Raw genomic sequence first — 72,089 nt, forward strand, 5'->3', positions numbered from 1 at the left:
AAATCTGCAACAAAGACCATCAGACTCTGAGCATGAAGTGAAGCACAGAAATATCAAGACACAGAAAGGGAAATGTACAGAAATGAAAAGTGGAAGGAAGAGAAATATAAATGTATCCTGAGAGGTGCAACAGCCAACTAAGTTAGTGCTGGCTGTTCCAGGAAGAATTAAAACAATGAAGCAGGGGAAAATGTTTTGGAAAAACACTTGGGGAGGCCTAGAGAAATTTCTAAAGCTAAGAGGGTAGAGGGCAACATTTCTGCCCTGATCGGCTCAGCTTGTTGTATGAGCTACTGGGACTATTTCTTTTAATGTACCAGACAGAAATGACTTTTTTCTTTTGGAGCAGACAATTTGAATTCCTTTTCATATGCTAAATGTATTTGGCTGCTGGCTGCAGTATCTCTGTGAGAATGTGATCTACTGATTATCAGAGAGGGCTGGAAATTCAGACTTCTGAGTTTAAGTCCCACCTCTGCCACTGACCACTGCTAAAAGTGCATGTGAATGAGAGAATGTAATATATTTTTCCTGCATGTCTTGTCAACTCTGGTGGTCAGTGCAATCAAGGGGGACTGGCTGCTTGTATTCTCCCCTTCCCTCCTGTAATCCTACATTCTCTGTGACCTGGAGCAAGTCAGTTTATTCATCAGTAAAATGGATCTATTTCTCCTCTTCCAAAGGGTCTTGTGAGATTTTGCTAATTAAGGTTTGGCAAGTGTGTTGACATGCTCATTTGCAAGGTGCAGTCTTCAGGAGGGATAACGAATTAATTATTATACGGACTTCACCACAGAGTGATAAAGAAGCTCAGCACAATAAAAGAAAAAAAGCAGGAAGAGGAGCCTGAATTAACCACATGCCGCAATGGCCTCAGCACCCTCATGCTATGCAGGTCTTGTTTCCCTTAGTTACAGACTTGTAAGAACCTGAAATTGGGATGGAACTTTTTCTGCCCTTGGCTTGCCAATGCTGTTCAAGTCTGGTGTATTCAACACCCATAAAAAGATTATTTTGTCAGATTCAATGCTCCTGAAAGGTATCCCCTGCCCTCGAGGAATCCTCAGTTAATGAACATTCTTGACCTTAAATTGTGATTCATTGCTTGAGAGTACTTGTCATAAATAAACAGATAGTTAAGGGTTAAGGTCTGTTTTACCTGTAAAGGGTTAACATGTAGTACCTGGTGACCACCTGACCAGAGGACCAATCAGAGATAAGATTTTTTCAAATCTCTGTGGAGGGAAGCCTTTGTCTGTGTGAGAACTGTTTTTGGATCTAACAGAGGACAGTCATGTCTCCAAGTTCTCCTGGAGTAGTTTCTACTAATTAATAGTGAGTATTAATTAGAAAGGTGAATTAGTCTTATGATTTGATTTCTATATTTGCAATTGTGTGTTTGCTAAAGGAAATGCTTTATTCCTGTTTGCTGATATTGCTTTTACTGAGAAAAGGGGGAGAGGGGATTCTCCCCAGAGATTGATAAGGTTATACCCTATGAGTGTCCAGCTTGGGCTCATAGAGATTCTGTACTTTCTTTTTGTTCTCTTAATAAATTCTTTTCTATTAAGGACTTGTTGGTCTTTCCTTGGGTGGATTCTCAGGGAAAGGGGAGGGGGAGGTATCCCTCTGTAGTTGGATCCCGGTATCTCTCCTAGGAAAAGGGAGGGGGGGGAGGAAGCAGGGGGAATGGTTTGTTTCTCCTGGGTGTGAGAACTCCATGGATTTGGGGCTCTTGGAATCCCCTAGGATTTTGGGGAAGGACTGTGTCTCAATCCACATTTCTTGATTGAGTGGTGGCAGCGAGAAGGAACCCCACCCTAAGGGTTAGGGTGGTGGCAGAATACCTGCGGGTCCCCATCTTTGAACCCACAAGCTCAAAGTGGGGGTGAGATCCCATAGGACATGGTGGCAGAATACATGCGGGTCCCCATCTTTGAACCCACAAGCTCAAAGTGGGGGTGAGATCCCATGACAGTACTACTCTACATCTAGCTGAAGAGTTTGCTGAGCAGAAGTCCCAGGTTCCCTTGCTCTTAAGTGCTCTTCATTAAGCACTTAATGAAGTTGTTTTTTTTCTATCTTGCCTCTGGATTCTTAAATACTAGAGCTTCAAACACAGCAGCCCTGAAGTGAACCACTGTACTGAGACTAGAAAACATTCCTTACCTTCTGTGTTCAGAATTCTGTGTATCTACCAGGACATATTCTGCTCTCCGTTATCCACACCCATTATTTCAGTAACAGATCAGACAGCTTGGCTCTCGTTTTGTCCTTGGAGAAAGTCCAAGTCTAACACTGAGAAAAATCCAATGGAGTATTATGGTGCAGTGGTAGCTGCACCATGCGTATGGTTCCATTAAAGAATTTCATTTTGATAGAAAGAATAGAGAATATCTGGAGTCTTCTAGTGTTCTAGTAAAATGAAAGTTTGATTATAATCTTTGGCTAATTACAGATTATTTGGTGTATTTATTGTGCAATGTGAAATTCTGGAAAGTTCATAATAAGCTGCTGAAAAATAGATAGTGGGCAACTTTTCCCCCCTGGGGAATCATAGAATCATAGAATCTCAGGGTTGGAAGGGACCTCAGGAGGTCATCTAGTCCAACCCCCTGCTCAAAGCAGGACCAAACCCAACTAAATCATCCCAGCCAGGGCTTTGTCAAGCCTGACCTTAAAAACCTCTAAGGAAGGAGATTCCACCACCTCCCTAGGTAACCCATTCCAGTTCTTCACCACCCTCCTAGTGAAAAAGTTTTTCCTAATATCCAACCTAAACCTCCCCCTCTGCAACTTGAGACCATTACTCCTTGTTCTGTCATCTTCTACCACTGAGAACAGTCTAGATCCATCCTCTTTGGAACCCCCTTTCAGGTAGTTGAAAGCAGCTATCAAATCCCCCCTCATTCTTCTCTTCTGCAGACTAAACAATCCCAGTTCCCTCAGCCTCTCCTCATAAGTCATGTGCTCCAGCCCCCTAATCATTTTTGTTGCCCTCCGCTGGACTCTCTCCAATTTATCCACATCCTTCTTGTAGTGTGGGGTCCAAAACTGGACACAGTACTCCAAATGAGGCCTCACCAGTGCTGAATAGAGGGGAATGATCACATCCCTCGATCTGCTGGAAATGTCCCTACTTATACAACCCAAAATGCCATTAGCCTTCTTGGCAACAGGGGCACACTGTTGACTCATATTCAGCTTTTCGTCCACTGTAACCCCTAGGTCCTTTTCTGCAGAACTGCTGCCCAGCCATTCGCTCCCTAGTCTGTAGCAGTGCATGGGATTCTTCCGTCCTAAGTGCAGGACTCTGCACTTGTCCTTGTTGAACCTCATCATATTTCTTTTGGCCCAATCCTCTAATTTGTCTAGGTCCCTCTGTATCCTATCCCTACCCTCCAGCGTATCAACCACTCCTCCCAGTTTAGTGTCATCTGCAAACTTGCTAAGGGTGCAGTCCACACCATCCTCCAGATCGTTAATGAAGATATTGAACAAAACCGGCCCCAGCACCGATCCTTGGGGCACTCCACTTGATACCGGCTGCCAACTAGACATGGAACCATTGATCACTACCCGTTGAGCCCGACCATCTAGCCAGTTTTCTATCCACCTTACCGTCCATTCATCCAGCCCATACTTCTTTAACTTGCTGGCAAGAATACTGTGGGAGACTGTATCAAAAGCTTTGCTAAAGTCCAGAAATAGCACATCCACTGCTTTCCCCTCATCCACAGAGCCGGTTATCTCATCATAGAAGGCAATTAGGTTAGTCAGGCATGACTTGCCCTTGGTGAATCCATGCTGACTGTTCCTGATCACTTTCCCCTCCTTTAAGTGGTTCAGAATTGATTCCTTGAGGACCTGTTCCATGATTTTTCCAGGGACTGAGGTGAGACTGATTGGCCTGTAGTTCCCTGGATCTTCCTTCTTCCCTTTTTTAAAGATGGGCACTACATTAGCTTTTTTCCAGTCATCCGGGACCTTCCCCGATCGCCATGATTTTTCAAAGATAATGGCCAATGGCTCTGCAATCTCATCAGCCAACTCCTTTTGCACCCTTGGATGGAGTGTCTTTTCTTTGTGCTCATCTAGCAGAAAGATAAGATTTCAGCTATGGTCAAAAATTTCATGTATCATTGTTTCCATAACAGAGATTCCTAGAATTCTTTTTTTAGGGAAGTGCATAGCTTTTAAAGAAAGGTACTTTTTAATGTTGTGACAGCAAACTTGTTTGCCAGTCTGAAGCTGCCCAATTTCAAATTGATGATATAACATGTTGTCACTCTCTACATCCAGGGAAGATATAAATATGAGAGAGACTCTTATCAAATACCTCTGTTGTTCAGAAGAAAGCTCTCTGAGCGATGAAGGAAAATACTGGCCATTCAAACTCACCTATAAGTGCTGTTTTAAATTCCTGTGCAATTCACTACGCTTATTTTTGGGTAAGGCTATGAACACTTATCTAGAAAATAGTTAAAGAAGATCTTCCAAACAACCTCCACCACACCTATTTTTGGAACAAAGAGCTTATTACAAGGTCACTGTAGGCCCAGCATCCAGCTTTCTGCTATGACAAAGCCTTGTCTTAGCCACTGCACCACACTGCCTATCATTGTGACTAAGCCTGTTTTGGTTATCTCTAACCAGGGGCGGCTCTAGACATTTCACCGCCCCAAGCAGGGCGGCATGCCGTGGGGGGCGCTCTGCCAGTCGCCAGTCCCGCGGCTCCAGTGGACCTCCCGCAGGTCCTGCGGCTCCACCGAACCCTCCCCAGGCATGCCTGCGGGAGGTCCACCGGAGCTGCCTGCCACCCTCCCGGCGACCGTCAGAGCACCCCCTGCGGCATTCCGCCGCAAGCACGCGCTTGGCGTGCTGGGGTCTGGAGCCGCCCCTGTCTCTAACAATACAAACCACATACCTCTCCCAGAGCCAGCGAGAGAAACCTGGATCCTGGATCCCCAGTACTGTACTGCTGACTAATAAATACTTGTGTAACCCTCCAGGGACATGTCTCCAGAAAAGTTGGTCAGCAAATGCATTGATTTTGTTTTCACCCATAAGAAAACTTTGACAAAAGTGAAGAGAAATTCATTTTTATCACAACTTTCCACAGAAAACTTCAAGTTTTTGAAGAAAAATTTGAAACCATAATATTTTGTTCAAAACCTAAAATGTTTGATTCTGAAATGCTGCTATGGTGCCTCACAGGTGTTGTAGTTTGGCAGCCTCGTTTTCCTCTTTAGCTTGGAATCCCGATTTGGACTGGATCTTTTATGAAATACCACGGTCCCTCTTCTTAGTGAGGGAGGCCATACATCATGGGAGTCATATGATTGCGGTGTATCATGAGAGATGTAGTCCATCTGAGGAGCATATACAGAATATATTTCCAACCTAAACTCTGACTAAACATGGAGAATAGAGTGGAAAATATGAATATGTAAATAGACTGCTTCACAATTTCTAACTACGTAAAGTCTTTGGAGAAATGGAAGTACTGTAAATAAATCACAGTATATATCTGCTCTTTGTAGAGACATCAGAAATGACAACAAGAAGACAGAATTATAGTTAGAAATATATTTCAGGTCATTAATTGGTAACATTACAGTAATTGTAATGATATTTTAAACATGGAAAGTAGAGTTGCTGAAAAAGATTGGAATATTTCTTGACTGTCAATTATTTGACAATTCCCCACCTGTATATTTTCTAGATTTTAAGACGTGTTTCTGTTTAAAAATTTGCTTACAGCAACCTTAAATGAACATAAATGTAATTTTATTTCCATGAATCATTATTGGGGTTTTGAGAAAAGACTTGCTTAGAAGGGAATTTGAGAGGTCTTTTTTTGATGAAAGATTCCTGTGCATCATACTTCAATTTAGTTTGTCTTCAGGAATTATGGTAACATATATTGCCAGGCTACGTCTACTGGGAATGGAGGAACATACAGGAGTCATAAGGTCTAATCCAGTCCCCATAAAAGTCATGGGGAAGACTCCTCCACACTTCAGTGAGTTTTGGATTGGGCCAATAGCACAGGACAGCAGAGCACTCTACATTTTAGAAAGGTTATGCACCAAACTAACATAAGAAAAAATTCTGCCCTCAGAGGTTTCCATACAAGAATGTGATTTCACTCCTAACTTACTTCAGTGTTATGCAGTCATAATGGCATTGAAACTGAGAGTTACATCTGTGTCAAACTGGAGTAACTGAAGGGTGAGTCAGGCCATATACTGAAAAACTGTAGATGATTTGTGTGCACAGCCAGCCAGTGAAATGTGCAATGATTCATTTGACTTCTTAGCTCAAGAGCTCAATAGCTTATATATATATAGGTAAACTGTAGTCTCCTAAAATTACACAATGGCTACACTGAATAATTATCATCAAGAAAGAAAGCAGCCAATCAGGAGGGAATGTTTTGCTAGGAAACTTTAAAAGAAGCCATCACACACATTTAAAATTAAGTCAGAACTCAATAGATGTCCCCCGCCCGAGCCCGGTTTGTGTTTTAATGCTTGTCTATGTAAACCTCCCCCAGATTTTTAAACTATGGAAACTGTTAGGAAGCCAGTTATACAAAGATGTCATTTTGCTTTAATCAAGAAAAATACACATTTAATACAGAAAAATACTATGAGGAAGAAGAGGCACTGAGCATATGCAATGCATAGTAATATGGAAATATTTACATTAAGAATCTTGCAATTCTATGTCCTCTTCATTCACTGCAGGCTTCTATTGTCCACAAAGGTGTCAGACCATGTTGGCGATGGCATGTTCTGCTGATCTGTGGGTTTCTAGATAGGATCTCTGCATGTTGGTAGATGGATTTTTTTCACACCATGTGTTTGGAGGAATTGCTGCAATTTTTGAAGGAGTGGAAGTCAAAATCCAGGACCAACTTTCCTCTGTCCCTAAAAAATAAACCGTGGAGGTAGCACACTGGGCTAAGTCGATGCTAGTACGTTTTATAGGGCAATCGCTGTATTTAAATGAACACAGTTAGAATGTATGCTTGGGCAGGGAGTGGGAAAGCTTACAGAACTCTGTCACTATAAGAATAGCCTAATACTTGAGTGGGGAAGGAGTGAGAATGATTGGCTGAATTGCTACTAGAAATGCGACGGATGCAGGTTTGGAATATTTTTTTTAAGGTGAGATTTAAACATCTTGCCAGCAAAAGCATAGATCACTGGATTCAGGCAGCAGTGGATGAAGGAGATTGATTCAGTCAGCTGCAGGGCCAGCACAAGCCTTTGGCTCATCTTGCAGTCGTTGATGATGTGCAAGTTCTGCAGAGAGTCTAGAAAAAGCACAATGTTGAAGGGAGCCCAGAAAAGGAAAAAGATGACCACGATGATGAAAATCAGCTTGATGGCTTTGATCTTGTTCCGGTTTTTGCAGCTCTGCAGATTTTTTAGGATGTGGGAGTAGCAGTAAATGAGGATGCTGAGTGGGATCAAAAGGCCCAAGATGTTGACTTCAAACTGAATGAAATATCGCCAGGTCTCTTGGCCTGGAGGATATTTGGGGACACACTCGAGAGACTGTTCAATTTCCACTTCTTGGTTAAACACCATATTTGGTATGGCAGCCAAACCAGCCGTCATCCACAGGAGTAGGCTTATAATTTTGCCACAGGTGGCTGTTCGAACTCTCATCGCATAGACAGCATGAACGATTGCTATGTACCTGTCTATGCTCATGAGGGTTATAAAGAAAATGCTACTGTAAAAGCCTATGTAATAAATGCCAGCCATCATTTTACACGCTGCATTTCCGAAAGTCCATTCTTCTGAAGCATAGTGAGCTTGAAATGGGAGGGGGACAACAAAGAGCAGGTCAGAGATTGCAAGGTTGAACAAGCACACATCGGTCATGGTGGTGACTTTCTTCCTGGTCAAAAGTACACATATGACCAAGGCATTTCCCACTAGGCAGAAGACAAACACCAGGCAGTAAACTATTGGAAGAAACAGTGATTTAAACCTGCTGAAACAATTGCCTTCACTGCAAGGAGAGGTACCTTCATCATACACGTAGTCATATTCTGTGGTGTTTGGGAAAGGGCTTGTAAGAGTCATCTTTAAGACCTGTGCACAAAAAAGAGAAAATTGATTATGGGTATAGAAGGGTTGCAGAAGACCGCATTTTGCCATTGTTACTCCAGCTGAATGAAAACAATGTGTCTGCTTGAAGAATAAGGTCCCGATCAGTGTAAAGGCTTGTCTAAACACAAAATTATGCCATTATAACTAAACTGGTTAGATAAAGCAGTGCACACCTTTCATGTGGTGTCCCATAGCAGTCAATCAGCATGTTATGTACAGAGAATCTCTTTCCAAAAAATAAAGATCTATTTTCATGCAAAGATCTTTAGTTAAAAAGAATAAGGAATGAATTTGTCGTCTAACCTAAGTCTCTGCTATAATTCCAACATAATTAACATCTCATTCTATAATTATGTTTAATATTTATAAAGCAACAGATTTATGTAGAATACATATATGCCATGTGAAAGATATAAATATAAGTAATCTGATTCTGATCTCATTTACATCCATATAATACAAGACCAATTTTACTAAAATGAATAGGAGATACAGCTGCTCAGCATCTCTGAAGTTTAGGCTATTGTTATGCTGCTGATACCCTCTTCTCATCTTTATGACTTCCAAAATTCACTGTTTTCCATAGAGAATCTCTTCTCCCTTCTCCACCTCAGTTGGCCTAACAATCAAGGTAGAAAACGCATCGCTTTTTAGATTACCTAGAGACAAGTATCTCTCAAGGTGTGTCTCCCCCTTGTCAACTATAGTTAGTTAGCTACAGTTAAGATGACAGTATATTTAATATAGATGGATTTTACCTTTGACTAAGGAGGCAGGACTTTGTTTGGTATCTCTTCTACTGTGTCGTCTTCCTCCCTTGGTCACAGATGTGTCCAAATGGTCTTTTTCCTTGGTGGTGGAGAATGATGAGCGTTTGTGATGTATAAACTCCCAGCAGCTACAGAATAAGTATGGAGGCAAAACTGCTAGTTGAAGAGCTAGTATAAGATAGACGTGTAAACAGGAAAAGATGAACATGAAAGGGTTTATAAATAGTTTCTGCGAGAAGGTATCAACCTCACACTCTCTGAAGTGACTAGGTCTATGCATGTGAGCAGGTGCTCTCCAGTGTGTGCAAGGGTTGCACAATTGACTCCCTTGTCTTTAGCAAAAAAACAAACCTCTATTGCCACCCCCATAATAGAAACTAAGACCCCCTTAAAACCTATGCCAGGGACAAGTAGTGCCAATGTACTGCAGGTGTAAATTGGTATAGCGCTGTTGAAGTCAATGGAATTACACCAATTTAGAGCAGTTGAAGACCTGGCATGTAATTTCCAAAAAATATATTTGGTTTCTATCTTGTAACTGATATCAGCCAACATGCTAGATCTAGCCAAGTACTGTTTTTACGCACCTGTCTATTAGTGATGTACAAACTTGTTTCAATGAGAAATGAAATCACACACACCTACACATCTCTTCAACTACTTTTGAAAACTCAGTTTTATTTAAAGCTGAGAGATTTGCTTATTTGTTTGAGTACATCTTGGTGCATGCAGTCCATGTGGTTTGGGACAAAATACTGGTCCACCTGGAATCAGGATTGGCTTCAAATTATGATTGTTTTATATAGTGCTGTAAAGATGTATGGGACTTTACAAACCAAATAAACACACTCTGTTCATCCACAGATCTCAAAGGTGGGTAAGTATCATTTTCTCTGTTTTACTGTGAGCACAGAGATGAAATGTCTTGCCTAAGTGGGCAAGTGAGAGGTAGAGCCGGAAGAAGTAGTATTAGTTTGTATGATGGTAACATCCAGAGGCCCAAGTGGAGATTGCTGGTATGCGCTGCACAAACACATACTGAAAAACTGTCCCAAAACCCTACAATTTGAACAGATAAGATGGACAAAGTGGAAACAGGCACAGAAGTGAAGTGATTTGCTAAAGATCACACCATATGTCAATGGCAGAGCCAAGAGCAGAAACCTCGTTTCCTATTTCCACAGTGCATGGTGCTATCTACTGGGCCATTCTGGTTTCAGAACGCTCCCCTTCCCAAGATCTTATAATCTAACACAGACAACACCCACCATCATCAAAACTAAACTAAAAACCAGAACCCACAGGGTACAGATGAGATAGGCTGGAGGCTGGTAGGAGATAAGAGTAGAAAGATTTAATGGAAGAACTGGGTCTGAAGGAAGAGAGAAAGGGTATTTGAAATAAGACACAGGAGATTAGTTGTTTCTAGGTGGCAGTGTGAAATAAGGCATAAAGCTGAAGATCGACAAAGAAGATGATAAAGGACTAGTGGGAAGAGGTGATGGCAGTAAGCAGAGGAAATACAAGGGAGAGTGGGAATAAATGAGGGCAGAGCTGTACGGTGGGGTGAAATTATGCAGGACTGGAAGATCAGGATAAAAAGCATGAACCTGCTGTGTTAAGAGAGGATACTACTCAAATAGTTGCAGAGTGCCAGGGGAGGAAGATGACTCTAGCAGTTGCATTTTGGATAGACTGGGGTTGGCGAGTGGTGAGATGTGAAGAGATCAGGGAGGAGAAAGTTACAGTAAGAAATCCAAAAATGTTTAGAGGTGGGAAGAACAAGCAGCAGCTGAGAATACCATGGTATTTGGTGTACTCCCACTTTAATTACAAGGAACTTGGGGGAGGGATAGCTCAGTGGTTTGAGCACTGGCCTGTTAAACCCAGCATTGTGAGTTCAATGATCTGAGGCAAAAAAAAATGTCAGGGACAGTACTTAGTCCTGCTAGTAAAGGCAGGGGGCTGGACTCAATGACCTTTCAAGGTTCCTTCCATCTCTATGAGATAGGTGTATTTCCATTTATTATTATAATACTGCAAATGCTAAAGTATTCCAAAGTAAATTTTTCAGGGAGGTAAACATTAGAGGTCAGCTGCTGATCCTCAGCTGCTGTAAGTCAGTTGAGCTCATTGTAATTACTGGAGCTACATCCATTTACACAAGTTGAGGATCTAGCCATGTGCTGAGATTCTGTCCCTAGAATTGTAATGGCACCCACCTAGAGTAACTGAACGCTAGTGCTGACCACAAAATGAGAACAGTTGCTGCAAAAAGGGGTTGTCTTTGTAGAAAGACTCTTAACCCTCTTCTTCCTACACAATGATCTAGAGAAGATTTGTTTTGTCACAAAAAGAAAATTGTGGTCATGACAGCAGATATTTTCAAGTCTGTCTCTGACCTCAAGGACAATTACCTCATAAACTCTTAGCTACACTGTCTAGCAATGGTATTTCTAAGGCATCTCTCACTTGGATACTGTAGAACATCCCCAGGCTCTTTCTTGGCAGCAACTGGGGAGAGATTAAAACAAAAAGATAAAATTAGACAACTTTCTTTAGATGAGGTTTACCAGTCCGTGGCTAAATATACCCTGAATCAGCTTGCCACTGCAGCAATCAACTAGAAAACAACAGAAATGTTTGCTTTGAGCTGTTGCCTGGCTTCCATTGGTTTCCAAAGGCTGCTATTCCAATTGAGCCATGCCAGTCTCACCCAAGAACAAAATCACCCTCTGCCATTACTGGCACTGTATTTATGACAGTTGGTTACTAAAAGTGAGGCACTTTCACTCTTACAGTACCCAGAGCTGTGCCGGGTGCTTTACAGTTCAAATGGTCCCTGAGAGTTTACGCTCTAATCTTAGAAGAGGTTTGAGAAGTTGAGGTGAGAAACCATAATGTGGGAATGAGGTGAGGAAAGACTAGAGTTATAGCAGGAAGAACACGTGTTTCTGCCGCGCAGTGATGTGCTCATCTTGATGGTTCAGTTAATACATAAATTAAAAGAATAATAGCCATTATTATTGACTCACTTCTTGTGAGCATTGCCAAAAAATGGGTCTGAGATGCTGATTTGTGTGAGAAGAGGGGAGTGGTTTGGTGGACCAGAAACGGCAGGACATTCCAGGCATGGGCAGCAGTGTGAAAGAAGACAGATACATGTGAGAGAGAAGGACAAACAGGGATTGAGGCTAGAGCTGAGGAGCCGGGGGGGGCCATGATAAAAGACAAGGTTGGCTATAGAGCAGTGGTGAGCTGCAGCCGGTTCGCACCGGTTCGCGAGAACTGGTTGTTAAATTTAGAAGCCCGTTTAGAACCGGTTGTTCCTGGAGGAACAACTAGTTCCAAAAGGGCTTTTAAATTTAACAAAAGCTCTAGCAGCTCTCTACCCTTCCCCCGGCCCCAGCTCACCTTACTCCGCCTCTGCCTCCTCTTCGGAAGCTCCTCCGGCTTCTCCTCCCCCTCCCCAGCTTCCCGCGAATCAGCTGTTTGTGTGGGAAGCCTGGGAGGGCTGAGAAGGCTTCCACCAGGTGAGCTGGGGCCAGGGTGTGGGGGCGCCAGCGGGAGGAGGGCTCCAGGTGCCGCGCCACCCGGCGAGGTCGCGGCCGGACCCTGGGGCCGGGCGGCGCGGCTCCTGTCCCCCGGGTCCAGCTGCGACCTCGCCAGGCAGCGCGGCACGGCTCCTGCCCAGCCCCCGGGTCTGGTGGGGCGGCGTGGCTCCTGCCCGTCCCCCGGGTCTGGCACCGATGTCAGCCGGGTGGCTCCAGTCCCAGCCCCAGCCCAGCTCGGCCCCCACCTCCAGGCAGCGTGGTAAGGGGGCAGGGAGCAGGTGTTGGAAGAGGGCAGGGGACTTGGGGGGGGTGGATTAGTGTCGGAGAGGTCAGAGGGCAGGGAACAGGGGGATTGAATGAGGGTAAGGGTCCCGGGGGGGCAGTCAGAAAGGAGCAGGGGTTGGATGGGGTGGTGGGGGGCAGTTAGGGGTAGGGATTCCAGGGACAGTCCGGGGACAGAGAGAAGGGGTGGTTGGATGGGGTGTAGGGGTCCCGGGGTGCCATCAGGCATGAGAGAAGGGGTTGGATGGGGTGGCAAGGGGCAGTCAGGGGACAGGGAAGGGGGGTGGATAGGGCACGGGTCCCGGGGGGGGCTGTCAAGGAACATGGGGGGGTTGGATGGGGCAGGAGTCCCCGAGGGGGGCATGACCCCCTCATGGGGTGAGGAGGAGGGAACCGGTTGTTAATATTTTGGCAGCTCATCACTGCTATAGAGGGTGTGGAAAGTGAAGGCAAGAAGTTTAAACGAGATGTGGTGAAGAGGGAGGTGATGTGGTCTGTAGATTTCTGGGTGAGGAAGACCAATTTAGGGGCTGCATTTTGCTGAGCCATTGCCTATCTATGGCTAACAGGGCAATGGATGAGCTTTCTCAGCTGTCAAGGTCTAGGCACAGTGTTTGTACCGATTTAACTATTTCAATTAGGGCTGTGATTTTTCTACAGAAATAGATAAATCAATGCAACCCCTAGTGTGGATGAAGTTCTATCAGTATAAAGATGCTTTATTCCATTTCTTTTACCGGAATAAGTAATACCCTTATAACTGCATCCATGCTAAGGGGCTTGAAGCACTTTAAATACACCAGTATCATTAAAGCAGTAGAACTTTTGTGTTTATACTAGCCCTTAAGCACTTCCACTACTACCCCTGTGCAGTAGCAGCAGCTCGCTGCACCAAAAATGATTTGCCCCAGGTATTCCTCAAATGCACATTGTTGAGAACATTCAAAACAAGCAGCTGGTAGGGCTGGTGATGTTTGGATCACCTGATGTTGCCTCACATATAGCTATTCACTGCAGACAACAAACGGATCCTACATGTGTTGACATCAGTGGCTTTACCCATTGTCTTAGGGCTGGTCCACACTAAGAAGCGGGGTCAAACTAGGGTACGCAAATTCAGCTACGTGAATAGCGTAGCTGAATTCGAAGTACCCTAGTTCAAACTACTCACCCGTCCAGACTCTGCGGAATTGAAGTCCGCGGCTCCAAGGTCGACTCCGCCACCGCCTTTTGCAGTGGTGGAGTACCGGAGTCGACCGCGGCGCTTCCGGAGTTCGAACTATCGCGTCCAGATTAGACGCGATAGTTCGAACTCCGAGAAGTCGAACTCACCGTGTCGACCCGGCTGGTAAGTGTAGACTAGCCCTTAGTGTCACAGAACCTCATGCAAATTTTACCAGAAACTAATACATTGCAAAGATGCTAGCCCAGTTATTCTTAACATCTGAAATCCTTTCTTCATACTACATGATGTAACTAGTGGAGTCTCACAGAGGTCAGATACTACTCAATATTTTCATTAATGACTTTGATAACAGAGTGGAGAGCATACTTATGACATCAAGCTGGGAGGGGTTGCAAGTAGGGCTGTCAATTAATTGCAGTAAACGCACATGATTAACTCGAAAAAATTAATCACAATTAAAACAATGAATCATGATTAATCGCACTGTTAAACAATAGAATACCAATTGTAATTTATTAAATATTTTTGGATGTTTTTCTACATTTTCAAATATGAGTTTCAATTACAACACAGAATACAAAGTGTACAGTGCTCACTTTGGTTTTTTTTATTACAAATATTTGCACTATAAAAAGAATAACCAAAAGAAATAGTATTTTTCAATTCATCTCATACAAGTAGTGTAGTGCAATCTCTTTATCATGAAAGTGCAGCTTACAAATATAGATTTTTTTTGTTACATAACTGCACTCAAAAACAAAACAATGTAAAACTTTAGTGCCTACAAGTCCACTCAGTCCTACTTCTTGTTCAGCCAATCTCTAAGATTGGCTGAAACGCCATGAAACGTCATGAAACGCCCACGTTTGTTTACATTTACGGGAGATAATGCTGCCCACTTCTTAATTACAATGTCACCTGAAAGTGAGAACAGGTGTTTGCATGGCACAGTTGTAGCTGGTGTCGCAAGCTATTTATGTGCCAGATGTGTTTAAAAATTCATATGCCTCTTCATGTTTTGGCCATTGTTCCAGAGGACATACTTCCATGCTGATGATGCTCATTAAAAAAATAATGCATTAATTAAATTTGTGACTGAACTCCTTGGGGGGAGAATTGTGTGTCTCCTGTTCTGTTTTACCTGCATTCTGCCATATATTTCATATTATAGCCGTCTTGGATGATGACCCAGCACATGTTGTTCATTTTAAGAACACTTTCACTGCAGATTTGACAAAATGCAAAGAAGGTACCAATGTGAGATTTCTAAAGACAGCTACAGCACTTGACCCAAGATTTAAAAATCTGAATTGCCTTCCAAAATCTGATCGGGACAAGGTGTGGAGCATGCTTTCAGAAGTCTTAAAAGAGCAACACTCTGAAGTGGAAACTACAGAATGCAAACTGCCAAAAAAGAAAATTAACCTTCTGCTGGTGGCATCTGACTCAGATGATTAAAATGAACTTATGTTGGTCCACACTGCTTTGGATTGTTATCGAGGAGAACCCATCATCAGCACGGATGCATGTCCTCTGGATTGGTGGTTGAAGCATCAAGGGACAAATGAATCTTTAGTGCACCTGGCATGTAAATATCTTGCAACACTGGCTACAACAGTGCCATGCGAACACCTATTCTCACTTTCAGGAGACATTGTAAACAAGAAGCAGGCACCATTATCTTCTGCAAATGTATACAAACTTGTTTGAGCGATTGGCTGAACAAGCAGTAGGACTGACTGGATTTGTAGGCTCTAAATTTTTACATTTTTTAAATTTTTGAATGTAGGGTTTTTTTGTACATAATTCTACATTTGTAAGTTCAACTTTCATGATAAAGAGATTGCATTACAGTGCTTGTGCTAGGTGAATTGAAAAATACTATTTCTTTCGTTTTTTACAGTGCAAATATTTGCAATAAAAATAAATATAAAATGAGCACTGTACACTTTGTATTCTGTGTTGTAATTGAAATCAATATATTTGAAAATGTAGAAAACATCCAAAACTATTTCAATGGTATTCTATTATTAACAGTGCAATTAATCGCGTGATTAATCAAGATTAATTTTTTAATCACCTGACAGGCCTAGTTGCAAGCACTTTGGAGGACAGGATTAGAATACAAAATGACCTTGAAAAATTAGAGAATTGGTCTGAAATCAACACAATGATATTTAATAAAGACACATGCAAAATACTACACTTAGAAAGGCAAAATTGAATGCACAACTACATGGGGAATAACTGGGTAGTCAGCAGTGCTATAGAAAAAGGATCTGGGGGTTATAGTGGCTCACAAATTGCATGACTCAGCAATGTGAGGCAGTTGTCAAAAAAGTTGATATCATTCTGGAGTGTATTAACTGATGTGTCATATGTAAGGCCTTGTCTAAACTGGCAAGTTTTTGCACTAAAAGCAGCTTTTTGCGCTGAAACCACAGAGGTGTACACACTGCAAAGCCACTTTTTGCAGAGAAACTCCTCAGTTGCAGTGCTGCAAAAAAACCACCCCAATGAGAACCATAAGATTTTTTTGTGCTGAAGCTTCAGCACCGCAGTGCCAGTTTAGATACTCTGGTTGATTTTAGCACTGTTATTGGCATCTGGGAGGTGTCCCACAGTGCCCGTCCTGACCACTGTGGTCAGCGGTTTCAACTCTGCTGCCCTACTTATTTGTAAGCAACCTTTATTTGTTTCTTTGAAAGCAATGATACTTTATGGCTTCAACAAGTCAACAGGAAGTTTTATTACATCATTACATTGAATCACAGACCTAAACAATTACAATTGCTTCCTAGCATAGCAGACACTATTAACATTACAGTCCCAAGCATAGCAACAAACATTACTGGTTTTCATCTTTGAAGTGTTGCCTCAAGGGATCCCTGATTCTTATGGCACCACGCTGCGCCCCTCTAATAGCCCTGATGTTTGGATGCTCAAATTCATCTGACAGGCATTCTGCCTCAGTGGTCCAACCATGAGTGAACTTTTTGCCCTTCCCTTCACATTCAACAGTCATTCTGCATCTACTCAGTCTGTTGTTGAACCACTTCTTACTACTGCCCATGTTCCCCGTGTACGGCTTTATGAGCCATGGCATTAAGGGGTATGCAAGGTCTTCCAGGATCAGTATGGGCATTTTGACTTTCCCTACGGTGATCTTCTAGTCTGGAAAGAAAGTCCCTGCTTGCAGCTTCCTGTACAGGACAGTGTTCCTAAAGGTGCATCATGAACCTTTTCGGACCAGCCTGCGTTAATGGCCATGAAACACCCACAGTCATCCACAAGTGCCTGCAGAACCATGGAGAAGTACCCCTTCCAATTAATGTACTCAGTCACAAGGTGGTCTGGTGCCAGAATTGAAATATGCATGTGTAAACTGCGTCGCCTGGCCTACCACCGCTCGGGCGGTGGTGAGCTACTTTTCCCCGGGCCGGCTTGAGCCCCGCCCGGTCTCGGGGGAACCCGGGGCAGGGGAAACACCGGCAAACGGCTGCGGCGCGCCCCTCAGGCAGGGGAGCGCCGGCAAGAGTCCGTAGCGCGCCCCTCAGGCAGGGGAGCGCCGGCAAGAGTCCGTAGCGCGCCCCTCAGGCAGGGGAGCGCCGGCAAGAGTCCGTAGCGCGCCCCTCAGGCAGGGGAGCGCCGGCAAGAGTCCGTAGCGCGCCCCTCAGGCAGGGGAGCGCCGGCAAGAGTCTATAGCGCGCCCCTTAGGCAGGGGAGCGCCGGCAAGAGTCTGTAGCGCGCCCCTCAGGCAGGGGAGCGCCGGCACGCGTCTGTAGCACGCCCCTCAGGCAGGGGAGCGCCAGCAAGAGTCTGTAGCACTGTCGGGGCCCGGTTCCTGAGGTGGACCGGCCGGGTAGGGGAACGCAGGCCCACCCTACACCTCTGCGTTCCAGCCCAGGGCCCTGGCAGGGGCGAGACGAGGGTCCCGCCGCTGGGTTAGCGGGGATCTGTCCGCAACGTAGACTCACCGCAGTGTCGTTCTGTCCCTGGGCTACTTCCTACCCGATTGCGCGTCCTCTGATCCCTCCAGTTCCTCCGGGTAGACCGCTGCTGGCAGCGCAAGCTCTCCCCCTGGCTCTGGCTCCTCCAGTTCGTCTGAGTACTTGGCGGCAGGCAGTCCTGGTAGGCCCAGTCCTTCCTCCCGCTCAGGTTTCCCCTGATCCAGGGCCTCCCCTGGTGTGGCAGCAGGGTCTGAAGGGAGCAGCGTGCAGTCTGCATCTGCCTCCCTCCCTGGTGCTGCCCTCACTGAGCTAAGGGCCCCGCCCTTTGTACTTCCTGTTCCACCCCTCCCCTTCCGGGGGTGGAGCAAGCTTGGCCTGGCCCCGCCCACTCAGGTTGAGAGAGTGGCTTTTTACCCTCAGGCTCGGAGGGAAGCCACCCTGGCTCCCTACAGCATGCCATTTATTGCCCCTTCACAGTTAGGGAAACCCATTTCTGCAAAGCCATCCACAATCTCATGCACGTTGCCAAAGGTCATGGTCTTTTGCAGCAGGATGCAATTAATGACTCAGCACACTTACATTAACATAGCCCCAAAGGTCAACTTTCCCACTCCAAACTGGTTCACGATCGATTGTAGCAGTCTGGAGTCACCAGCTTCCATTCTGCAATCTCCATGCACTTCTCCACTGAGAGGGCAGTTCTCATTCAGGTGTCCTTGCGCCGCAGGGCTGGGGTGAGTTCCATGAAAGTGGCTATCCACATCCGAAAGTTTTGCAGCCACTGCTCATCATCCCAGACCTGCGTAACGATCCAATCCTAAAACTCAGTGCTTGTTTCCTCAGCCCAAAAGCAACTGTGGTCAGCAGCTCTGTGAATACCACCATCAATCTCTTGTTGTAGCTGCTTGCCATGGCAGACCTGAAGTCAGGCAACTGTGCCCGCTATAGCATTTGTAATTTCAGGAATAACTCCACTGCCACTTGTGAAGAGTTAGTGAGAGCCAGCAGAGCAGTACGGGATCCATTCCTGCAGATAGATGTGGTGGGGCAAGCAAAAAACAAGGGACATTGAAAATGGTGTGAACTGCAGGCGGAAGCACAGGGAATGCTGGGATGGAAAGCAGTGCATCACGGGGCATTGAGCACAGACCCATGATGTGCCGCAACCCCTTCCACCTTCCCACAAGACTTAGCGGCAGAAGCAGGAGAGATGCACTGTGGGATAGCTGCCCACAGTGCACTGCTCTGGGTGTCATTGAAAGTGCCACAAGTGTGAACACGCTATTGCCCCAATGGAAGACAGTGTGAACATACAACATTGGTTTTCTTTCAGCACTTTCTCATCAGCGATGAAACTCTCGGTGAAAAAACTCTGCCAGTGTAGACATAGCCTCAGACACAGGAGGTAATTGTCCCACTCTGCTCAGCACTGTTGAGTCCTCTGCTGCAGTACTATGTCCAGTTTCATGTGACACACTTTAGGAAATGTGGATAAATGGGAGACAGTCCAGTGGAGAGCAGCAAAAATAATGGAAACTTTAGAAAATCTGACCTATGAAGAAAGGTTAAAAAAAACTGGTCATGTTTAGTGTTGAGAAAAGAAGATTGAGGGGGACCTGACAACAGTCTTCCAATATATTAATGTCTTTTACAAAGAGGATAGTGATCAATTCTTCTGCATGTCCACTGAAGGTAGGACAAGAAGCAACCAACTTAATCTGCAGCAAGAGATGTTTAGACATTAGGAAAAACTTTCCAATTTAATCACTGGAGCAGGCTTCCAAAGGAGGTTGTGGAATCCCCATCATCGAAGGTTTTTAAGAATGGATTAGACAAACACCTGTCAGGGATGGTCTACATATACTTGGTCCTGCCTCAATGCAGGGGGCTGGACTAAAAGCTCTTGAGGTCCCTTTCAATCCTACATAGCTATGATTCTATAAGTAGTCATACAAAATGCTGTCATATGAATCTAAGCTAAAGTTCTGAATAGGCTGTGTCTGGAGTCATTATGGACCGCCGAGTACAGAAAAAAAAATTGAACCTTCATCTTTCCACGAAAGGTCTCAATTTTTCCTTATCAGATTCCAGCCTTTCAAATGTGCTGGCTTTGAGCTACACTCTAGAAACCAGGGAGAATTCCTCCCAAGGCTCATACTTGGGTGATGTGGCTCTGCACTCTGCCAACATAAGGCTGTGCCTTAAAGGTGCTTATCACCTTGCGGGATCAAAGCCTTTTTGAGGCTCAGTTTCCCAGCCTGTAAAATGGAGATCTATACTCCTAGAGTATCTCAGGTATGTCATGACATCTAGGGCTTCAGGCCAGGTGCAGAGGGCCCTCAATTTCTACTGCAGTCAACAAGAGTGGAGGGCACTCAACACCTTTCTGCATCAGGCCATTAATAACACTGCAGTCAAGTTTTCAGATGCAATCAGTCATTTTGTGTCACCATGTTTTTGTGCCCAGCTTGTGACACCTAACACCTGATTTCTATTTGGATTGCCAGTGGTAGCTCTGAGTCTTCGACAGCTCTGAAAATAAGGCCCTAGGAGTCTCAAGCTGCACTCTCCAAAAATGAAGGCTTGCAAAATTACTGACGGCTTCTGAAAATGTTGGCCCTGAAGGATAGTAAAGTGCTCAGAGATCCTCAGCTGAAAAGTCTTATGGAGGTTTTTTGCTGTTTTCCGAACAGTCAAATACTTTCAAACCTGATTTCACATTTGGTAGCGTGACAGTTTCCTTTCTGATATGAACTTGTGCGATCGCCACGCTTCTGCTGTGACTCACCGTTGTCCACCCAGACTGAGTTTACTGTGAAGTTTTTCAACACTTTTTCTATCTTGCACATTTCCTGAAAGAACTGGTAGAAAATGTGTTTCCTGAAAATGTAGTAAGTGAAAAAGAATGGCTAAAAAAACCCCATAAAAACTGCAAACTGAGCACAACTATCCTGCAACTTCCTGTTTAGAGATTCAGCATCAATGTAAGTGCCTCCTTATATCTTATACTTAGGAGAAAGGTGGTGATTTTAAATGTGTACACGGCTCACGTAAAGGTATTTGGTATTTTTATTCCAACCAAGATGGGGCTCCATTGAGCTAGGGGCTGTGCATACACAAGCCCCAGAGAGTTTACAGCCTAGACAGAGGAGGCAGACAAATGCTGGGGGAAAGGAGTCTTATTATCATCCTCATTTCACATGAGAAACTGAGGCCAAGAGAGATTAAGGATGAATTCTAAGGAATAATTTCATTTATTTAAAGGGAGGGCTGCCACTAAGCTCCCTGGTCAGCTTTGACAATCATAACCCAAGCGGCTTGACCTAGGTTGCATACACAGTCTGTGGTAGAGCTGGGATTTGAACCCCTCTCTGCTGAGTAAGAGGCCAGTACTTTAACCACAAAGACCAGCATTCTTCTGGTTCAAATAATGGTTTTACAGATTAAAATCTTGATATTTCCTTTGATGATTTAATCAGTCCCCACAGCTTCATTTGCAGATTTCCACAGTAACAGTCTTAGGCAGGAACGCTCTCTGGGCAGAGCACAGTTTTGTTTCTGGCTCAGACAGCGGGCACACTAGATTGAACATTATATTTTATCATGTCAGTGTTTCTTTAAAGAGAGTAAATATGCCAAGGCCAGTAATTAAATATGACACCCCCAACTGCAGTCATCCAAGACTGTCCAAGCATTTTACAAACAGTTAATGCATTTAGCCTCCCAATATCCCTGTGAGAGACAGAAGAATTATCCATTTTTACAGAGGGGGAAACTGAGGCACAGAGACATGACGTGATTTGCTCTAGGTCACACAGAGCATCACCGGCCAAGTCTGGGCCCACAACAAGCACAGCATGGAGGAAAAAAGACAGAAATATGCATTTAAGAGTAAATCTTACCTCAGGGGAAGGTCTTGAGGGGCTGTGCAAGAGGACGTGCTTCCTCTCCATAGTCTGGAGCCCAGTTCCATGGGAGCCCCAGGAATGTTGTCAGACAGGGATACTGGGTGGGATGAGGTAAGGGGGTCCATTACTAGGCAGATACTCCAGGCCTCCTTCCTGTGGAGATGTAGGGATGCTAGGACTGTGAAGGCTTTCTTCAGTGTAGGCTGTGGCAAAGCTTGCCTTGCCCCAGTGGAGATCCTCAGTACCCAGCCACACTACTAGGGATGGGAACTTCAAGGACAATTTGTGCCTCTGGGTATGTCTGCACTGCAGAGTGCTTCCCATTGCGGGCTGACAGACACACTAGCTCTGCTTGAGCTTGCACTCTAAAACCAGCAGTGTGGCCAGGGCAGCACAGGCGGCCGCTCAGGCTAACCACCTATCCAGCGTGTTGGGCAGGACTGTACTCAAGCAGCTAGCTGGAGCCGCTGCCTGTGCCACATTGCTGATTTTAGCGCTCTAGTTGGAGCTGAGCTAGTGCATCTATCCACACTAGGAAGCACACTCCTAGCTGCTGTGTAGACATACCCGTAATGTCAGCTCTACACATTCACTTCCACTCTAGTACGGTGATGGACATTATCCAGATAAACTCTGTGAAAGGCAGTGGTTATTCTTCAGTCCTCAGCACTCTCCTATCCATTGTGAGGGCTCTGAAAAAGGCCTGGAGTGTGTGATTTAAATTAGAGATGAGCTTGAATCTGTTCTGAAAAAAAGCAAGCCCAATGAGAAGTTTTTATAGCAACCAAGGATGTTGGGGGAAAAAATTAAAACAACTACAGAATGAATCATAGAATCATAGAATTCAAGATCAGAAGGGACCATTATGATCATCTAGTCTGACCTCCTGCAAGATGCAGGCCTCATATGCCGATCCACCCACTCCTTAAGCAAGCGACCCTGCCCCATGCTTCGGAGGAAGGCGAAAAACCTCCAGGGCCACTGCCAATCTACCCTGGAGGAAAATTCCTTCCCGACCCCAAATATGGCGGTCAGCTGAACCCCGAGCATGCGGGCAAGACTCTCTAGCCATACCCTCTGGAAAAAGGTTAAGGATATCATATCATTGACCCATTGTACTATTTACCAGTGTGGCACTTAATTGACCTATTGACTAAGCCCCTTATCCTATCATACCATCTCCTCCATAAACTTATCTAGCTTAATCTTAAAGTCATGGAGGTCCTTCGCCCCCACTGTTTCCCTCGGTAGGCTGTTCCAGTATTGCACTCCCCTGATGGTTAGAAACCTTCGTCTAATTTCAAGCCTAAATTTCCTGACTGACAATTTATATCCGTTCGTCCTCGTGTCCACATTAGCACTGAGCTGAAATAATTCCTCTCCTTCCCTGGTATTTATCCCTCTGATATATTTGAAGATACAGTAGTTATAGTTTTTCTCAATTCCAAATTTAGATTGAAGTTTTCCTATTGTGTGACAGTATCATACTAAATTTGACATCCTTTCAGACTCAAGTTGGTGATCTTCATGTTCAAAAACATGGACATTTGAAGCCTGAAAGTTTGGAACTTGATTTGAACTTTCCCCAAGGTCCTGAGACAGTTTAAACTTATCCAACAGCTCTTTCTTTGTCTGCTGGTCTCTAGCGAATCCAGTCAGAACTGATATATGTGAACCTTTCCAGGTGCTGATACATCTCCGGAGGTTGTTACAACCTGAGTGAATTTCTGTAGTCACTTCACATTATTCTTAGTTCCTAGAGGAGCTGCGGTTTCCCTTCCTAATGGAATTACATACAGTCTCTGGCCCACAATGATACATAAACTTACTATAGAGACAAGGTGTGTGAGGCATTGGGCCAGCGTCTGTTGGAGACGGACACAAGCTTTTGAGCTACACAGAGCTGTGGAAAGCTTGAGAAAAAGCTCGAAAACTCAAAAGCTTGCCCCTCTCACCAACAGAACTAAATTTGGCAAAAATCTGAAGGAAAATAATGTTGAAATTTTAACAAAGAACATTGTTTTAGCTGGGTATTAGGGTTAATATAAAGTTCCCTGACTGAGTTATTAAATGTTTTTCACTGTCCAGATGGGAAAGAAAGCAAAAGATGTTATAAGTGTCACATGGTTTGGCAACAATTACCACAACTATGTTTAAATATTGTTAATGTTTGTAGTGTGGACAGGGCATTCAGATAATGTTTTTTCTTATTCACAGATGGTGTTAAGAACTTAAGGAAAACAGACAAATAAGAATTTGTTTGATTAGACAGATGGGGCAATAGCAACATTTCAGTTAAAGTTGGTGTTTGGTTTCACAATTATTTAATTTAAAGTGCACAGAGACAACAAGAAACATACAAGAAGCAATCTGTGGTAACTGAGTTAGTTCCCACTAAAAGATGACTAAGGTCTTGTCAATACTTTAAGTTATAGCATTTTACCTTTAAATCGGTTTTAAAACAGACTTAATTAAACCAGTGCAAAATTCTTCAGGGACACAAAATTTGATTTAAATCTGGTTTATATTGATTTAGCTTAATTTGATAAGGAATAAGAAATGATGCTGAGCTAATTTTATATAAACTAGTTTAAAATGAATTAACAATGTATACAAGAATGTAAAAGTAGGATTTTTAACTGATTTAACGAAAACAGTTTAAAAATTTTAAAAAATCACACTTCTAGTTAAACAGAGAAGCCTTTAGGTATGTCTACAGTATGAAATTAGATAGAAGTCAATTTTTTAGAAATCAATTTGATACAGTTGATTGTGTGTGTCCCCACTAAGCGCATTAAGTCGGCCATGTGCATCCACAGTACCGAGGCTAGCGTCGACTTTCGGAGTGTTGCACTGTGGGTAGCTATCCCACAGTTCCCACAGTTTCCGCTGCCCATTGGAATTCTGGGTTGAGCTCCTAGTGCCTGATGGGGTAAAAACGTTGTTGTGGGTGGTTCTGGGTACATGTCATCAGGCCCCCCGCCCTCCGTGAAAGCAATGGTAAAAAATCGTTTATCGCCTTTTTTCCTGGGTTACCCATGCAGATGACATACCATGGCAAGCATGGAGCCTGCTCAGCTTACTGTCACCGTATGTCACCTGGGTGCTGCTGGCAGACACGGTACTGCGGTGCTACACAGCACCATCCCCTTGCCTTGCCTTGCAGATGGCAGACAATGCAATACGAGTGCTAACAGTCATCATCGTCCCCTGGGTGCTCCTGGCCGACCTTGGTTGGTCAGGGGCGCCTGGGCAGACATGGGTGTTCCTGGCCGGCTTCGGTAGTCAGTCGGGGGTGCCTGGACAAAAATGAGAATGACTCCAGGTCATTCTCATCTTTAAGTTTTGTCTAATGGAGATTCAGTCCCGTCTGGAGGCTTCTGCCTCAGGCTGCTCTCCCAGTCAGCAGCACCGTGTGGTCGCACCTACGCCAGCCTACCACTTGCTCCCATGGCTCATGAAGCCTGAACAGTAGTAAGGAGCAGTTCAACTATAGGCTGAGCAAGTGCATAATGGTGGTAGAATGTGCCTTTGGATGTTTAAAAGCTCGCTGGAGCAGTTACTGACTCGGATAGACCTCAGCAAAACCAATATTCCCATCGTTATTACTGCTTGCTGTGTGGTCCACAATATCAGTGAGAGTAAGGGGGAGATGTTTATGGTGGGGTGGGAGGTTGAGGCAAATCACCTGGCCGCTGATTACGCACAGCCAGACACCAGGGCAGTTAGAAGAGCACAGCAGGGCGCGCTGTGCATCAGAGAAGCTTTGAAAACCAGTTTCATCACTGGCCAGCCTACGGTGTGAAAGTTCTGTTTGCTTCTCCTTGATGAAAACCCGCCCCCTTGGTTCACTCTACTTCCCTGTAAGCCAACTGCTCTCCCCTCCCCTCCTTGATCTCCACTTGTAGAGGCAATAAAGTCATTGTTGTTTCAAATTCATTCATTCTTTATTAATTTGTCACACAAATGGGGGGATAACTGCCAAGGTAGTCCGGGAGGGGTGGGGGAGGAGGGAAGCACAGGGGTGGGGTAGTTGTAGGGGCACCCCCTAAAATGGCATGCAGCTCATCATAGAAGCGGCATGTCTGGGGCTCTGACCCGGAGCGGCCGTTTGCCTCTCTGGTTCTTTGGTAGACTTGCCTGAGCTCCTTAAGTTTCACATAGCACTGCTGCAGGTCCCTGTTATAACCTCTGACCTTCATGCCCTTGGAGATTTTTTCAAATATTCTGGCATTTCATCTTTGGAACAGAGTTCAGATAGCATGGATTCGTCTCCCCATACAGCGATCAGATGCTGTACCTCCCGTTCGGTCCATGCTGGAGCTCTTTTGGGATTCTGGGACTCCATGGTCACCTGTGCTGATGAGCTCTGCATGGTCACCTGTGCTGATCAGCTCACCACACTGGCCAAACAGGAAATGAAATTCAAAAGTTTGCAGGGCTTTTCCTGTCTACCTGGCCAGTGCATCTGAGTTGAGAGTGCTGTCCAGAGCGGTCACAATGGAGCACTCTGGGATAGCTCCCGGAGGCCAATACCGTTGAATTGTGTCCACACTACCCCAAATTCGACCCAGCAGGATCAATTTTAGTGCTAATCCCCTCATTGGGGAGGAGTACAGAAATCAATTTTAAGAGCCCTTTAAGTCAACAAAAATGGCTTTGTCGTGTGGATGGGTGCAGGGTTAAATCAATCTACCGCTGCTAAATTCGACCTAAACTCATAGTGTAGACCAGGGCTTTGTAATATGGACAAGGCTTAAGCCCCAATTCTGTAAAGGCTGATCTCTGGCTGCAGTGGAGCTCTATGCAGGTGCAGGGCTCATTGCAGGATTGTGGTCAAATACTGCAATGGTTTGCATAAGCAACAAAAATTATTATATCTTAATGGACAGATGCAGCACTGGGGTAAGAATTCAAGGACAATGACATATCACTAAAAGTTGGTGAAAGTAACAGGCAAAATATCTCTCTCATATCACCACACATACACAACCCAGAAATTGCAACATTAACTGTGAAAAAAACCGAACATCTTGCTTTTTTGTTTAGACATTTTGTCAGGTGAGATTTTTACGTTCTTCATGGTGATAAAAATGTGTTTGTTATCATGTTATCAGGCTGCAATCTCAGGATGCTGAGGGCTGATTGTGTGATGATTCAGACAGTGTTTCTTACTGGAAATGCAGAAGTTGGCACAAAACAGGAAGAACTCACCGCTGTTCAGAGCAAAACTTTAAAAGAAAGCTGCAAAATTTGTTTTTCAGTCAAAAGGAGTTTGTATTTTATTGCTGTCTCTATAATGTAGAAAGCAGGTCTGGATATTTGTTAAATGATTTTTTCTTTCCAGCTTTGTTTTTACTTAGAAATATCAGAAATTACAAGTCTGGTTTTTGCTGGAAGATTTGTTTGATGGTTGAACAATAGAGCTTCCTCAGCCCTTATTTACAGATGAGGTGGTGAAATTGTAGAGAGTTTTTCTCCCAAGCGTTTCATGGGCATATGAGATTAATAGATACAAACAAAACCAGAATTTTAGACACAATGAATAAAAAACTGTTCCTGTCTCTATTAGTCAGGTCTAACTTGTATAGTATCTCTGATGTCATAATCTTACCAATTCTACAGTCATCTACAAAGCCTTCCAGGAAAGCCAGAATAGTTAAAACCTGAATTTTTAAAGTGAACAGAAGCAGAAACCTTCTACTCAATCCTCTTTTCTTCCTTTCTTTAATTTAGACTTCCATGACTTCTTTAAACATCACGCAGATACAAAAAAGGGCACATACATCATGATTCCTTTGCATATCACTTTTAAAAAATAGTAGGGATGCTCTCTTACACTGCTACAGAAGAAATTAAATTAAATGCATGGAATCCAAGGCCAGAAGGGACCACTGTGATCATCTAGTCTGCCCTCCTGTATAAACAGGCTACAGAACTTTCCCCAAATAATCCCTAGAGCAGATCTTTTAGAAATACATCCAATATTGATTTTAAAATTGCCAGTGATAGAGAATCTACCATGAACATTGGTAAATTGTTCCAGTGATTAATTGCCCTCAGTGTTAAAAGTGTACACCTTCTTTCCCGGTTTAAATTTGTTTAGTTTCATCTTCCAGCCACTGGATCATGTTATGCCTTTCTCTAATAGAATGGAGAGCCTATTATCAAATATTTATTTCCCATGTAGATATTTTTAGACTGTAGTCAGATCACTCCTTAAATTTCTCTTTGTTAAGCTAAATAGATTTTGCTCCTTGAGTCTATTACTCTAAAGCTTGTTTTCTAATCCTTTCAGCATTCTCGTGACTCGTCTCTGAACCCTCTCAAATTAATCAACGGCCTTCTTGAATTGTGGATGCCAGAACTGGACATGGTATTCCATTAGCGGTTGCACCAGTGCCAAATACACAGGCAAAATAACCTCTCTTCTCCTTCTTGAGATCCCTGTGATTATGAACCCAAGGGTGGTGTTACTCTTTCGGCTACAGCGTCACTCTGGGAGCTTATGTTCAGCTGATTATGCACCAGGACCCCCAAATTTTTTTCAGAGTCACTGCTTCCCAGGATAGCATCCCCCAACCTGTAAGTATGGCCTGCATTCTTTGTTCCTAGATGTATGTATTGACGTTACCATATTAAAACACACATTGTTTGCTTGCCCCATCTTAGCAAGGAATCCAGATTGCTAAGTGTCAGTGATTTGTCGTCTTCATTATTTACCAATCCCACAATTTTATGTTTTCTTCCAAGTAATTGATAAACATATTAAATAGCATAGGGTCAAGAAGTAATCTCTGTGGGACCCCAGTCAAAACACACCCATTTGATATTTCTCTGTTTACAATTACATGTTGAGACCTATACATTAGCCAAGTTTTAATCCATTTAATGTGTGCTTGGTTAATCTTATGTTCGAGTTTTTTAATCAAAATTTTATGTGGTACCAAGTCAAAACCCTTACAGAAGTTTAAGTATATTACATCAACACTATTACCTTTATCAACCACACTTGTAATCACATCAAAAATGTATCAAGTTAGTTTGACAGGTTCTATTTTCCATAAACCCATGTTGATTTGCATTAATTGTGTTACCCTCCTTTAATTCTTTATTAATCAAGTCCCGTATCAGCCACTCCATTATCTTGACCAGTATCAACGTCAGACTGATGTGCCTATAATTACCTGGGTCATCCTGTTTGCCTTTTTAAAATATTGTCACAACATAAGTTTTCTTCCAGTCTTCTCGAACTTCCCTAGTGTTCCAGGACTTATTGAAAATCAACATCATTTCAAGCAAGTTATGCTGGATGTAAGTTATCTGGACCTGTTGATTTACAAGGTCTAAGTTTAGTAGCTTCTGTTTAACATCCTCCTGAGATACCTCCTGAGATACTAGTAGAATGGTAAGGGGGTTATCATATGATATGACTACATCATCTATTTTTTCCCAATACAGAAGAGAAATATTTACTAAACACTTATGCCTGTTCTGCATTTTTATTGATAATTCTACCTTTTCCATCTAGTAATGGATCAATACCATTGTTAGGATTATTTGTGTTCCTTCTATACAGTGGCATTCTATATATTAGGGGAGAGTACTGTAACACTCATATTTCTCATTTTCATATAATCATAATCTTATATATAAAACATGCCTTGTAAGGTACCTGGGGAAAGATTGTGATCTGCTGAAAGTCATTTCTCTATCCATATATGTGTATCATTAATGCATATGAAGTTATGAGAATTGTGTTGTATGGTGGTCACTAAAACATGCTGTAAGTTGGGGAATCAGACAGATATTAGCTCCCCAGAGGCAACAGCAAGGAAAGTAACCAATGCCCGGGTGGGGAGTCAAACAACCCATCAACAGCCATTGTCCAGCAAGGGAGACTCACCTGCATGAGGCCACACCAGGGGAATTGCTCAACCTTGCTTGGAGAGACTCTGCAATGCCCCCCAGACATGCCTGGACTTGTGCTTTCCAAGCACATGGACTGAGGGTATAAAACAGACAGAGTGGACACATACTGGGCCTTTCTTCTGCCCCACCTATGCTGCAAGCAACCAAGACACTGAGAAGACAAGACTCCAACACAGGAGATTGGCCCAGGTTTAAGGAACAAACCTGTATATTAAGGACTGCAATATCCAGCAGGGTAAGAAAAACTGCTTAATGTAGTTGCTGCCCAGTCTAATAGGGTTGAGAGTTTAGACTGCGTTCTTATATTTTATTTCTTTTGGTAACTAACTCTGACTTTTTGCCTATCACTTATTATCACTTAAACTCTATCTTTGTAGTTAATAAATCTGTTTGTTTATTCTATCTGAAGCAGTGTGTTTGGTTTGAAGCGTGTCAGAGACTCCCCTTGGGATAATAAGCCTGGTACGTATCAATTTCTTTGTTAAACTGATGAACTCATATAAGCTTGCAGCATTCAGCAGGCATAACTGGACACTGCAAGACAGAGGTTCCTAGGGTTGTGTCTGGGACTGGAGATATTGGCTAGTGTCATTCAGTTGCACAATCCAAGGAGCAGCTTACATGCCAGAGGCTGTGCATGAACAGCCCAGAAGTGGGGGTTCTGACAAAAGAGCAGGGTAAGGCTAGCTCCCAGAGTCAAGGATTGGAGTGACCTAGCAGATCATTGGTCTGGATAACACCAGGGGAATGTCACAGAGGATTCTTTTTGTTCCTACTATACTTTAAAAAACTCCTTCATATTGTCTTTAACTCTGCTGGCCATCAAGTTCTTCTTGTATTCCTTTGCTTCCCTTCTCAATTTGCTACAACACCCCCTATCTTCTGATTAATATACATTATTATAAACTTCCCTTTGTGTGCAGCAGTGACAGGCAGGCTTATAAAAACCTATATGATTCCACCAAACAATTAAAAGCTGTGGGAACATATTTGCAGTATGAACTGAGCTCTAATATTCTGTACTGTAATCCCTTAAATGTTTGTTCCTTCCTGCACAAATTAAAACACCAGTGCAATCACTGCACACACCCTCAGAGTTGGACTTAAGTGTGCATATGTATTGTGTAGTTGTTAGACCACATAGGTCAAAGTCTTCACTGTATTCAGCATTCTGAATATGGCTTTACTGTACTTAAAGAGACATATATGCAATATACCTGTTAGGGAAGTGTTTGTGAAGATTTCTAACAACAAGTAGGTAAGTGAGACCTTGTCTGCTGGGATGTACCAAGAAAATGTTCCAAGGTGTGAATTTAAATTGATACTGTTAAATTAGTATTATGCTGGCATAAGGCCTTGTCTACATTTAAAAGTGTTGCGCCTTTAACTATGCTGGTATAGTTAAAGCAGTTAAAAAACTCTAATGTAGATGTGATTATACAGACATAACAGTGCTGCTACTTAGCCCTGGTCTACACTACGAGTTTAGGTCAAATTTAGCAGCGTTAGATTGATTTAACCCTGCACCCATTCACTCGACAAAGCCATTATTTTCGACTTAAAGGGCTCTTAAAATTGATTTCTGTACTCCTCCCCAATGAAGGGATTAGCACTGAAATCGACCTTGCCGGGTCGAATTTGGGGTAGTGTTGATGCAATTTGACGGTATTGGCCTCTGGAAGCTATCCCAGAGTGCTCCATTGTGAGAGCTCTGGACGGCACTCTCAACTCAGATGCACTGGCCAGGTAGACAGGAAAAGTCCCGTAAACTTTTGAATCTCATTTCCTGTTTGACCAGCTTGGCGATATGCAGGCGAGTCCAGATCTCATCAGCAGAGATGACCATGATGGAGCCCCAGACATGCCGCTTCTATGATGAGCTGCATACCATGCTAGGGGGTGCAGCCACCACTACCCCACCCCTGTGCTTTGACTCCATCAATGGAGTAGCACGCACCAGGGATGCGGGTTTTGGGGATGAGGAAGATGAGGAGGAGGAGGATGAAGATAGCTCACAGCAAGGAAATGGAGAAACTGTTTTCCCTGACAGTCAGGAACTGTTTCTCACCCTGTACCTGGAGTCAGTACCCCCCGAACCCACCCAAGGCTGCCTCCCGGACTCACCAGGCGAAGAAGGGACCTCTGGTGAGTGTACCTTTGTAAATATTATACATGGTTTTAAAGCAAGCTTGTTTAATGATTAATTTGCCCTGGCATTCACGGCCACTATGGCTCCTGGAAAAGTCTGTTAACGTGTCTGGGGATGGTGCGGAAATCATCCAGGGACATCTCCATAAAGCTCTCCTGGATGTACTCCCAAAGCCTTTGCAAAAGGTTTCTGGGGAGGGCAGCCTTATTCCGTCCTCCATGGTAGGACACTTTACCACGCCAGGCCAGTAGCATGTAGTCTGCAATCATTGCATAAAAAGCATGGCAGCGTATGGTCCCGGTGTTTGCTGGCATTCAAACAGCATCTGTTCTTTATCGCTCTGTGTTATCCTCAGGAGAGTGATATCATTCCTGGTCACCTGGTTGAAACAGGGTGATTTTATTAAGGAGACATTCAGAGGTGCCCATTCCTGCTGGGCTGTTTGCCTGTGGCTGAACAAAAATGTTCCCCACTGTTAGCCACGCGGTTGGGGGAGGGGCGAAGCGATCATCCCAGAGAATATTGTGGGGGGAGGAGGGTTAGTTGGGTTTGTGCTGCACATTAACCCGAAAACTGCAGCCCCTCCTCCTTTTAAATGGCAACCCAACGGCTGCTTGGTATGGGAAATGAGGGCGCTGCTGTTTGAAACCATTCCCACATGTTATGAAGATTAAAGAAGCCAAAAGACTGTGTCTTACCATGGCTGTTTGCAAGCCAAATTCTGTTGCCCCGCCCTGCGTGAAAGATCTCTCACACCAAACCGGCATACCCTCAATAAGAGGCAAAATGCGACCTTGTAATGAAAGCACGTGTGCTATGTAATGTTAACTACTGTGGATGCACTCCGCCGACTTAATGGTCTTAAGGGGGGACACACGCAATCGACTGTATAAAATCAATTTCTAAAAAATCAACTTCTATAAATTCGACCTAATTTCATAGTGTAGACATACCCTTAGCTTATTCTGGTTCAGTGAAGTGAAATAAGCTGTATGCATATAAAACACCTTCCAGTAGTATAACTGTATCTCCACCAGTGCTTTTAGCAGCATAACTATCTTGCGGGGGGCGGGGGGGAATTGCATCCCCTACTGACACAGTTATGCCAGTAAAACTTTAAAGTATAAAGTGGGCTTTAGAGTGCTTTTTTTCAGTTTACCTTATGTCCCTTAGGAAGGCCTTTAAGCTAAACTCCCCAAAAGCCAATTTTATCTTGGAATAAGAGCGTCCACATGGGGGCTATATCAGTAAAACTATACCAGTAAAGTTAGACTGATATGTAGCTAACACATAAATGGCTGACTCTGACCAAGTCACTTTATCTCGCTATGCTTCATTTTCTGCATCCCTGCCTCACAGGGATGTTGTAAGGCTGAGTTTATTAGTAATTGTGAAGCAATTTAACTCAGATGGAAGATCTGATACATGTAAAGCATTACTGCAGTCTTGAGCCAATGTGCATTTGAATATAAACAGATCACACCAGGTACATCTTATCAGATAAATCAAGACAAGATAATAGCACTGAGTGGGGAACTGTCTTATGAAATTAAGCAATTCTGTCGTGTCATATGACACACCAGCAAAATATAGCTCTCTTATCTGATCAAATATACCATAATTCTATATCTTGTTCAAGACTATTCCTCTTTTTAAATCGCACCACAAAATCAGACTTTCCTCTATCTCTGGGAAGTGCTTTGGGGACGCATGTATTGGCATTATAGATGGGGCCTGACTCAGCTGCAAAATTCAGATCCAGATCAAAATTTGGATGTGGGGGGTGTTCAGTATGTGGCGGGGGGTGTTCGGATCCAGAGTTTTGGTTTATCCCAGAAAAGTAATAAAGACCCAAGCTGTGAAGTTCAGATCTAACTGAAACTTTCCCTACATTTTAGGGATCTGGCCCAGCCCATTGTACACTGAAACTTGTGAAAGATCGCAAGTATTTAGTGACCATCTGCCCCAAGAAACCAGCCTGAGACATCCCCAAACATTTTACAGTGTTAAATTGCGTGAATTAAACAACCAGCTCTCCAAGATGATCTGAAATCTTCCAGAACTGATCCTATATACAGAAGTGAGCTTTCCCAGAGGGTCAGCTGAACCTCTTTGTACTCTATGTATGCAAGGGTCTCACCATATTAAATCCCTTTCGCATCACTCTAGCAATGCAAACCGGACATAAAACTTCTTGTGTGGGCAGCTGAGGATTCATCCAGTGTAAGGGAGTCTTTGGTTGGCCTAGATGGCAGGAGATGATGTAGCCAGGGCACATTATCACCCCCACTGACATAAGGGTCCTTGTTTGCACCTAATATTAGAGAGCAGAAAAACATCTTTAAAACCCTCAGGTAAACTGACGTTCCACAGGATTGAATTCTCCGAAGCCTTGTACCTCATTAACACCTGGTGGTCTTGATGCTACCATCTGATTTGGACATTGCACTCATTGCACAATGGCTACCCAACGTGTCAGGCCACGGAAAACCAGTTCAATCGTCTGGGCAGAGGAGCACTTTCAGCTTTTCCAGTCATATTCTTGTCCATTCCTTTAAACCTCCTATCTCAAGTGTTTCCTTCTGAGGCTTGATTCTGCAGGCATAGGAGTCAGTGGCAGCTCAGGATTGGATCCGTGGCCAGTCCCTTCCTTGGATGGGCTTTTACTGAAGGTTCAGTGAGTACATTACAGATATAGACCAGCCATGAAGTTCTGAGGTAAAACCCAACTTTGCCAGCATTTAGGGGTGTTTGGATCCATGGCCTTGAGGTTTAGGCCCACATCTAATTAGTCTATCTACTACGTAAAAACAGCGTGTGTTGTAAGATATATGGAGCTGAGCCACAACTAGAGTAATTTATCTTAAATGGCTTCTTCCTGACTATCCCATGCTCTTCCACTCCTAGAACAACTTTGGGTGTGTAAAGAAAATGGGCTCAGATCCAAGCCACATCTGCTCTTCAGTTAGGCTGCATAGAAACCAAAACCCAACTGATGAGGTTTTGCAAAAATAGTGCTACCAACATTTTTCTTATCTCTATAAATCATTAGCCTGTTTCCTTATTGCTTTGCTGTAAATCAGATAATCATGGTGAGGAGATTTATTAAAGACTACTTATTTATCTCTTTAGATGGATGTTTTGCTTTTCAGAGAGGAAGGAGGAGCATGTACTGAAGACACTAGACTGGGCAATTCCTATTTCTTTCCAAGGCTTTCTTTCAAATCACTTAAGGCCAGATTTTCAAAGGTATTTAGGCACCTAAAGATGGAGGTAGGCCCCTAGTGAGAGCATCCTTCCCATGCATTCCTCTAATACACTCCACTCCTCCACCAGACCCCAGCAACTCCCTTTCCTGCCGCTATTCCTTAACTCATCAAGTATCCAGTCCCTGTTCCACAGAGCTCCATTCAGAGCAACTCAGTGGCACCAGTTCATGTTCCTACCAGCCCTTCACCCTCTCTTCTTGCTCCAAGACCTGCTTCCAGACTCCTACGAGGCCACATTTTGTCATGGTTAATTACTCCCAACCTTTGGCCATTCATCTCTGGATCAGGCAAGCAGCTGCAGCAAAACCCGAGTCACAAGAAAGTTTATGAATATTTCTAATAATGATACTTTAACTATTGCTCCTTATTTATATGCCTAGCTTTAACCAGCTCCAATCCTTCCAAAAGAGCTACAAGCCATTTGACCTCAGCATGGCCAAGAAAACAAATGTTTCAAGCCATTTTGGAGGTACGATGAACCAAAAAAGCCTTAGGAAAGTGTTTGCAAGCAAATGACAGGTACAGTTCAGAACACCTGTAAACCTCCCCCAACCCGGGGTTTAGGGACCATGGCCCCTTTAAAACCTTGTTGTGAGGCAGAGGAAGTGCTGGTTGTTCCAGTGGCCATGGAGAGAGGAAGAGTGACAGGGTAGGGGTGTCTGTAGCTCCAGTGATTAAGTGAGGAGATTGTCACTCTGTGTGGGTTTGCAGAGAGCAGCAGAAGAGGGCAACGGAGGGGTTTGAAAGTTCACTGGTGCCAAAGACAACCAGGAACACCCAAGACTCGCTGCCGGACTGGAACTCTGCCCTGGACTCCTGTACTCTGAGTCTAGACGCGTTACTCCATGTCTGCCCTTTCATATTGTGGTACCACTGGGCCTATGGGGCCTTGTGTTGGATGTAACTCTGTTTTCCCACTATCTTCCCCCCTGTTGTTTTTCCTCCATTCATCCCTCTGTAAATAACTATTTCCCTTTCCTATATTAATTGTACCATTCTGGTGTGTGAGTGTTTACTCCGTGGGGGGTGGCGTGGAACAGGTGCCCCTGGGGCAGAAGGGAGTTTGCCTGCTGTGTTCCTGCACGCACCTTTTCCTGTCTAGAGCTGCCTGCACAGCAGACTCCATCTTGGCCATGAGGGCACTAAAGTTACACGCCATACCATTGAAACCCAGTTTGTGATTTTTACCAAGCTTCTCAGGAGACTTCTCTACACTGGGATGAGTTTCAGGATCTGACATTTCAGGGGATCTGTTTCTTTTGGGGGGAGGTTGTGATGGTTAGACTCTGACAGTGTTTCCAATTGCCAGTGTGACAAAGTTCCTCCTCTACCTTGGTGGGTCCTTCGCTTATTGGAGGATTTGCTCACCTCACAGATTCACCCTGTGGGTCAGGAAACAGCACAGAGACCTTCCCCTCTGGTAGAAACCACAGTCCAGGTCAATTCCTCCTGTGTTTGATCAGGAGTTAGGAGGTTTGGGGGGGGAACCCGGGCCCGCCCTCTACTCTGGGTTCCAGCCCAGGGCTCTGTGGACTGCAGCTGTCTATAGTGCCTCCTGGTACAGTTGTGCAACAGCTATAACTCCCTGGGTTACTTCCCCATGGCTTCCTCCCAACACCTTAAAAGTCCTCACCACCACACCTTCATCCTGATGTCTGATAACGCTTGTACTTCTCAGTCCTCCAGCAGTATGCCTACTCACTCTCAGCTTCTTGCTCCCAGTTCCTCACAGGCACTTCCTCTCCTCTGACTCCCTGGCTCCCCCTTGGCCTGACTGGAGTGAGCCCTTTTATAGTATCAGAGGGGCCTTAATTAGAGTCAGGTGCTTAACAGCCTCACCTGACTCTTAGCAGGTTAATTGGAGTCAGGTGATCTCATTAGCCAGGAGCAGCCCCAGCTCTGGTAACTCAGGGAATAGAAAACTGCTTATCTAGTGGCTAGTATATCTCCCTTCGACTACTCTGCTGTTCCCAACTGGCCTGGGTCTATCACACCAGTTAAGATCACAGAATGTTTCAATGATGCAGGAATTGTGGGTAAATGTAATTTCTCTGTGCCTTTGTTGTTCCACACCTTGGGAACATGGTCTGAATTCACCAAGGCCCAGATCCTCATAGGTATTTAGATGCCTGACTCTCATTGGAATCTATGAGTTAGGTGCCTAAATACCTTTGAGGATCTGAGCCCATATTATTATGAAGTGGCAGTATCCCCACCATAGTTAAAGTGAGACGGGACTGCTGCCACTCCATAATAAGGGGACGAATAGAACTGGGTGAATGGCTGATTTTTTTCAGTTCACTGCTATAAGGACAAAAGGGGGGGGGAGGGAATTCAGGCTGATCTTAAAATGTTTGAGTTTTTGTCAGACTGGACTGGATTGGGTGGAGTGTATAATAGGGATACATGGAAAAGTGTGGCAGCAGGAAGGTGTGGAAGTGGAAGAGGCTGGGGTGCATATAGGGGACATGGAAAGGCTCAGAGGACAGAGAGGTGGGCATGGCTGGTGATAGGAGGGCATGGAAGGGAGATGCAAGGGACTGGGGCTGGTATTGAAGTCAGTGGGACTACTTATGGGCATAGGTATTTGCAGGATGATGGCCTAAATTAGACTTAACACAGCAAGTGTTGGGGAGAGGGAGGGAAATGGGTGAGTAAGGAATACAGAGGAATTTCAGTGTAACTAAATACATATGTAATGGGCTTCCCTTCCTTCAGTGCCTGGGATCCAGATTTTGGTTGGAGAGAGAGGCTGGGGGATGGCAATGGAAACCCAGTGTTCCTGTGGTGGGTGATGCCACCTGGTGCCAGCTCTGGGGGAGGCCAGTGGTGAAGGAAGAGGGCTCTGGCTGCACTGAAGTGAGTTGGGTTTTTAGACAATGGGGCCTTGCCCCATTCCTTCAGATCCTCCTGGAACTTACAATACCGTTGTATCAGCTTACCGCAGAAAACACACCACCATTGAAATTTGAAAGACACTAACAGGCTATTAAACTGATTGATTTTGCAGCCCCAGTTTCTGGAGATAACCCACAAAGTCCTCCCGAGTCTTTTATAAGTCATCAGTCCCCTCAGCTAGCTGACCCCTGCACAACACATACCCTTTTGCTAAGCAAAGCCAAGACATTTTGCATGAGTCAGCCAACAGAGGGAGCCCAGGCAGTTTGCACACTACCATGTAACAGCAGCAGATGGCATACTTGAACTGAAATAGCTATTGCTACTAATGATCAGTTGCAAGATGCTCTTTTGCAGAGAACAACAGCAGGTTCTCCTTTTCACAGGCATGGGCCCGCTCAGTAGAACACTAGCTCATCAGAATGTGTATTTGTTCTACTGACTATTGACTACCTCTTGAGCAACGAAGCTAAAGGCACCCAGTGCCAGCTAATTTCATTTGGAGCAGTGGTTCTTCAGACTTCTGAAAATGAGACCCAGAGTTAACATGGGACAGCAGGGCTACACAAACACCCCAGGTGATCTGCTTCCAGACTGAATGAAAAAATCCTTGTTCTAATCCACAAAGCCCTTGGTGGGTTAAGCTTTCTCCAGGATAGATAACTTCCACTAAGATAACTGTAGACACTAAAAAGAATGAGGAGTACTTGTGGCACCTTAGAGACTAACACATTTATTTGGGCATAAGCTTTTGTGGGCTAAAACCCACTTCATCAGATGCATGCAGTGGAAAATAAAGTAGGAAGATATGTATACACAGAGAACATGAAAAAAGGGGTATTGCCATGCCAACTATAATGAGACTAATCAATTAAGGTGGGCTATTATCAGCAGGAGAAAAAAAACTTTTGTAGTGATAATCAAGATGGCCCATTTCCAACAGTTGACAAGAAGGTGTGAGTAACAATAGGGGGGAAAATTAGCATGCGGAAATAGTTTTTACTTTGTTTAATGACCCATCCACTCCCAGTCTTTAGTCAAGCCTAATTTAATGGTTTTCAGTTTGCAAATTAATTCCAATTCTGCAGGTTCTCATTGGAGTCTGTTTTTGAAGGGGTTTTTTTTTTGGAGTATTGCGACTTTTAGGTCTGTAATTGAGTGACCGGGGAGGTCAGATGTCAAGAATTATAACATTCAAAAACCAGTCGGAGAACACTTCAACCTCCCTGGTCACTCAATTACAGACCTGAAAGTCACAATACTCCGACAAAAAAAGTTAGAGTATTTTATGTTTTTATCTTCCTGGAAGGTTGCAACATAACACTACTTTATTTCTTAGAATTCATAACGATTACTCACAAGAACTCCAAACCCCAGAGAGATAAAGGAGGTGGTTCCCTATAACAGAGCAGTACATCTCACCCCAACTTACTCTATGATGGCTCTTCGCAGTCTGAATCTGATCATACACTTCCCTACAGAGCCCCTTCGCTTGCAAGCAGAACCAGGAAACTCCTTACAATTAAAGTGATATCTTGTAATTTTAAGAGAGTTTTCCATACAGTGTACTATACAGGCCCAGGATAAAAAAAGTTCTTGGTGACAGAAACTTGGCCAGGCACTATCTTGCCAGACGAGTATTTCTGTGTTCAGGTCTGAATGCAAGGCCCCGCTCTATGAACAACCTTTCCTCTAGTGCTATATTTTCCCACACACCCTCTGCCAGAATAATCCACGAAAGGCAGAAGTGGAAGGCCAAGAGAAAAGGAAGCAGTATCACAAGATGGTGAGGAGGAGGGGAAGAAGAAGAAGGAAAATGAAACAAGAAAAAGTGAACAAATGAGAATGGGAAAGACAGAGAGAATAGAGCAGTTTTCGAGTATGCTTTAACTGGTGGTGAGTGCTTATATACCATTTTGCACCTTAGAAATAGCCAATATCAGGCATTTCTCAATGTTTTACTTGCTGTTATTACCCCACATCAAATATTTTCAAATGGAGACAGAGAAGGAAGGTGTGAGAGAGAGGGAGGAGAAGTGAATCCCAGAGAGATGAACAGTTTCTGATTTTCAGAAGTGCTGGGAATGAAGATCACCAGGGGGCCGTGAATCATGGTAGTGTGAACTCCTGAGTGGTCTGAGGCAATCCACCAGCATCCATCTCCATTTGCCATCAATCACCACTCTTTCCCCTCCACCAGCCAAATATCATGCACCTTACTGTGCTGATGCCCACTAGAGTTTAAGCAGCAATGGCGAGCTCCCAATCCAGATGAAAAAAGATCCTCCTCCCCCACTCCCAGCCAAGATATCCACTGCTGAGGACAGGAAGCTCAATCTAACTTAAAGAAAAGAAAAGAAAAGAAAAGAAAAGAAAAGAAAAGAAAAGAAAAGAAAAGAAAAGGTGGCTGCAGACGCTCTCACAATTAAAGCTACAGTCACCACTCTCCAAAAACCATCATCTGCCCTCTAATCCTCTTTACAGTTACTATCAGGTAGGATGTCAGAGGCCAAGAACCATATTTCCACAGCATACATAAGAACATAAGAACGGCCGTACTGGGTCAGACCAAAGGTCCATCTAGCCCAGTATCTGTCTACCGACAGTGGCCAATGCCGGGTGCCCCAGAGGGAGAGAACCTAACAGGCAATGATCAAGTGATCTCTCTCCTGCCGTCCATCTCCATCCTCTGACAAACAGAGGCTAGGGACACCATTCCTTACCCATCCTGGCTAATAGCCAATTATAGACTTAACCACCATGAATTTATCCAGTTCTCTTTTAAATGCTGTTATAGTCCTAGCCTTCACAACCTCCTCAGGTAAGGAGTTCCACAGGTTGACTGTGCGCTGTGTGAAGAAGAACTTCCTTTTATTTGTTTTAAACCTGCTGCCTATTAATTTCATTTGGTGACCTCTAGTTCTTGTATTATGGGAATAAGTAAATAACTCTTCCTTATCCACTTTCTCCACATCACTCATGATTTTATATACCTCTATCATGTCCCCCCTTAGTCTCCTCTTTTCCAAGCTGAAGAGTCCTAGCCTCTTTAATCTTTCCTAATATGGGACCTTCTCCAAACCCCTAATCATTTTAGTTGCCCTTTTCTGAATCTTTTCTAGTGCCAGTATATCTTTTTTGAGGTGGGGAGTCCACATCTGTATGCAGTATTCGAGATGTGGGCGTACCGTGGATTTATATAAGGGCAATAATATATTCTCAGTCTTATTCTCTATCCCCTTTTTAATGATTCCTAACATCCTGTTTGCTTTTTTGACCGCCTCTGCACACTGCGTGGACATCTTCAGAGAACTGTCCACGATGACTCCAAGATTTTTTTCCTGACTCATTGTAGCTAAATTAGCCCCCATCATATTGTATGTATAGTTGGGGTTATTTTTTCCAATGTGCATTACTTTACACTTATCCACATTACATTTCATTTGCCATTTTGTTGCCCAATCACTTAGTTTTGTAAGTCCTTTTTGAAGTTCTACACAGTCTGCTTTGGTCTTAACTATCTTGAGCAGTTTAGTATCATCCGCAAACTTTGCCACCTCACTGTTTACCCCTTTCTCCAGATCATTTATGAATAAATTGAATAGGATTGGTCCTAGGACTGACCCTTGCAGGGCTGGCTTTATGCCTATTCCACCAATTCCCCCGAATCAGGCCCTATGCCTAAGAGGGCCCCGCGCCCAGTGAGAATCCCTTCCCTGGCTAGAGGCGCCTTTTTAATTTTTACTCACCTGACGGCGCTCCGGGTCTTCAGCGGCACTTTGGCGGCAGGTCCTTCACTCGCTCTGGGTCTTCGGCAGCACTTCGGCGGCGGGTCCTTCAGTGCCACCGAAGACCCAGAGTGAGTGAAGGACCCACTGCCGAAGTGGCACTGAAGACTCGAAGCACCGCCCGGTGAGTACAAGCCCCACGTTTTTTGTTTTTTTTACGTGGTTTTTGTTGTTGTTGTTTTAAGTCATCCTTTCTGGGGCACCGTCAAAACTGTTCGAATTGGGCCCCGCACTTCCTAAAGCCAGCCCTGGACCCTTGGGGAACACCACTAGTTACCCCTCTCCATTCTGAGAATTTACCATTGATTTCTACCCTTTGTTCCCTGTCTTTTAACAAGTTCTCAATCCATGAAAGGACCTTTCCTTTTATCCCATGACAGCTTAATATACATAACAGTCTTTGGTGAGGGACCTTGTCAAAGGCTTTCTGGAAATTTAAGTACACTATGTCCACTGGATCCCCCTTGTCCACATGTTTGTTGACCCCCTTCAAAGAACTCTAGTAGATTAGTAAGACACGATTTCCCTTTACAGAAACCATGTTGACTATTGCTCAACAGTTTATGTTTTTCTCTGTGTCTGACAATTTTATTCTTAACTATTGTTTCGACTAATTTGCCCAGTACTGACGTTAGACTTAACGGTCTGTAATTGCCGGGATCACATCTAGAGCCCTTTTTAAATATTGGCGTTACATTAGCTAACTTCCAGTCATTGGGTACCGAAGCCGATTTGAAGGACAGGTTACAAACCTTAGTTAATAGTTCCACAACTTCACATTTGAGTTCTTTCAGAACTCTTGGGTGAATGCCATCTGGTCCCAGTGACTTGTTAATGTTGAGTTTATCAATTAATTCCAAAACCTCCTCTAGTGACACTTCAATCTGTGACAGTTCCTCAGATTTGTCACCTACAAAAGCCAGCTCAGGTTTGGGAATCTCCCTAACATCCTCAGCCGTGAAAACTGAAGCAAAGAATCCATTTAGTTTTTCCGCAATGACTTTATCATCTTTAAGAGCTCCTTTTGTATCTCGATCATCAAGGAGCCCCACTGGTTATTTAGCTGGCTTCCTGCTTCTGAAGTACTTAAAAAACATTTTGTTATTACCTTTGGAGTTTTTGGCTAGCCATTCTTCAAACTCCTCTTTGGCATTTTTTTATTACACTCTTGCACTTAATTTGGCAGTGTTTATGCTTCTTTCTATTTGCCTCACTAGGATTTGACTTCCACTTTTTAAAGGAAGTCTTTTTATCTCTCACTGCTTCTTTTACATGGTTGTTAAGCCACAGTGGCTCTTTTTTAGTTCTTTTATTGTTTTTCTTAATTTGGGGTATACATTGAAGTTGGGCCTCTATTATGGTGTCTTTAAAAAGCACCCAGGGAGCTTGCAAGGATTTCACTTTAGTCACTGTACCTTTTAACTTCTGTTTAACTAACCCCCTCATTTTTGCATAGTTCCCCCTTTTGAAATTAAATGCCACAGTGTTGGACTGTTGAGATGTTCTTCCCACCACAGGGATGATGAATGCTATTGTATTATAGTCACTATTTCCAAGCGGTCCTGCTATAGTTACCTCTTGGACCAGCTCCTGTGCTCCACTGAGGATTAAATCTAGAGTTGCCTCTCTCCTTGTGGGTTCCCGTACCTGCTGCTCCATGATGCAGTCATTTAAAGTATTGAGAAATTTTATCTCTTCATTTCGTCCTGAAGTGAAATGTTCCCAGTCAATATGGGGATAATTGAAATCCCCCACTATTATTGGGTTCTTAATTTTGATAGCCTCTCTAATTTCCCTTAGCATTTCATCATCACTATTACTGTCCTGGTCAGGTGGTCAATAATAGATCCCTAATGTTATATTTTTATTAGAGCATTAAATTATTAGAGCATACAATCAGATGCAGGGCAAGGCTGCCCAAACTAAGAAACACCACAGAGACGTAAAATTTATTAAAGCTAAACAGGCTGATTGGGAAGGCAGATCACACAGAAATGTTCTTACAACCACAGGAATCCCTGAGGGAACATGTAGTGAGGCGGCCTGGCTCCCAACGGCCCCAGAGAGGGAGGAACCGGAACAGCCACCTCAGTGGGCGGAGCCACTGCCACCTGTTCCCACCCCCCGGAAGTCAAGGGGCGGGACAGGAAGTATAAAAGCCCGGCCTCAGCGCTCAGTTGGAGCCCAGCGGCCGGAGAGGACAGACGTTCCTGATCGGGCTCCTGCTGGACCGAGCCTGCCCCGAGCCAGGTACCCTGACGCGGACGGACCGAGCCTCCCTCGAGCCAGGTATCCTGACGTAGACCGACCGAGCCTCCCTCGAGCCAGGTATCCTGACGTAGACCGACCGAGCCTCCCTCGAGCCAGGTACCCCGAGGTGGACTGGCCGAGCCTGCCCCGAGACCGGTACCCCGAGGAGCGGCTCGAGCGTCCCCCTGACCCGAGTCCGGAGGAGCAGCCCGACCTAGACCGCCTTCAGCACGCCGAGGAGCCCATGGTGTGGGACCCCACTGCCGAGCCCAGCGACGAGCAGGTACCCGAGGAGGGGGAGATGGAGTGTAGCCCGGGGGTAGCCGAACCCTGTCCGGCTGAGGGCACTGACGTGCCCATGTCAGTGTGTTGCGGCCAGGATCCCCACTGACTGCAGCAGATCCACGCCACTGCTAGGGCCCCGGGCTGGGACACAGTGGAGTGGGTGGGCCTGTGTCCCCCCTGCCACCCCACTCACGGGTGGCAGACTCCCCTTCCTACCAGCGTTCAGGCAGAGAAGCCTGCACTTACCTGCTGTGGCTCAGCGCCTGCTACAAGGACCTGAGCCCCTGTATTGTTGTGACTGCTCAGCTCCTGGTACAAGGACCTGAGCCCTGAACTGTACCTGGTGTTGCTCAGCCCTGCCCGAGGGCCTGAGCCCCTTTGAACTATTGTGGTTGCCCCGCCCTGACCTAGGGCTTGGGCTTCGGACTGGGTTACTGCTCAGCTCCTGAGACAAGGACCTGAGCCCCTGAGACTATTATTCCTGCTCAGCTCCTGAGGCAAGGACCTGAGCCCCTGAGACTATTATTCCTGCTCAGCTCCTGAGGCAAGGACCTGAGCCCCTGAGACTATTATTCCTGCTCAGCTCCTGAGGCAAGGACCTGAGCCCTGAGACTACTATTACTGCTCAGCTCCTGAGGTAAGGACCTGAGCCCTAAAACCTAGTACTAAGTGTTTGATGCCCCGCCCTGACTGAGGGCCTGGGCTTGCTAGTGCCCCTGTGTGTTCAGCTACTGCTGAGAGGATCTGAGCTCAGAACTGCTGTGTTACTGCCCCGCCCTGATTGAGGGCCTGGGCGTAGCTTATTAACTTTGTTGTTGCTCAGCCTGCAGGAAGGATCTGAGCCCCCTGGACTCTTGTGTGCTGCCCCGCCCTGAGCTAGGGTTTGGGCCTACTGACTTTGTGATTGCTCCGCTCCGGCTACAAGGACCGGAACTTAGAACTGATTGGCTGCCCCGCCCTGACTGAGGGCCGGGGCCCATTGACTTTATTGGTGCTCAGCCTGCAGGAAGGATCTGAGCCTAGAACTAGTGTTTGCTGCCCCCCCCTGACTGAGGGCTGGGGCTCATTGCAGTAACCGTGTGCCTTTTGTACAGCCCCTGCCTGAGGGGCAGAACCCCGAGACCTTCAGAACCCGGAGACTGATTTGGGCCGTGTAGTGAGGCGGCCTGGCTCCCGACGGCCCCTGAGAGGGCACGGCCCCAACAGCGGACTATTACAGAACAGAACAGGTAAACCTCTGGAATTTATTCCCTGACTTTTTTAATAGAAATTTTTGATCTGCCTGAGGACTTCATAGATTTCTACGACAAGTTCAACAACTACCACCCATCCATCCAACCCTCTTTAGAACACTCCCACACCAGCATCAACTTCATGGACACCACAATCAGCTTCCGCAATGGAACCCTACAGACAACTATACACAAGAAACCCACTGATTACCACACTTACTTTTATAGATCCAGTAACGACCCCAAACACACCAAGAAATCTGTTATCTACAGCCAGACATTCACATACCATAGAATATGCTCCAAGAAGAAAGTCCAGGACATACCTTAACACACTTAAAACTGCCTTCATCAGCAAAGACTCTCCACCAAAGAAGTAGATCGCATCATGGACTGGGCCACCCAAGTACCCCAAGACAACCTGCTTCAATACGAGGGGAGGGGGGAGACGGACGACATCATACCTCACACTCCTAGTTGAAACCTATCACCATACACTGCAACCCATATGGGGTATCATCAAACAATTACAACCCATACTCGATCAGGACCACATCCTGAAAGACATCTCTCCTGAACTCCCTCTTCTGGACTTCAAACAACCCCCCAGCCACACCAAGTTCATCATCACAAGCAAGCTTCCCACAGACCAGAACACACCAACCAGACCGTGCCATAAAAAACAGGTGCAAAACCTGCAGACACATTTCCACTGCTATGATGGTCAATACCCCACTTCAAGAACATACCTTTCAAGATCCATGTGTCTTACACATGCCTATCACAACATGTGCACTACCTCATCTTGTGCACTAATGCTCCAACAATCACCAGGTGGGTGAAACTAGACAATCGCTACACTCTTGAACTCACACACACACAAAAAATGATAAAAGACACTGGATTTATGGCTCTTTACAACAATCTGTAACCCACTAACCCTCCTTTGTCCTATGACTGCAGAGATGTTAACTGCCCTCTTCACCTTGAATGGTCTTTTGTAACATGTGTTAACTCCTTATGCTTAACAGTCCACCTTGTATCTAGCTGTGACACACTGAGTACCTTTCCCAGACCTGGCAGTTTTGAATTGTGATAATAATATAGCACAGACATGCGTGGACTGTCTCACTGCTGAATACTTAACACTACACTATCAGGATTGCCAGGTGGCCATATGAGGCAGAAGCAGATGCAGGCTAGACTTGGGGCTAGCTAGCATGGGAACAAGCACTGGCTAGAGCAGGAGCAAGGGGCAGCAGAAACAGTCTGTTGACATTGCTGGCAATAGGAGTGTTCCCAAGAGGTTGAGCAGACTGGAGAGACTTATTCCCTTAGGAGCTTTTATACCAACCTTGGTATCACTTGGGTGGGTCCTCACCTGTGGATTGGCTGAATGCTAGTTGAATGATGCGGGCCCTATCACATGATCTGCAGGTAATTACCTCTGATGAGTCATCACATTTTCTGGTTCAGGGATGACTGATCAGGCTTCAGCAGGCTCAGGCTGAGAGGTAACTCAGGTTTAGGCAGGCTTAAGGGTGACTAATCACATGCTCCCTTGCTACCTGTGAATCATTGTGGCTGTGATTGTTGGAATGAGTAGAAAGAAAATTCCCCACCCCAACCCGCCACTGGTGTGAAACAGCGGATCCAATCCAAACCATTTCCTAGCAACCAGTAAGTGGCCCTATGGGTGGGAGGCTGGCCTTTCTTAAGGTAGCTCTGCTGGAAATCCTTCCGCTGTTGCAGTACAGAAGAGCTGAGCAATGGGAAGATGCACACACAGACTGTGAGTCAGGGCTGCCTGTGTATCCTTGGGAACCCTGAGAACAGAAAAGGTCTCCTCTGATTGAGACTGGGCCATGCCATCACTGGCGGATATCTGCAGCAAGGACCAAAAGATAATGGTGGGGGAGGTTGCCCATGCTCACTTTCACTTGCCTGCTTGTGTTGCTGCGGGACTATGATGTAGCCATTGATATTTAGTATGTGGACCGTGTGTCTGGGGAGGCTGGTGCCTGCACTTGGGGTTGAGGTAATAGTTGTTGGGTTTGTTGTTTATTGTTTGAAAATGGTTTGACGTACAAGGGATGGCCACTCCAAGGGAAGCTTACGCCCAAACGGGAACTCTGACATTATCAGAATCTACTTGTGGTCTTTGGGATGGTGGGGGCCTGCTGGGCCCATGTGTCCCACACAATCTCAGAAACAAATGTGACCGGTGGGAGGCTTGTTGCATTATAGAATGTAAACTCCAACCTCCCGCCTTTGTTGGGGAGATTTCCCATGTGAGGTTGTTATTTATAACAATTTTTGTGCCCATCAAAGGGTTGGATACTGGGGGGACCCCAGAGAGTCATGACAGGCTGCTTCCCCGGGAGTATAAGAGAGCATAGCTACGTTTAGTTAGAATGGTTCTTTCAATGCCTGGTAATGGGTGACATTGGGCCCAGTCATTGCCAAGTACCCATATGTAGCTATAACCTATTTTGTTTCTTTTTGTAATACATTGTATTTGTTTCCCTTCTGTGTCCCTCTTCCCATTGTTTTGCCCCATCCTGCTTTCCTCCCCCTTCCTCCCTACTGATATTCAGATTGAGGAAAATTGTGTTATGTGTTAATCACTTATGTGGCTTATTCACACCCCTGAGCAACATAAGCTATATCGACCTAAGCTGTAGTCAAGTATCAGACGGGGTAGCCGTGTTAGTCTGGTTCTGTAAAAGCAGCAAAGAATCCTGTGGCACCTTATAGACTAACAGACGTTTTGCAGTATGAGCTTTCGTGGGTGAATACCCACTTCGTCGGATGCAAGTAGTGGAAATTTCCAGGGGCAGGTATATATAAGCAAGCAAGAAGCAAGCTAGAGATAACGAGGTTAGATCAATCAGGGAGGATGAGGCCCTGTTCTAGCAGTTGAGGTGTGAAAACCAAGGGAGGAGAAACTGGTTCTGTAATTGGCAAGCCATTCACAGTCTTTGTTTAATCCTGAGCTGATGGTGTCAAATTTGCAGATGAACTGGAGCTCAGCAGTTTCTCTTTGAAGTCTGGTTCTAAAGTTTTTTTGCTGCAGGATGGCCACCTTAAGATCTGCTATTGTGTGGCCAGGGAGGTTGAAGTGTTCTCCTACAGGTTTTTGTATATTGCCATTCCTAATGTCTGATTTGTGTCCATTTATCCTTTTCCTTAGAGACTGTCCAGTTTGGCCGATGTACATAGCAGAGGGGCATTGCTGGCATATGATGGCATATATTACATTGGTGGACGTGCAGGTGAATGAGCTGGTGATGGTGTGGCTGATCTGGTTAGGTCCTGTGATGGTGTTGCTGATGTAGATATGCGGGCAGAGTTGGCATCGACCTGAGCTGTAGTGTAGCTGTAGCCTTCTTTTAATTTTGGAAGATATAAGCAAGGATAGGAACCAACTTTGGCATCCATCACTGGACAGACATTAGGGAACAGAGTTCTTGCAAGCTGAGAAAGAAGGGTCCTTCAACCAAGCCCGGGGGATGTGGGGAGGTTTGAAGTGTCTGGAACAAAATATAGGTAAGAAGCCTGCTTTGGTAAAGACCTTTCTCCTAAGAAGACAAGAGAAGCAAGCACCTTGTACTTTTGTGGAAGGTCCTGATGGAGGGAAAGTCAGTCATGGCTGGGAAGAAAAATCATTGGTGACAGAAACCGTCTTCAACCTTCTTGCTAGATTAAGTTTCAGTCCTTTAGATGCATGTTTTCACTTATATTTGCTTGTAACCATTTATAACTTTATTCCTTTTTTCCACTTAACTGATGTCCTATTGTTAATACATCTGTTTTACTTTACAATAAACTAACTCAGTGCTGTGTTTAAAAGGATGGGTGCATTCATCCCAACTAAATTAATGTGATGTGTTTTTGTGTCTTTAAAGGAACAAATGAACCATATTATTTCTCTGAACTGTCCAAGAGAGGGCTGATCACTTCAGGACACATGGATTTGGGGAAATTCAGGACTAGGGGTGTGTTGAGGTTGGTTGTAACCAACCTCAACTGCTGGTTGCTGGTTGTAACCAAGGCTGATGGAAACCAGAGTGAGGGTGTGGGGCTGCAGAGAGGCTGCTGGGGTCATAACTGCTAAACCAGGACAATCTAGTACACAGACACTCAGAATGTGACCTGCTGGTAGGCTGGTTGTGAATGCCTCAAGTTGGGAGCTACAGCAGCAAAGCATTGAGAGGCACCCAGGGTTACAATGCAGGCGGTGACACAGCCCCTCATTGGTCTGGACTGCACACACACACATCCCATGAACCATGGCACCCTGTGACACACCTCTCCAGATTTGTTGCAATCCCTGATCAATTGTAGTAATGAACTTCAAAAGCTGCACATGGCACAGGCTGACTCCACCCTATTTCAGCTCAGGCAGGATTTCGGGGAATCGGGTGGAAAAGCTGGCAAGTTGCTGGTGCACCACCTAACACAAAATGCCTCTGTGTATAGAATCATGTGATAAACACAGTAAGATATGTAGATCACCGTAAAGCCATACAGCGCATCCTCTGCTCAGCCAGCCCCTAACTGGTCCTGGCTGGTTCTAGCAAAACGCTTCACCTGCTGACCCTGCTCTTTTCTCTCCCCACCCCTGTGCTTCTGAGCATCCAGCTCTACTTATTTCCCTTCCTGACATCATTCCAGGCTCATCCAGTGGGCCCCCTTGCAGGTGGGCATGGTGTTACACATGAACACTTACTTGATTTTTCCCTCACCCAGGTATCAACAAGTCCAAACAGACCGTTGGCTGCTAAAGAGCACCCCCTTGAGGAGGGTCTCATTTATTTACAGAAAAGTCAAAGCAGAGTATACAAAACTTTCACCCCAACATCTCAGTGGGGCAACTAGGTCATTCTTAGTCCATCTGTCCCCTAATCTCACGAAGCTGAAAACAATTATGGGTCTAATAACCTGGGAGGAAGTATTTAATCAGAAAACTGTGACTGATCATTAGGACTCATTTAACACCTTAATACAGTGTTTCTCAAACTGTGGGGGGGGGTCTTTATCCCCCGGGTGGTCATAGGATGAGTTTAGGAGTATCACAGGTTTGGGGTCTGAGCCCCCAGGCTTCAGCCCTCTATCTTTTCAAGTCTTGGGGGGGGTGAGATTTTTTTTTTAAGTCCAAAGGGGGTCGCCAGAACAAAAAGGTTGAGACACACTGACCTATGCTGATCGGAGAACCCCTTCTATCAGCACAGGTAGTGTCTATACTGAAGCACTACAGCAGTGCAGCTGTGCCACTGGAGTGGTTTAAGTATAGACATACCCTAAGCATTCTTCGTTCCCAGATGCACATGCTTACATTGAGCCAGATTAAAATGCATACTGTTTGCTTGCGCCCAGTTTACCAAGCAAGCTCGCTCGCTGTGAATCAGTGGCCTAATCTCTTCATTATTTACCACTCTCTCAATCAACTGCAAACATGATCACTGATTTTATGTTTTCTTCCAGGTCATTGTTAAAGCTGTTAAATAGTGTAGGGCCAAGAATCAATCCTGGTGGGACCCCATTGAAAACCTCCCCTTTCTTCCATTTGTTATATGTAGATTATTTTCCAGAGCTTCCTTGTCTTCCCCTCTAAACCTAGTTGGCTATTTAACTAGCACAGCCTTCTTTCTCGGTTATGGGATTTGGTTTGTTGAGTATCTATTAAGATAGTGTTTCTCAACCTTTTTGTGCTGGCGACCCACTTCGGACTCCCCCTCCCCCCCACCACTAAGACTTGAAAAGGTGGAGGGGGCTGAAGCCTCCTGAACCCGACTGCCCAGGGTTGAAGCCCTCCTAGCTCTGACGCCCAGGGCTGGGGCTGAAGATGCTGGAGACTCGTGGCCCAAGCCCGTGATCCCCCTAGGGATCATGATGCCCAGGTTGGGAAACACTGATCTAGAGTCCTCTATGAAAGCATGAGAAGGGCTTTATCACAATGCTGAAAAGCATCCCAATGGCAGGGCATACTATAGAATGTTAAAAATGCCTCTGTAGCTCTCAGGCTACACCTGGTACAACACAAAATTTCATTCAAAATGTATTGACACCACAGAGGTTGTGCAAAGATGAGGACGTTCTCCTCTGATTGTTGGCACTATAACAAAGGGAAAGGAACCCTGATGTCTATGCTGTGGGACTGTCCAAGAGTTGAGCAGCTGTGAACAGAGGTGGACACAAGAGGTAAAATAACACTCAGCTTCAGCAGCCAAACCTCATCTGGAAATTATATCCTAGGTTATCTGCCTGCTAAAATGGGTTTAACTCTGCCACCGAAGCTTTGTTTTGTGAGGGCAGCAGCAAGCATCAAGTCCATGATTTTACAAAAACAAAGTAGGCTTATGCCCAGAATAGAGCAGTGGTACTCAGACTTGCCTGAGTTAGCCGCCAAAGAAACAATAGCTTATCCATGTAAAAAGCCATTATGTGAATCTGAAGAAATTTGGACCCTGTTTCTAGATATATTTGGATAAAAATATTGCAATGGCACAAAGAATGCCAGACCTGCATTCCACCTGCCCGTTCCTTCCCTCCTCTCCCTACTCATGCATGCCATCTCCTAGTGTATTAGTGTTATTTCCCACCGACACCCCCCCACACACACCCTTAACATGTTATGCCTATGTAGTATTGGCTGAGTTTGTGTTTTCTGGTCTTGCAGGTTTGACAAGTTGTAAAATTAGGTAATTCCATCCTGTGAAACAATATTTGGAAACATATGCACGCTCTACATCATTTACTTTTTTGTACTTTTCACTGTATGTTTCTTTATGAAAATCAATAAAAAATTAATCACAAAATATAAGTTCTGGGAAACAGTTGAAGGCAATGGGAGGCACCTCTGGACGCTTTTGAAAATCGCACTAGGCACCTACCGTCATCTTTAGGTGCCTAAATACCTTTGAAAATCTGGCCTTAAGTGACTTGAAAGAAAGTCTCTGACAGAAATGGGAATTGCCGAGTCTAGTGTCTTAACTACATGATCCTTCTTCCTCTCTAAAAAGCAAAACATCCATCTAAAGAGAGAAATTTGTGGGCCTTAATAAAGCCCTTCAGCATGATTATCTGTTTTACAGAAAACCAATAAGGAAACAGGCTAAAGATTTATAGAGATAAGCAAAAGTGCGGGTGGCATTATTTTTGCAAAACCTTATCAGCTGGGTTTTGGTTTCTATGCAGTCTAACTGAAGAGCAGATGTGGCTTGGCTCTGAGCCCATGTTATTAACACCTAAAGTTATTGTAGAAGTGGAGGAGCATGGGACATTCAGGAATAACTTTAGGATAAATTGCTCTGCTTGTGGCTCAGCTCCATGTATCTTACAACACACGCTGTTTTTATGCAGTAGATAGAATAATTAGATGTGGGCCTAATCCTCAAGGCCATGCCTAAATGCTGGCAAAGTTGGGTTTTACCTCAGAACTTCATGGCTGGTCTATATCTGTAATGTACTCACTGAACCTTCAGTAAAAGCCCATCCGAGGAAGGGACTGACTATGGATGAGTAGGCAATGTGATGTGGCCGTTAAAAAAGCTAATGCGGTCTTGGGATGCATTAGGCGAGGTATTTCTAGTAGAGATAAGGAGGTGCTAGTCCCGTTATATAAGGCGTTGGTGAGACCTCATTTGGAGTATTGTGTGCAGTTTTGGTCTCCCATGTTTAAGAAGGATGAATTCAAAGTGGAATGGGTACAAAGAAGGGCCACTAGAATGATCTGAGGAATGGAAGGCCTGTCGTATGAAAGGAGACTTGAGGAGCTCGGTTTGTTTTCCTTAACCAAAAGAAGGATAAGAGGAGATATGATTGCACTCTTTAAATATATCAGAGGGATAAATACCAGGGAGGGAGAGGAATTATTTCAGCTCAGTGCTAATGTGGACACGAGAACAAACGGATATAAATTGTCAGTCAGGAAATTTAGGCTTGAAATTAGACGAAGGTTTCTAACCATCAGAGGAGTGCAATTCTGGAACAGCCTACCGAGGGAAACAGTGGGGGCGAAGGACCTCCATGACTTTAAGATTAAGCTGGATAAGTTTATGGAGGGGATGGTATGATAGGATAACGGGTTTAGTCAATAGGTCAATAACATGCCACACTGGTAATTAGTACAAAGGGTCAATGTTGGGATATTGTTAGCCTTTTCCAGAGGGTCTGGCTGGAGAGTCTTGCCCGCATGCTCGGGGTTCAGCTGATCGCCATATTTGGGGTCGGGAAGGAATTTTCCTCCAGGGTAGATTGGCAGTGGCCCTGGAGGTTTTTCGCCTTCCTCCGAAGCATGGGACAGGGGTCGCTTGCTGGTGGATTATCTGCTACTTGAAATCTTTAAATCATGATTTGGAGCATTCAACAGCAGAGTCAAGGGAAAGAATTAGTTCAGGAGTGGGTGGATCGGCTTATGTGGCCTGCATCTTGCAGGAGGTCAGACTAGATGATCATAATGGTCCCTTCTGATCTTGAATTCTATGATTCTATGATTCTATGATCTGATCCTGTGCTGCCAATGACTCCTATGCCTGCAGAATCAAGCCTCAGAAGGAAACACTTGAGATAGGACGTTTAAAAGAATGGACGAGAATGTGACTGGAAAAGCTGAAAGTGCTCCTCTGCCCAGACAATTAACCTGGTTTTCCATGGCCTGGCACCTTGGATAGCCATTGTCCAGTGAGTGCAATGTCCAGATCAGATGGTAGCATTAAGACCCACTTTGCACCCACTTTCCATAGGTGTTAATGAAGTGCAAGGCCCCGGAGAATTTACCTGAGGGATATAAAGGTGTCTTCCTGCTCTTCTCTAATACTGAGTGCACCCACGACCACTATGTCAGTGGGGACGTTAACATGCCCTGCCCTCTGCCCATCATCTAGGCCAACCAAAGATTCTTTTAAACTGGAGGAATGCCCAACTGCTCACGCAAATGGTTTCAAGTCCTTTTTGCACTGCTAGGGTGCTGCAAAGTGCATTTAATATGGCGAGACCTGTATATATAGACAGAGAACATGTCTTCTTGGAACTGAAGTCCAAAGTGGTACAAATGACCCTCTGGGAAAGATTGCTTCCGTGTCTAGGACCAGTTCTGGGAGATCCCAGATCAACTTGGAGAGCTGGTTATTTAATTCAGACAATTCACCATTGTAAAATGTTTGGGGATGCCTCAGGCTGGTTTCTTGGGGCAGATCATAACTAAATACACGTGATCTTTCAGGGGTTTCAGTATACAATGCGTTGGGCCGGATCTCTGGATCTGAATATCCTTAAAACATTGGTAAAGTTACAATCCTGATGTGAACTTCACAGATTAGGTCTTTATCACTTTCCTGGGACAAATCAAAACCCTGGATCTGCACACCAGCAGCATGCTGGGGGAATTTGGATCTTCATGCATGAATAACCAAGTTTGTGCCCTTTTTGCATCTTCATGATGTATAAAGAAACCCTGAAAGCTTAAGTAAAGGAATGAAATAAAAAGAGGATTGAGTGGAGTTTCTGCTTCTGCTAAAATTAGAAATTCAGGTCTTGACTATTTTTGCTGTTCCTGGAAGGCTCTTTAGATGACTGAAGAATTTATAAGATTTTGACATCAGAGATACTATGCAAATTAAATCTGACTAATAGAGGATGGAGGCTGTTTTTACTCAGAGTATCAAAAATTCTGGCTTTAATTTGATTTTGTTAGTATTTATTTATCTCATGTGTCCAAAGAACTCTTGGGTGAAAAGTTTTCTTTGTTAAAGTCTCAGCACCTCACCTCCCATAAGGGCCAAGAAAGCTCTGTCACTGAAACTTCAAATGACTCTTCCAACAAAACCACTTGTCATTCCTGATATTTCTAAGGTAAAAACCAAGCCTGGAAAAAAATCTTTAAAATATGTATTCTTTATACATTAGAGAGACAAAAATAAAGAACAAACACCTCTTTAAACAAAAACAAACTTTGCAGCTGTCTTTCAAAATTTCTCTGCAAAGACAGAAGATGAACTCTTCCTGTTTGCTGCAGCCTTCTTATTTTCCAGTGAGAAACTTTCTCTGAATCATCACACAATCAGCTCGTAGCATCCTGAGACTGCAGCCTGGTTACACGCTAACAAACACATTTTTATAACCAGGAAGATGTAAAAATCTCACCTGCCAAAAAGACTAAACAAAAAAGCAATAAGTTCATTTTTATAATAGTGAATGTAACATTTTCTAGTGTGTATATGGATGGTGATATGTAAAATTGCTTTGATTCTTAACAAGTAGTATTTTGTTTGTTGTTTTGTTTGTTTGTTTTTAAAAGCGAGATAGAGCTTTGCCTGTTACTTTCACCAGCCTTTAGTGATAGCTGATTGCCCTTGAATTCTTACCCCAGTGCTGCATCTGTCCATTAAGATGCAATAGTCTTTGATGCTTATGCAAACCATTGCAGTCTTAAACCACAATCCTGCAATGAGCTCTGCCTGGGCTGAACCCTACACCTGCACAGCGCTCCACTGAAGCGAGAGATCAGCCCTCAAAGAATTGGGGTCTTAAGCCTTTTCTATTTTGAAAGTGTGACTAAAAGTATGATTTAAAATTGACTTAGTAAAACCAGTTCAAAATTCTGTGTTTACACTCTTGTATACACTTCTAATTCAATTCAAACCTGGTTTATAGCAAAATCACTCAGAATAATTCCCTATGCCTTACCACGTTAAGTTAAATCAACATAATCCAGGTTTAAATCAACTTCAGTGTCCCTGAAGGTTTTTGCACTGATTTAACTAGATCTGTTTTTAAACTGATTCAAAGATGAACTCATATAACTTTAAGTATAGACAAGGCCTTAGTCATCTTTTAGTAGGAACCAACTCATGTACCACAGTCTGTTTCTTGTGTGTTTTTTTGTTGGCTTTCTGCACTTCAGATTAAATAATTGTGAAACCAAACACCAACTTAAACTGAAATGTTGCTATTGCCCCATCTGTCTCATTGAAAAAATTCTTATGTGTCTGTTTTCCTTAAGTTCTTAACACCATCTGTGAATATGGAAAAACTTTATCTGAATGCCCTGTCTACACTACAAACATTAACAATGTTTAACCATAATTGTGGTAATTGTCACCAAACCATGTGATGCTTATAACATCCTTTCCTTTCTTTCCCATCTTGACAAAACTTAGGGAACTTTGTTTTAACTCTGGTAGATACCCAGCTAAAATTTTTGCCAAATTTAGTTTAATAAAACCAGGTTTTCTCAGTTTTTGGTAAAAGAGAGGAAGAGCTTGTAGTTGATGGCAAGAGTCTTACTTTTAGGTGTTCAGTATTAGACCAAATGACCCAAACCAATACGTAGTGTCATTACTTCCCAACTGGGCTTCAGCAACGCAGACTACTTGGGAATGAAAACTTCAGCCCTGAGAAAACCACATCTAGTAGCTTATCTACTCAGCCATGTGTCTTATGGGAGCACATCTGACCTATCCTTTGTTCACTACTCTGGATCCCCACAGAATATCACATCCAAATTAAAGGTCTTGGTCCTTCTATTCAAGGCTCTGAGTAATTTGCCCTCTGGATACTTACAATTTGTCTAAGGCCTGGTCTTTTGGGTGAACTTTTGAATTTCATTTCCTGTTTGCCCAGCGTGGAGCTCTGATCAGCACGGGTGGCGATGCAGTCCCAAATCCAGAAAGAGCTCCGGCATGGACTGTACGGGAGATACTGGATCTGATCGCTGTATGGGGAGGCAAATCTGTTCTATCACAGCTCCGTTACAGAAGATGAAATGCCAAAGCATTTGAAAAAAATCTCCAGACAGAGGCCACAGCAGGGACTCAGCACAGTGCTGTGTGACAAGCATAACGGAAAGCCAAAGAATCAAATGGATGCTCATGGAGGGAGGGAGGGAGGGAGGGGGTACTGAGGACTCCAGCTATCCCACAGTCCCCGCAGTCTCCGAAAAGCATTTGCATTCTTGGTTGAGCTCCCAATGCCTGTAGGGTCAAACACATTGTCCGGGGTGGTTCAGGGTATAGCTCGTCAATTTACCCCCCCCCCCCCGCCCATCTCCCTCTGGAAAGAAAAGGGAAAAAAATCATTTCTTGGCTTTTTTTCAATGTCACCCTATGTCTACTGAATGCTGCTGGTAGACGCGATGCTGCGGCAGTGAACAGCAACATCCTCTCCCCCCCGTCCCCCGTGGCAGATGGTACAATATGACTGCTATCCATCATCATCAGCCCATGAGTGCTCCTGGCTGGCCTCAGGTGAGGTCGGCCGGGGGCGCCTGGGTAAAAATAGGAATGACTCCTGGTCATTCCCAGTAGATGGTACAGAACGGCTGGTAACTGTCTTCATCATAGCAACTGGGGGCTGAGCTCCATCAGCCCCCCCCCCCGCCTTTCATGTCTAAAGAAAAGATTCTGTACCCGGACAATCATAGCAGCGGGATGCTGGGCTCCTCTCACCCCCACACTTTAATGTCCTGCCTGGTCTATCATAGCAGCTGGAGGCTGCCTCCCCCTCATTTTATTTCACTAACAAGTCAGTGTTTCTTATTCCTGCATTCTTTATTACTTCATCACACAAATGGGGGGACACTGCAATGGTAGCTCAGGAGGGTTGGGGGGAGCAGGGAAGCAATGGGTGGGGTTGTTGCAGGGACACCCCCTAGAATGGCATGCAGATCATCATTTCTGTGGGATCTGACACGGAGTGGCTGTGCTCTCTGATACACTGGTTCTCTAGCACACTTGCCCCATATTCTAGGCAGGACTGACTCTATTTTTAGATACAACATAAAGGAGGGAATGACCCGGGGAGTCATTCCCATTTTTATCTTTGCGCCGACCTCAGCCAGGAGCACCCATGACAGCAGCAGACAGTACAGAACGACTGATAACTGTCATCTCATTGCCAATTTACAATGACATGGCAGACGGTACAGAACAACTGATAATCGTCTCTGCTATCTTGCAAAGGCAAATGAATGCTGCTCTGTAGCACTGCAGTACCGCCTCTGTCAGCGGCATCCAGTACACATACGGTGACAGTGACAAAAGGCAAAACAGGCTCCATGGTTGCCATGCTATGGCGTCTGCCAGGGCAATCCAGGGAAAAAGGGCACGAAATGATTGTCTGCCGTTGCTTTCCTGGAGGAAGGAATGAGTGATGACATTTACCCAGAACCACCCGCGACAATGATTTTTGCCCCATTAGGCACTGGAATCTCAACCCAGAATTCCAAGGGGCGGGGAGACTGCGGGAACTATGGGATAGCTATGGAATAGCTACCCACAGTGCAACGCTCCAGAAATCGACGCTAGCCTCAGACCTTGGACGCACACCACCGAATTAATGTGCTTAGTGTGGCCACGTGCACTTGACTTTATACAATCTGTTTTACAAAACCGGTTTATGTAAAATCGGAATAATCCTGTAGTGTAGACATACCCTAAATCTCTCAGCCGAAGACTACAGTTGACAGCTGTGACACTCGGGCACAACAGAGCTGTACACCACAAGGGAAGAGCTTGTTTGTGCAGGAGATAAGACTTTCTTGTGGGCTGTTCAAGACTGTGGAACTCACTACCACAGGATATAAGAGACACCTTTAAACCTGACCACTTTATGTTCCAAGGGCAGGACACACTGCCTCGCCTCGGTGTTCACTAAAAAAAACTCATGGCATTTCATAAAAAACAAAACTAATCAACAAAGAATCCATATACAATTTCCCCTTGATGTGAACAGAGAAGGAACACACAACATATGTGAGTAATGTCACTCAAGGTATTGTTGGAAGATGCTCAGGAAAGGACACTATTTAAGGACCTGAATAGAACATAACTTTTGAATGTAGGGCGCTCTCTCTCTCTCTCTCTCTCTCTCTCTCTCTCTCTCTCTCTCTCTCTCTCTCTCTCTCTCTCTCTCTATATATATATATATATATACATACATTGTGATTTATATATTTTTGTAATGTTATAGATCATTGAGGCCTGGTATGAATGATGTGTGCTTGACATGAATGTGTGCGTTGCAAGATAGCAACCAAAGCAAGGACTTAAGGTTAAGGACTATTAGAACTTTGTGTGCAAAAACAACTTTGTATTTTGAGAAAAACACAGCAAATCATCAGAAAAGGAAATACCACCAGATGGACTGATATAAAATTGTATAAGATTTGAAGGAAAGGGATCATGGTGGCCCACCCAGGATTGTCTCTTTGGAATTGTGCACGTAGAAGGCCTAGTAAACAAAGGCAAAGAACCGATGACACGACGGAACAGATTATAAATGGGTGCATATGATTTCTGCAAATCAAAGTCGTTTATTGCTCCAGAGTCCTGTGTGGATATAGATGTGCTTTTTGCCAGCTCCCCACATCTTATGATCTTATCCTGATGGAAGAAACCTCGGCTGGCCATTGGGACCATTCTGACCTTTGGACTCTGGTATAGTATGTTTGGGGTGTGAACGTGGAGTGATTAAGACTTGTTTTGTAATCAATAGAGAGCATTTAAAATATTATATACCAACACTGTGTCCAGTATCTGCTTGCTCACCATCCCATAGGGAGACCTCTATTGCAGGTCTAACACCCCCATATTCCATCTCCCCTCCCTGAGACAAATTCACATGCTTCCTCCCAAAACAGGAGCACATATATATTTCCTGCATTTTGGTAATGGTCTTCGAGTGCAGCCTTCCCCTCAGATTAATGCTGTTTGCAGCATGAATAATCTGCAGCAGAGTGGGGAGGGTGAAATGTTTCCAGGAAAGAGATCGTATGAACATCATTTGCAGACAAGCCTCATTGCTGAATAAGAAGAGTGGGTGGGATTTTCTTTTTGGGGAATGGCGGGGGAAATTGTATTAATTTAAATGGAATAAACGAGTCCAAGATCTTAACATAGCCCAGTCACTGTCCAACATAACACTTTTAACTCTTTTGGCCTTTGAAATCAATATAACAGGATGCAATTCTATTTTGTGTTCCCCTGGTTGGGACAATTTTTTGGAAAAATTCCTAATTAAAATATCCTGCCAGTTTTTGACCCAGTGGCCCATAGGAGCAACTGCACTGCTGTCAGCGGAGTTTCACCTGCTTGCAACAGTTTGAATTTGACCTCTTATGTGTAAATTGTAGGTTCTGCCCTGTTCAGCTGCAAAAGAAAAATGAAGAGAGACAAAAAAGAAAGTACAGGAGAAAACTTTGTCCTGATGCCAGACTGGGAGTCAGAATGACAATCCCATCCAATGGTTTTTATTTATGTATTTGATGTTTACAAAAAGGAAAACAGGAATAAGGGCGGGGGAGGAGGAATCCAGAGCTATATCTCCCCAACCTCAATTTTTGTCTATTTTGTCCACTTAGGATCTGATTTTACAGCCATTTGTCATGCTGAAAGCACATACTCACACAAGCACCCAATGGACTGCAATGGGAGGACTCCTGTGAGTTACTCCGTGTGCAGAATCAGGTCCTTAAATTAGCAAGTTGTCTGGTGCAGAGATCACAGGCCAGGTTTAGGCTCCAGCTCTGGCTGTTCTGAACCACTCCAGTGAACCAGTTTAACTGGCTACCTGGGCATTCCCCCTGAATCAGAGGAATTCTCAGGTGTAGAGTCACTTAATAGCTTTAGACCATCCCCCCACCCAGCTCCTTGTGGACAAGGAGTTGCTGGGAAAAATGGGACGTGGCTGGAGCACCTCTACCTTTGAGATGTTCCTGGCTGCCAGAGGGGTCCTCTGGAGTCCAGGGCAGTCAGGCATAAGTTAGAACCACCTCCAGAATCCATAATTTGCAATTGTTGCACACAGACCCCTTTGTTTCATCCCTTCCTGAGCCACATCTTTCTGCACATATGTAAAGTGCAGAAGCACAAGCACATTTTAGGCAGACACCAAATGCGGCGAGCATGAAGTGCTAACTGAAACCATCAGCACATCTGGAATGCCAAAAGTAGAAACCCAAGCATGACTTAGTCGTGCACAAATAGACCTGCGCAAAGCCGGTTTTCAGCTTGGCTGCCCCACATTATGGTATAATAAATAGACCTGCCCAAAGCAGAACAGCTGCTCTTAGATCAAATTCTGCTCTCAGTTACACCATGTAAACATGGAGTTAACTCCATTATCTTCAAGGGAGTTACTCTGCATTCACACTGGTGCGACAGATCAGAATTTGATCCCTCAAGTAGCAGTCAGATCAGTGCAGCAGGCAAGAAAACAGATGAATTGCGGTGAGCAAAAAAACCTATTAGTCTGAAGCACATGCAAAACACTCACTCAGTTTACCGACAATGGTTATCTCTCATCTTTCCCTACCCATTCCCATCCTCTTGTAGCTTTCCTTGCCTGCTCTGGACCTCTCTTGCTTTATGCTTTGATTTTTCCTTATCCTGTTTTCCTCGAAACATGTACTGTTGTTTTTTTTTCCCTTCAGTCTTCCTTCCTCTTATCTCTTAAGATCCCCAGTTGTCCCAGCTCCCAACACATTTTCAGTTGACTTTAACTAGCTGTCCTGAAGCCTGTCTTGGGTTGGTTTGTTTGTTTGTTTGTTTTGTTTTGTTTTAGAGATGTACTGACCTCAAAACCCTGGATCCAAACAGCCCCAATTTAGGGAAAAAATTAGATCAAGTTCCAAATTTTCAGGCTTCAAATGTTCAAGTTTATAACCCTTCACTGCTAGTAAGAATGATATTGTTGCCCTTTTGACCTGAGCAATTAGCCAATATTCAGGGTTTTGACACAGTGTTCCTGTTAGGATGAGAAATCAGTTATATGAATCACATATATTCTTAGTGTAATCATGCTTAGTTACAAAAGAATGTACACAAAATCCTTGTTCCCTGAACACAATAGAAACAGACAACAAAAGGCAGTTTCCTTGCTCAGAAATCCCCAAATCTGCCTCTCCAGGAAGTCCTGTGCTCAGGAAGCTTGGTCTCTGTGCTTCCTCTTAGGGTCACACTTGCAGCTACTTCTCTAGTTTTCTTCCTCCCACTCACATAGCCTGAAAATCAATACTTTAGCCCTTGCATTTGCAGCCAGGGAGACCCTTATTTAGCTACCTAAGAGCTTGGCTTCATTGCCCCACAGTTCGAACTGCGGGGTGCCAACAGCACAGCACTTTGGTGCACATTGCAATTCACACCCCTACCGTCCGAACTGTGGGTCAGTACAGACATAGCCTGAGTTGGCTTTGCTCAGGCCTGGCCGTGTGGCTTAGTGCCCAGGGCAGTGGCTGCCATTAGCTGCCACTGATTCACTATATAAAGGGGCTTAAATTGCTCCTTCCATTGAGCTTAAAAGAGTACTTGGCACACCCATTGGCTATAACTAGGTCAGTCTGTCTTTGCATGCCAGATCTGTTTGATGGCAGCCATAAAAATAGTGGTGGGCAACCTGCAGCGTGCAGGCTGCACGTGGCCCGTCAGGGCAAGCCGCTGGAGGGCCACCAGACCCTTTGTTTACATTTTCGTGGGTGGCCATGAAAATGTAAACAAACAGTCTGGCAGCCTGTCAGCGGCTTGCCCTGACGGGCCACGTGCAGCCCACAGACCACAGGTTGCCCACGAGTGCATTAGAACCTTTCAGTGTAATATCCACCACCCCCAGCCCCATTGCAACTCTGCCCTTTGTCCTTGGTGGAGATGAAGATGGTGTCACCCTGAATGACCCAGAGAGATAGAAAATAAATACTTTAACATATTAAATATAAATTATACAAGCTTCACTATTTACATAGTCTCAGGACATTTCACGGCACCATCCCAAATTCATTTGGTTCCCCTCCATGTTTCCTTGGAGCTTTTCTTTCCTGGCCCAATTTCCTGTCAGCTAACTGGAAAGGGATGTTTTCAACAGACAACTGAAGATTTTCCATTGTTTCTGTGGAGTCTGCTAGTTGGAACAGACATTGCCCATGCTGTTCTAATGGAGAAGTCATTACTGTTACAACTCTTTCAGCCTCAGCTTCCAGAGATAATTCTCAGCTGGTGGGAGCAGCCAAGCTGCAGATCTGTTCTCTGGTATCATCTCAGGTGGTCTCTATATATTCTTGTGTCAAATTGTGCCCCAATGGCTTTCATTGAGAGTAGGCACCTAACCAGCTTTTGTAAATGACACTAAGAACCTATCTGCATTTTTGACATGTATATACTTTTGTAAATCTAGCTCTAATGCCTGTGTCTAATATTAAAGGGGCTTGAAACATGGTCAGATAAGACAGGAGCAGTCACAAGGCTCCTTCTCATTCTGCAAATGCTAAATCACACTCTGGTGACCAGAAAAATATTTACTGTTTCTCACCTAACCTATGCAATAATTACTCAGTATTGACAAAACCACAGACTAATAGGAGCAGAGCCCTACAAAATGCTACACATCTGTGAATGTCTGGGGAGTTGACCAATTCTGTACAGCATCAATTTTCTTTTTGTCGGTGGAAATTCTCTTCTCACAGATTGCATGTCCAAAGTAAATTACCTCTTTTTGGAACATCTCGTATTTCTTTGGGTCCAGTTTGACATTGGATTTTAAGCTTATCATAGTCCATTTCTAAATGTCTCAGTTTCTATTCAAAGATATTAGCATGCTTCAGGATATCATGTAGGTATAACAAATGGACTTGCAGTGGCATTCCATTCCATATCCTCTCAAACATGGCTGGTGCAAAGCCAAAAGCCATCATTTTAAATTGCAGTTGTCACTGTCCTGCTGTGAAAGCAGTTTTTCCCCTGTCTTTTGGATCCACTTCTACTTGCCAATGACCACTTATAAGATCCAGTATGGAAAACCAGATTAAACCTGCTACAGTATCCAGAGTAGCATCTATTCATGGTAATGGATAGGAATCCTTTAAAGTGAGCTCGTCTCATAGACTGGAAGACTAAATACAAAAGATAAAACAGGGTCACATGAGAATTTTTCATCTCTTTGCTGTTTGAACCCTCACAGGGCTAGAGAGACTAAACTAAAGCAGAGATCCCAGGGTCAACCTGGGTTTGTCCTGAAAGACATTTTGAATTGACAGACTACTAACACTCTGTCTCTCTTAGGATTTAATTCATCTGTGTATATTTTTGTTTGCTTTAACCTGTAAATAACTCTCATTGCTTTTTCCTAGTTAATAAATCTTTTGTCTTTGTCTGCTCCACCTCCTTCCCCCACTGCCTTCCTGTGTTCTTTTATACAGCCTCCTTGTTAGTGGGCTAATTAGCTCATTAGCTTCCCAGTCCCAATCTGATTGGGTAATCAGGAACTCCACTCCTTAATCATCCTCTCCCATCACAGGTGCCTAATTGGTTAACCAGTGACCAGAGTGCTGATTCAGTTCCTGATTCCTAGCACTCTGTCACTCTGCACATTTGACACCTTTGGACAGTATGCACTATTGGAATGCAAATTATTATTTACTATTATCAATTTAAAAGTTACATCTACAGTACTATGTGTAGTCAGTAGTTATCATTATTATATCAAAATACCCTACAGAAATTTAAAATGTACAAAAAACAACGGCTAATTTTTTCATTATTTGATTTAACTGTAGTATCTTGGATATGAGTGCACTATAATTATACAAAAACTGATTAGATTAAACTTTTTGGGGCTTTTTTGCAGAATGTGGAGGTGGTTTGGGAGAAGGAAGTAGGTGTGGTTAGAACTAGTCCTAGTCTTGGCCCATCTCTGGTTACAATATTGTGATAATCTTTCCTTTTACTGACAAAAGATTCCCAAATTATCTTTCTTTATACTGGTTTCAAACACTTAAAAGTGCATTCCAGTCTCTGCAAATTGGCCTCCCAACCTGAACCACCATCACTGCTACTCAATTACCAAAATTCACCATCTTCATTCTCAGCAGGGCTTGTCTCGGTACAAAGAATTTTCCTGGGTCTGAGATGAAATAAGATAAAAACAAGAAGCACAGCATTGGGAAGTAGGAAATCCATTTCCAACAACCAAGCACAAAAAACACTGTCACAAAATTAAAAAGATGCTGTTTACCTTATGCTAGTCAATAGTGTCTGAGACATACCCAGAAGGGCCTTTTGTCTCCAAAACTTGGACAAAAGTTTCAGGTTCAACTGGTTCCCAAATCTCTTGGTATCACCAAAGACAGTTTGCTCTATCCAAGATACATAGACATGTTGCTACCAGTCTCATCTGTAAAGGCTAGTCTTGAGTGCAGGTGCCAACCAGGAAGACTCTCCCCGGATCTAGTGATTTTAGACATTTAACCTAATTTACAAGCAGTGGAGGTGTGAAACCATGATGGGTATTGAAATTGATGTAAAGTTTCAGCAAAAAGTCAGAGAGTGAATAGAAATTCTGTGTTTCGTTTACAAAATGTATTGCCTCTTCAGTAGCAAAAGGTCGTGCTTTGTTCTGTGACACCTACCTGAAATTTCAGAGACCTCAAATTTAGCATGATACTCTCGGTACATAGGAAAACTTGACTCAATCTGGAAATGATAGGAAAATAATAACTACTAAACATTCTTTCTGAAGTCATTTTAGTTTTGTTTCCATCAACCCAGTTTGCTTTCAAAACCTCTCATCAGACCTGCTATTTTTCAGAACAGATTCAGGCTTATCTCTAATTTTAATCACACTTTCCAAGTCTTTCTACAGCCCCCAGCATTTGTCTGACTTCTCTGTCTAGGCTGTAAACTCTCTGGGGCTTGTGCATGCACAGCCCCTAGCTCAGTGGAGCCCCATCTTGATTGGAAAAAAATACCAAATACCTTTACATGAGCCGTGTACACATTTAAAATCACCACCTTTCTCCTAAGTATAAGATATAAGGAGGCACTTACATTGAAGCTGAATCTCTAAACAGGAAGTTGCAGGATAGTTGTGCTCATTTTGCAGTTTTTATGGGGTTTTTTTAGCCATTCTTTTTCACTTACTACATTTTCAGGAAACACATTTTCTACCAGTTCTTTCAGGAAATGTGCAAGATAGAAAAAGTGTTGAAAAACTTCACAGTAAACTCAGTCTGGGTGGCCAACGGTGAGTCACGGCAGAAGCGTGGCGATCGCACAAGTTCATATCAGAAAGGAAACTGTCACGCTACCAATCGTGAAATTAGGTTTGGAAATATTTGACTGTTCAGAAAACAGCAAAAAAACCTCCATAAGGCTTTTCAGCTGAGGATCTCTGAGTACTTTACTAACCTTCAGGGCCAACATTTTCAGAAGCCTTCAGTAATTTTGCAAGCCTTCATTTTTTTGGAGGGGGTGGGGGAGGGTTGGCCGCTTGAGACTCCTAGGGCCTTATTTTCAGAGCTGTCAAAGACTCACAGCTACCATTGGCAATCCAAATAGAAATTAGGCCTTAGATGTCACAAGTTGGGCACAAAACCATGGTGACACAAAATGACTGATTGCATCTGAAAACTTGGCTCCAATATTATTAATGACCTGATGTGGTGAGGTGTTGATAGCTCTCCATTCTTGTTGACTGCAGTAGAAGTTGAGGACCCTCTGCACCTGGCCGGAAGTCCTAGGTGTCATGACATACCTGAGATACTCTAGGAGTATAAGCAACAAAGAGTCCTGTGGCACCTTATAGACTAACAGACGTATTGGAACATGAACTTTCGTGGGTGAATACCCACTTCATCAGATGCTTGGTGTATAGATCTCCATTTTACAGGCTGGGAAACTGAACCTCAAAAAGACTTTGATCCTGCAAGGTCCTAAGCACCTTTAAGGCAGAGCCTTGTATTGGCAGAGTGCAGAACCACATTAGCCAAGTTTGAGCCCTGGGAGGAATTCTCCCTGGTTTCTAGAGTGTAGGACACTTGAAAGGTTGGACTCTGATAAGGAAAAATTGAGACCTTTTGTGGAAAGATGAAGATTCAAATTTTCTTTTTTTTCCCTATTCAACAGTCCAGAATGACTGGGAACCTAGAAGTGAATTGCATCATGGCTGGGAAATGATGTGTGATACCTGCTGTCAAACTGTTTGCTTGATGTGAAAATCTGATTGGGTGTACTGGAGGGGAGGTTTCCTCCAGATAAGCCCATCTACAGTTTGCCTTGCCAGTGGAACTGAATTGAATGGCTAAATGCGTGGGGCAATCAGTAGGTTTTTAGGAGACCCAAAATATGTTTGAGTTGATCATGGTCCTGCAGAAGCAATGCCCCAGCATGCATCTTTTATTTCCTTTGCTTGTTTGCTTCTATTAATCTTGTGAGGTTGCAAGACACTTCTGGCTGACCATTTAATGATGCTTACTCAGGCAGAGGGGCAATGGCACTCAGTTCTTTGGTGGCACCTATGAAGGGACCAGTTCATTATTGCACTACAACCTGTGTAGTCATTAACATGTGTACAGAGTGGGTGCAATATGCAAGCAGTCTGATTTGTTGGTGTTTGAACTCACTCTGCATTCATTTTGCTTTGGCACCAATGATTATAGAAGGTGCAGGACAACAGTGATTCAAGAGCAAAGGGTCTCAGGATGAGAAAATGATGATCTTTGAGTAGGGCAGAATGGAGAACAGTGCCATCTCCTCAAAGATCCCTGTGTCAGTATGTACATGAATGCTGTGTGCCTTATGTTCCAGAATATGTATGGTCATGTAGTATGAAGAAAGAATTTCAGCTCATGCTTATATTATGAATGAGTAACCATATAGGAAGTTTTGCAGTATATTAGTATCTGGTAAGTTTCTCGTGAGGTTCTGTGGATCTAAGACAATGGGTAAAGCCACTGATGTCAACACATGTAGAATCCCCATATTGTTTGTTTTGTCTGCAGTGAAAAGCTGTATGTAAAGCAACATGGGGTGATCCTAACATTAAGAACCCTATCAACTGCTTGTTTGGAATGTGCATTTGAGAAATACCTGGAGCACAAACACAAAAGTTGTATCACTTGAATTATACTGGTGTAGTTAGAATGGTACAGTCCTTTAGTGTGGATGCAGTTATAGAAATCTAACTTATTCCGGTGAGGGAAGGGGAATAAAGCACCTTTATACTGATAGAACTGCATCCACACTAGAGGTTGTACTGATGTAACTATTTCTTTTGAAAAATCACAGCCCTAACTTAAATAGTTAAATCAGTACAAACACTGTGTGTAGACCATTGCAGCTGAGGAAGCTAATTCATTGCACTGTTAGCTGTAGATAGGCAATGGATCCCCAAAATGCAGAGTCTACATTAGCTTTCCTCATCCAGCACTGTGACTACATCACTGCCCCACTTTGAATCCCTTCACTCACAGTCTCCAACACGTCTAGTTTAAATTTCTTGTCTTCACTTTCCACGCCCTCCATAGCAGATAGACTAGTCTCTTATAATGGCACCCTGGCTCCTCAGCTCCAGCTTCAATCCACATTTGTCCATCTCTCTTAAATCTATCTGCCTGTCTTCTGTCACAGTGCTGCCTATGCCTAGAAGGCCCTCCAATTTCTGGGCCACCAAACCATTCCCCTCTCCTCGCACAAATCACCATCACTCTTCAAATCACTCTTCAGACATGATTACATAAATATAAATTTGAAACCTTTTCATTCACACCGTGACCTGAGTCATACACATGGGGCTGATAAAGCACAGTTCTTTGGCGCACACTGCAATTCTCAACCCCGGACTCCAAACTGCAGGGAAGTGTAGACATAGCCTAAGAACAGAGCATAAACTCTCAGGGCCCATTTGAACTGTAAAGCACCCATAGGGTTCTGTAAAAGTGAAAGTGCCTCACTTTGAGTAACAAGCTGTCATAAATGCAATGCCTAGCAATGATAAAAGAGAATCGTCTTTCTTGGGTGAAACTGGCATGAAACTCAGTTGGTGGAGCTGCCTTTGGAAACCAGTGGAAGGGGGACAGCAGATCAAACATTTCTGCTGCTTTCTAGTTGATTGGTGCAGTGGCAAGCTGGTTCAGGGACTATTTAGTCTTTTATGGGTAAATTTCATGTAAGGAAAATTGTCTAATTTTCTAACTGCCTGGGGATGTTCTATGGTCCCAAAGTGAGAGGTGTCTTAGAAATACCAATCCTAGATAGCTATATTAAGTGCTTCTAAAGTAATAATGCTTGAGGATAGAGACATGCTTCAAAGTATCTGCTGTCATGACCACAATTTCCTTTCTGTCTCAAAACAAATCTACTCTAGATCACTGTGTAGGAATGTGACGAAGTTGGGGATTTTTTAGTGGTTTACATGAATAGTGTGTGCTCAGTTTTCCTGTGTGCTGCATGTTTAACAAGGTGGTGGGAGAGGGTTTGTTGTTGCAGAGGACCAGGTGTGACCTCGCCTGGCAGCTGGGACCCCTGGACAATGGCCTGGAGAGGAGGAACCCTAACAACTGGTGACGTGGAGACTAAGAGGCCCACCCCAGCTTGGCAGTCAGCCAGTTCTGGCCAGTGGGAGCACAAAAGGCTGAGGAGACAGGACCCCAGTGACCTGAACAACCACTTCCAGCCAGAGAGGAACAAAGGACTGAAGAGAGAGGGCCCCAGCGACCTGTTTACATGGGACAGAAGACAAAGGATGGGGGAGGAGCTGTTGGGGCCGGTGATATTGGATGCCCAGCTGGAAAGCGCAGGGTCTCTGGACTGGAGAGAGAGAGCAGGCAGAGCCTACCTGGATGCAGGGGAAACTTAGATGTACTGTGCTGAGGGAGGCCAGGTCTGAGGGCCCTGAGAGTTTCTTATGCTGTGTTCAGATGTTCAATAAACCCTCCTGTTTTACTCTGGTTGAGAGTCACTCCGGTCTAGAGAACAGGGTTTCATTATTCCCTCTGGGAGTGGAGGCCCCGGGGGTCCAGAGCGAGTGGACTCCCTGAGGGGGCCCACGGCAAGAGACAGGCGAGCTAAGGCTCAGAGAAGTGTGGTTCCAGGAGACGAAGGGGCTTAGCGCCAGAGAGAGAGTGGACCCCTGAGAAGGGCTGTCACACTGAAGGGGGTTCTGTTGTGTATTTGGTTTTCATGGTTTTTGTTGCTATGGCAACTGAGTTAGATTATTATGGGTTAGCTCAGCCGGTTTCAACCAGCTGGGTGAGCTCTCTGTATATCTGTAAATAAAATGGAGGTTTTGGTTAGCTGCCTGCTCTCTGGCCTCAAGTGATTGCTTCCTACACTGGCTGCCCCAAGGATATAACACTGGCGACGAGGGTGGGATTCGGTGCTGCTCCAGTAACAGAAGGAAGTAGAAGTTAAGGTAAAGAACAAACAAACAAAAAAAGCTGCTTGTTTGCACTGACTGTGAAAGTGAAACTAAAAATCATGGCTACTCTGACCAGGCCCCTGGAGCCTTTTGATGAGAATACAGAGCAGTGGCATGTGTATACTGAGCGTTTTGAGCTTTTTGGTATTGCAAATGACATTACAGAAGCGAAGAAGGTGCCAATATTCTTAACTGTTGTAGGGGCTAAAACCTACTCTCTGCTACGCAGCTTACTACACCCTGTTAAGCCTGAGACTAAATCTTACAGTGACATTGTGGAAATCCTGGGGTCTCATTTCTCCCCAAAACCACTGGTAATTGCTGAAAGATATAGGTTCCACAAAAGAGACCAAAAGGAAGATGAAACAGTTGTACAATTTGTAGCCATTTTAAAAAAGCTAGCAGAACACTGTGAATTTAAAGAGATGTTAAATGATGCCCTGCGTGACAGGTTAGTGTGTGGCCTCTGCAGTGAAGCTATACGGAAGCGCCTACTGACAGAGGCTCAGCTTACATTACAGAAGGCTGTTGATATTGCTGTCTCCATGGAACTGGCTACAAGGGAGGCACAATACATCGGTGCATCCCCTAGGGTGCAAAAAGTGTCACAAGAACTGACCCACAAAACGGTGCAGAGTCAAGAATGTTACCGCTGTGGTAAGCTGGGTCACCAGGCATCAGAATGCTGGTGTAAGGACCTGGTGTGTCGACACTGTGGCAAAAAGGGACACATTGAGTATGCCTGTAAACAAAAGAAAAAGAGGCCTGTGGTCTGGCCGACAAAAAGAGGAACCTTGCATACCCTAGAGCAGACCCAGGATGATCAAGGTGACACCTCCTCACAAGAGGAAGTGCCACTGCATGTTTTGTCTTTGGCAGCGGGCTCACATGAATACTGGGTAACCCCTTTATTGGAGGGCAAACCTATACGCATGGAACTAGACACCGGTGCAGCTGTCTCACTGGTTCCTGAGACTGTGTATAAGGAAAAGCTACAGCATCTTCCGCTTAAGGCAACAAAAACTGTTCTGAAGACGTATACAGGTGAAGCTGTGCCCATGTTGGGCACTATTGATGTTAAGGTGGAGCTCAATGGACAGGCGGCTAAATTGCCACTGTTTGTGGTGAGAGGTGACTACCCAGCCTTAATGGGTAGGTCTTGGCTTGGGAAGATTCAACTGAACTGGGCAGAAGTGCACCGGATGACTAAAGAAGAAACCAGTCTAACCCCTATTCTAAGGAAACATGCTGCTGTTTTTGGAGATGATTTGGGAAGTATGAAGGGAATCACTGTGACATTGAACATTAAACCTGACAGTCCA

At 44.3% G+C, this 72,089-nt stretch overlaps 1 protein-coding gene across 1 annotated transcript; it reads right to left on the bottom strand.

Moving 5' to 3' along the window:
* Positions 1-6,877: 6,877 nt before the first annotated feature.
* LOC123364607 (C-C chemokine receptor type 8-like) lies at positions 6,878-18,160 on the bottom strand. Its single transcript, XM_045006853.1, has 4 exons — positions 17,902-18,160; positions 11,320-11,416; positions 8,891-9,030; positions 6,878-8,114 (listed from the first exon to the last, which is right to left on the bottom strand). Exon 4 carries the CDS (start codon positions 8,103-8,105, stop codon positions 7,134-7,136), a length of 972 nt encoding a protein of 323 aa, XP_044862788.1. The 5' UTR covers positions 8,106-8,114; positions 8,891-9,030; positions 11,320-11,416; positions 17,902-18,160; the 3' UTR covers positions 6,878-7,133.
* Between the last annotated feature and the right edge of the window lie 53,929 nt (positions 18,161-72,089).

The sequence above is a fragment of the Mauremys mutica genome, chromosome 2, assembly GCF_020497125.1.
Source record: "Mauremys mutica isolate MM-2020 ecotype Southern chromosome 2, ASM2049712v1, whole genome shotgun sequence".
In the NCBI taxonomy this organism is placed as follows: domain Eukaryota; kingdom Metazoa; phylum Chordata; order Testudines; family Geoemydidae; genus Mauremys; species Mauremys mutica.

Excerpts from the sequence above, each read along its gene's own strand:
- LOC123364607 (XM_045006853.1), bottom strand. The coding sequence starts at position 8,105 with ATGACTCTTACAAGCCCTTTCCCAAACACCACAGAATATGACTACGTG.